This window comes from Toxotes jaculatrix, chromosome 17 (assembly GCF_017976425.1).
Source record: "Toxotes jaculatrix isolate fToxJac2 chromosome 17, fToxJac2.pri, whole genome shotgun sequence".
In the NCBI taxonomy this organism is placed as follows: Eukaryota; Metazoa; Chordata; class Actinopteri; family Toxotidae; genus Toxotes; species Toxotes jaculatrix.
Window position 1 is genome coordinate 14,302,884 of NC_054410.1, and position 60,948 is coordinate 14,363,831.

At 41.1% G+C, this 60,948-nt stretch overlaps 4 protein-coding genes across 7 annotated transcripts; 2 read left to right on the forward strand and 2 right to left on the reverse strand.

Moving 5' to 3' along the window:
- Window positions 1-15,135: 15,135 nt before the first annotated feature.
- Window positions 15,136-46,129, forward strand: LOC121197107 (KATNB1-like protein 1). The gene is made up of 10 exons (XM_041060521.1): window positions 15,136-15,578; window positions 44,020-44,132; window positions 44,240-44,277; window positions 44,367-44,643; window positions 44,750-44,865; window positions 44,952-45,002; window positions 45,085-45,174; window positions 45,315-45,419; window positions 45,580-45,673; window positions 45,794-46,129. Exons 1-10 carry the CDS (start codon window positions 15,500-15,502, stop codon window positions 45,824-45,826), a joined length of 996 nt encoding a protein of 331 aa, XP_040916455.1. The 5' UTR covers window positions 15,136-15,499; the 3' UTR covers window positions 45,827-46,129.
- On the reverse strand, window positions 31,710-43,725 carry acp7 (acid phosphatase 7, tartrate resistant (putative)). Of its 4 annotated transcripts, none has more exons than XM_041060518.1 (15): window positions 43,675-43,725; window positions 42,639-42,761; window positions 42,338-42,458; window positions 41,812-42,012; window positions 41,530-41,712; window positions 40,548-40,573; window positions 39,519-39,616; window positions 35,471-35,533; window positions 34,468-34,582; window positions 34,135-34,248; window positions 33,365-33,431; window positions 32,879-32,946; window positions 32,709-32,780; window positions 32,193-32,330; window positions 31,710-32,075 (listed from the first exon to the last, which is right to left on the reverse strand). In XM_041060518.1, the coding sequence occupies exons 3-15, from the start codon at window positions 42,444-42,446 to the stop codon at window positions 32,010-32,012; spliced, it is 1,320 nt and encodes a 439-aa protein (XP_040916452.1). In that variant the 5' UTR covers window positions 42,447-42,458; window positions 42,639-42,761; window positions 43,675-43,725; the 3' UTR covers window positions 31,710-32,009. The 4 variants fall into 4 exon arrangements, with proteins under 4 accessions (XP_040916452.1, XP_040916454.1, XP_040916453.1 ...); XM_041060520.1 differs by having other exon boundaries at window positions 42,338-42,474; XM_041060519.1 differs by having other exon boundaries at window positions 42,338-42,453; window positions 43,577-43,709.
- A 481-nt stretch (window positions 46,130-46,610) lies between the features above and the next one.
- On the forward strand, window positions 46,611-49,111 carry zgc:194887 (uncharacterized protein LOC571819 homolog). The gene is made up of 3 exons (XM_041061053.1): window positions 46,611-46,711; window positions 46,823-46,984; window positions 47,807-49,111. Exons 2-3 carry the CDS (start codon window positions 46,840-46,842, stop codon window positions 48,499-48,501), a joined length of 840 nt encoding a protein of 279 aa, XP_040916987.1. The 5' UTR covers window positions 46,611-46,711; window positions 46,823-46,839; the 3' UTR covers window positions 48,502-49,111.
- A 1,007-nt stretch (window positions 49,112-50,118) lies between these two features.
- Window positions 50,119-51,717, reverse strand: chrm5a (cholinergic receptor, muscarinic 5a). The gene has a single exon (XM_041060913.1). The coding sequence runs from the start codon at window positions 51,697-51,699 to the stop codon at window positions 50,119-50,121; it is 1,581 nt and encodes a 526-aa protein (XP_040916847.1). The 5' UTR covers window positions 51,700-51,717.
- Window positions 51,718-60,948: the final 9,231 nt, after the last annotated feature.

Genomic DNA, 60,948 nt, shown 5'->3' on the forward strand with positions numbered 1-60,948 from the left:
ACATAAGAGCGGGTATGTATTCCCAGGAAACAGAACTAAAGAGAAGAGAGGAAGAGGACATCTTCCTTTTGTGGATTAAGGGTTGTGAAGTTGTAATTTGATCTTGGCACTTTAAAAGGTGACATTGACATTTGAAGTGTTGGAAAACCCACAACAACCAAAGCTCTAAATCCTGCTCTGGCGGCTCCGTCTAAGGCAGAAATCAGGCCTCCAGTGTCTGAAACATCAAAAGGATTACTTGGAGCTTTGTGAGCAGCATCTATAATGCTGTCTCTGTCATTCCTCAAGTCAAGTTGGAAGGTAGATGCTTAATGGTATATACATGTTCCACTCTGAGACTTTTCCAAACAAACCAAGATCATATCACTCACAGCTTCTCTAACTGTTTGAAAAGGCTTTCGTTTCAGGTTTCCTTGTCTCACAAATGTTGAATTTTATGTATACGTGCTACATGTCTCAAAAACCCTTAACAGGCAAATGTTTTACTGCTTATGATGAAAATAATAAGACCTAATTTCCTAAGTTTATCACATGGGATTGTATAAACACCCCCCTTTTCCAGATGTGTGCATTAGTGGTGCCTAAACAAATAGACTTTTAAATTGCCTCGTTCACTTTTTGCTCTCAGAAAAGAACCAGCAGATAGTGAAATCACTCACAGTGTTGAGCACAAAGACAAGCCATGACAGCTGAGTGTTTTCAATGGAGAGCAGTTTTTATAGAGCTCTTTCTCCCCCGGCTGACGGATTTATTAGAATCCCATTTTCCTCCCGAGGCGCTCTCATGTTTCCCAGCCAGCGCTGCAGCCTCTGTTGTCTGCACAGGACCGCTGCTACTGTATACCTCAGCAGCACGAACAGCCACAACCTCAAGGCATACATGGAATGTACCATATGTGGTGGTATCTGCTGTGGTTTGTTTAGCTGCAGTACCAGTGCTGGGAGGTAGGGAAGGATTCAGTACAGTCATACCCAGTCCTTGTAAAATGTTAACCTGTCGTTCAAACTGTTACATTTAACTGGACAATAAAGTTTGACCTTTATTCTTGTAGGATATTATATCTATCTGTAACTGTACTTACAAGCTGAAAAGCAACAATATCACAACTGCTTGTATATAATAATATTTGGATAAATACAAATGATAAAACTTATGTAAATATATAAGAAATGCTAATTATTTGTACTATAATAATATTATTTTTCATGTTTAACTTGACACGTTTTTTGAACAGCTGGACAGTGAAGATGAATTTTGGCAGCTGTGGTCTGAGTAACACAGTGATTATTTTAACAGACTTGGCGCCAACACCTTGTTTGTAGCAAACCTCACTGAGTCACCTTTGTGTAACGCTGTTTCACTGATTGTATAAAAGGGAGTGTGAGTAAAGGTACACTTGTCTCACTTCTTTGTTGGCCAGTCATATAGCATGCAGTCTGTCTAAGGTTGTGTTGTAGGAAAATGTACGCTTGACAGACCTCTGGGTGAATGGGTGTCTGATGGGAGCAGATAACATGCTGGGTCTCCCACAATTTTTAAATACGCACTCAAAACGGTAACTGTTGCTTTAGGTTCTTTTGACACTCTCCATACAAAGAGTGGAGGTTTTCCAGACAACACAAAGGGATTTTTTTTATCACTGAGACGCTAAGAAGAGAAAGAAATCTTCCACAACTACGAGCACTTTATAAAATAAAAGGGACCTTAGCACAAAAAGCCCTTTGGTCTTCCTGAGGGGAAAGTAATGTGTGTGTGTGCAGATCCTGTCTGACTGATCCTGGATCTAAGAGGCAGACAGGAATGTCTGCTATCCAACAGGACAGAGGTTTGATGAAGGCATCACAAGGCAGACAGTTATATAGGACACATAAATGTCCTTCAGTTGCCTGATCGGCACACGAATTACTTTAACATCTGCTGATATGACCTCTCAGACAATAACTGCTCTTTTACCCTGCCCTAACTTCACTTTCTGAACACAGAGCAACACATATGACAAATGTCTGATTTTTGAATTTCCAGATGTTAGATGAGTTAGTTGGGTCTACTTTGGCTAATAAACGGAGCTATGTATCCGCCAATAGTATCAACACAAGTGCAATGAGAATATGGTTTAAAATGCACAGCTATCTGCAAAGAATTTGTAATCTGTGAAAAAAAATGAGTGAGTATAACTGGAAAATGTCGTCTTAAAATTCATGGCTTTGAAGTCTCAAATTTAGACAGGGCAGTGTTGCTCAGTTTCCATCATAATATTGTTTTAAGCCCATTGAGGGATTGTGGTCAAGAGTGAGTGATATTTTTATGCAATTGCAGAAATATGGGGATATGATTTTATGTGGCTTTAGTCCTTTAGTTTTCCAAAGTGGGAATTACTGGCGTTCTGGACATTCCTGTTTGGATGACGGTTAATGATTGCTGGACAAGCTCCTGCTTAAGTGCCACTCAGGACAGTAATCACAAAATGATGAATTACAAACAGTCCTGGAAACATAATGTGCTGACAGAAAATATGGGACACACTGTGCTGACTTCAGCCTCTGGGTAAAGTATGAGGCTGGCGATATTAATATTTGTCTTATTGTCTGTGAATTCCATGACAAGACCAGAAATGAAAATTGATCAATCATACCAACATATATGGGCTGTGTATCCAGTGCCTGATACAGTGTGTTCTTCCGTTCAATGTCCATTTTTCTTCAAAAACCATTAAAAACACATCTGTGAACCATATTATATCATCGCAGTGTCATGTTCTTTCATTACAATAAACAAGGACACTTTCATACTCACTAGATTCTACCAAATGTGTATTAATCCACAGCTGAAAATAGTCCCCCATCAAATGCTTAACTTCCCACTGGCTGAGTAACGTTTGCTAAAAGCAAACAGTGCCCAGCTGTCTTAGAGAGTTATTTAACTTTTTAAACAAAAAGATATATTAATGAGCTGCATGTAAAGACTTAGTGCAGAGGTATGTCAATGCAGTACAAAGACCAAGTTGACCTTCATCAGAGGATCAAATTAGTTCCTCTTAGTTGCTCTTCTTCTTGTTGGATTCTGAAGAAATGCACATTAATGGACCGGTGGATAGATGACAGTATTTGGAGCAGAGGATGGGATTTTAGAAAAAAAACCCAAAACAAAACAAAACAAAAAATGGAAAGATAGCCTGGTTAGATACATGACAAGGGCCTGGATGGCTTTTCTGGGGCATGAATTGAATGCTTGAAAACCAATAATTTTGTAAATATTTTGGACAAGGTATATGGAAGTCTTGACCATATTTTTGTCATTTTCCATTATTATTGACAAGCACAACTATACAGCTTTTACACAACTTTACTCTATACTTTGGAATCTGTGCTGTAAGGTCACTCCTGGCTTCAAGATGTTTCAATGTGAGAACAATTGTTTTTTTCTGTACACTGCAGGAACTGACAGAGGAATATGAGAACAGCGATGCTGTCCGTCCTTCTGCATTTACAAGCAATTTCATTAGTTCAAAAACAAGTAGTTTCCAAGCTGGAAATTCCCACCCTTATGGGAGCTCTCTTTATCTGGAATTCAAATTTTAAACTGCTGACACAGCAGCAGTTTTACAGTTCTTCTGTTTTATTTTGAAATGTCTCTCCAGTGGAAAACCTTTCTAAATCTATTGTCCACCTGACTGGTTAATTCTTTAAAAACATATATGTTCAAGTGCACAACATTATTTTAAATTTGCTTGAATCACAGCCAAACATGACAGCTTCATGTTTGAGATGCCAGATCAAGCCTCTCAGTTGAACATTCCATAGCGTGACTCCTCACCATCTGCACTGACCAGTGGACGCTGCAGCATGCTTCTGGCCTGGGGGATCATCAAGGAGACTGACCCCTCTGATTGAAGGGTACGGTCCAAACACACAAGAGAACTTGACCTATGAGCATCAGCTGTCAGCTTAAAAATGCTGACACTGCTCCGGGGGGCAAATTTATCTGCTGAGAAGCAGCGCTGCACTTCTCATCTGTGAAACAGTTTAACATTGGTGAGGCTGTGCTGGAAGCACATCAAGGCATTATTGACTTAAGCCTTTGGATGTACACTTGCCAAGCTTGTCTACTACTGTAAATCAGTGCTGGAGTTCCTGGACTGAGACTTGTGTGATTTAGTTTGACCACAGAATGATTAAAAACAGCCATTTGTCCACCAGACAGAAAAATGTAATAATTAGTCTTATCTTTAACAACCAAATGCAACAAACATGGGAAAAGTCAAGGAATGTGTTAAAGATTTCCTGGGAAAAGACAAACTAAGAGCTAAAGGACAATTGGCTGCCGTCCCTCTACAGTACCCCAGGAAGGGCCTTTCCAGTCTGACCAGCACCCCTCCAGGGAAGCTTGACACAGTTCCAAAGTCCAGATGAGAACCAGGGTCAGACGAGTCCAGACTCTATCACCACATGAACTCTCAAGTCGGTGAAGGCAAGTTGATGGCAAAAGGCTATTTTGGGTTGATGAGGGGAGGGAATAGTTGCATGACAGCCAGTACAGAGATAAAGGTGGTAATGGACAGATTAAAACACACATTACATGAAGGTACACATTAACCAGCCGGACAGGAAAGGTTTGCTGCATAACAGGGAACTGTGTAGTGGATAAAAGAGAGACATTTAATTTTGTTTTTGAATGCACGGTGTGCTCTAAGTAAACTGACAAGGCGTTTCATGTATGCGGGGGCTGAAAATAGCATTTATGTTTATGGTGTTTATGTTCAGCAACAGCTGGCAAAGTCAGTGTGTGAGGAATCTTCAGAAAAGCTCCTCTGGGGTCTGGCCAGAAGGCTGCTGATGAGAGACTGAAACAAGGCTCTGGTGCCTTCATGTGGTTTGTTAAAAACACCTTTTAGTGCTTTAAAATGACATGTTGTACACCAAAACAATTTAGAAACTATCTGGAAGAGATTTCATCCATGAGACACCTTATCATGGACATTTATCATAAAATTATTAAAGTCCATCTTCAGACCTGCTGAGAAATAAACACACAGCAATCAACACATGAAACTACTCTGCTTTGAATCCTAATTTGTATTTATTCCTTCTTCCTTGATGATAACGACAGAATCTGTGAATGTGTAAATATTTTTCATTTTAAAAGTTCAAAGCTGTTCTAATCCATGTTTTCATAAAAACTGGTTAAATGGAGCAACTTTTTCAGAAGTGGGGAAGTTAACCAGGTGTGCATTTGCCAAACCAACCAATGAAAATGCTGAGAAAGAAAAGAAAGGAAAGAAAGAAAGAAAGAAAGACACAAATAAAGATACTGACTAACAATTTAATTTCACTTAGCTCTCAAGAAACCAGTTCCTGTTGCCTTTTGGTGGTTTTAGTTTGAAAATAAAGGCCATGTCAGGATGTCAGGGCCACCCATAAAGCCGCTGTTGACATCTGGGAACTTTTATATTGAAAATATAGTCTACTTCATGGTCCTATTCCATGCTCAAAACAAACTTGTACAAGTGACACAAAGGTGAGACTCCTGCTTTGTCAGAACAGAATATTAAAGTTTTACAAGAGAAAGACTTCAAGGATGATGACTAACAGGTTGGTTTGGCAAAAGTAGATTTGGTTAACTGCCCCACCTCCGATAAAGAGCAGTGCACAGCCACTTCCCTGAGCCTTCCTATGGAAACCATTCAGGACTGTCTCCCACTCAGAAGAAACAGACCCGAACAGGACTAATGTGAGCACAGTGAAACCTCCCCATGTCAGGAGATGAATGTGAAAACAGCCGTCTAGTGTCAAACACTTCACATAAATCATTCCACACAGCGAAGTCAAACATCCAAAGGAAGTACAGTAACAAAAAGAAAACAGGTTTTTGGGTGGAGGGGGACTTTAAATAAATCTTTATTGTTCTATAGAGATTAAGGCAAGAAGACAATTCCCCTGTAGTCCCCCCAGGACTTGTCACGTCTCCATCTAGTTTAACTTTGAGCAGAGGCCAGTCAGTAGCTACTGATGCCTGATGCAGATTCCAACAGTTCCTCACAACTCATCCCAGTCTCATCACGGGACTGTGTCTAGACAACCAAAGACATGGCTCATTCTTTTGATTTAAAATGTACTTTACTGGCAGGTGATTCTGCAGGATGCACGCTCCACACTCCTCTCCTTCCACAGAGAGTTGTAATTCCTTCTTTGTCTGCAAACATGTGACAGTCCTCTGGATGCTATGTCAATAACAAACATGGTTATGGCGTCTAGAAAGATGTAAACAACAGCAAATAAATGAATCCTTCTTGACTCCTTGCTTGTCTGCAGTCATATCTCAGAGTTACAACCAAGTTGGTTTAGATGTCCAATACTCTTTCATTATTCATCAGCATCCTCCACTTTCGTTCTTGTGTTTGCATTCATGTGGCCAGATATACCGCCGTGTGTGAATTAAATACAGTATCTTATTGCTTACTTTCCAGACTATTTTTAAAATTACAACACAGCAGCACATGTATTTATACAGTGGTGATGCCATTCACATTTATAGCTTCTGTGGACTGAGTGGGAATAGACTGGCAGCCTATAGGTCTGAAACAGCTGGACGTGTGGATATAGTGAAAGCAGATGTGGCCTGGAATGTCCACCACATGGAAAAGCTGATTGTGCCTATACCTCTACAGTAATAGGGAACCTAACGGCCAAAAGTCTACTCAACAGAGCTGAAAAAAAAAAAAAAAAAACTTTCTGGAAAGTTGTGGGATTAACACACAGAGCAGCCTCCTGCGTTGAGCTCTTTTCTGTGGTTATGTTGACCTTGTGACTCTCCTAAGTGTGATTTTTGAATTGAGGCAAAGTGGTTTTTCTGAAGTCGTTACACGCAAAGTGAGTATCATGAAACAGCAAGAATTTACTGTCACGTTCTGTGCTGTAGTTGTGTTGGGATTACAGCCCCACAAACACAATTCCATGTGGTGTCTGTCTACATTGCAAATTATCTACAGCAAAAAGAATTTCAGGTCTGCTATGAGCCGTTTTCGAACCTTTATTCCGATGACATCATTTACCGTAAGGCGGCACAGTTCTTATATGGTGAGGAAAATTCTTCTGTTTTTCAACATGAGAACATGGAGACAGCAAGGGTAATAAATACAAATGTAAACTCAAGAGGAACTCATCTATTTTCTTTAAGAGGCCAAAAGTTCCCTTTGGATTCTAGGGAACGTGACGGCACTATTTGTGAACTTTCCTGCAGACTGGATATGATGTAAATACACGTGGAGGGCATGTGAATCAAGAAACACTTGGTGTGCCTTTATTAAGCAGGCTTCTCTTATAAATTCAGCTTCAGTATGAGCCAAAGCTCTTTGCTCTGCAGCCAGATCCCTGTCCCCCCCTCTAGTGGTGCAAGCAGCATGCACCACTGCAGGTATTGAACACTGTAGGCACCTTGCCAGGCTCTGCATCTAAATGGCAATTGCATCCGGCCGTTTAACAGAACATTTTACCTCGGGCTCAGTAGCTCAACAGAGAGGCATATTTATTGTGATTTGAACATGCAATCATGGAAAACTTGCAAGCATACCTCTGCACAAACCTCTCTGTAGACATTAGACAACCAATTTCCTTCTGTTAAATCACTTAGTGCTCCGATAGCTCCACTGCCTTTGTGTTGATCTCGCTCTTGAGACGCAGAGAAAGAGATATCCATACCACAAATGCTGGGTATTGGGCTGTTAATGGTTTTGACTTGAGTTTGGCCTTCACATCACGTTAATATTTCCAACACAACTTCCTCAGCAGGGCAGAAAAAACTCAGTGTATGGGACCTCTGCCTCACTCTCAAATACTCCTGACCTATTATGACGATTACCATCTGTGACAATACCATCTTAGATGACATTACAAAGTGATCTGCAGGCTGCGCAGAGAGGAGTGAAGCTGTAATCTGACGGGCTCGAGAAGGTTACTGAATTAGATCATGTCTTTGTAAGCATCCAGCAGCATAACTGTGGTGAGTCTGAGGGGCTCATTAATAAACATTTGAAGCCTTCTCAATGGCCAGGTTGTCTCAAACACGTCATGTCTGAGGTTCACAGATTACTTCAGAGTGACTGTTTGTGAGTTTGTGAACTAATGCCTGGCTTACTGCTTTTTTATTTTTTTTTAAATTTCATGGTTCCTGCAAAAGGATCTTGATAAAAGACCACCAGAAGTGCTGCACAACCAAAACAGGGGAAACACTGGATCGTTCTCCATCTGTTGACTCGATAATATCACCAGACAAAAGGGAAACACATTTCGATACATGTGCGGATCCAGATCACAGAGTGATGGCTACTTATCAGTTATTCCATTTCTTACTAAGAAAACAACATATGCTTTACTGCTCAGCTCATTCACAGAGGAACACATGTTGCCTTTTGCCTGGTTCTGTGTTTAGCAGACCCATAACAGATATCACAGTGGTAATGTTATTAACCTCATGATACTCTCAACTTGTGTGTCTTTTGTGTATCATTCACATGAATATTATTAAAGCTCCATTAATCAATATCTTTATAAAAACAATGGATAAAAATTACTATTTGCAATGTGAAAGGGGTCTCCTGTAGGGACGAGGCAAAGTATCACCCAATTCTTCAAACCCAAGTCTCTCATAGCTCCAGTAAACATTGTTTAGGTTTCATAGACCTCAACTTTATAATTCTGGATCACTCTCACAGCATAATAAATGACATAATCTCTACCAAATGAACCGGAAAAAAAATATTCTCATTAGACTACTGTTAGAGAAAATATTTTATAGATGTATAGCATTTTGACAACAAAACATGACATGACAACCCTCATTTTATAAATCTATATTCATTGATTAATAATTCAAATGATCCAGTCAGCAAAGACATTGTAGGCCTGAGTTTCACTTGAGCAGAACAATTGAGATATGAGCGAGTGTATGAACAGGCCTGTGGTTTGGCCTTTTCCCTCCAGAGGATGACTGCATTCATTATATTAAGAATGAGAGGAAGAGAGGACAGCCATAAACACATCAGAATTTGATAAAATGTTCCAGTCATCAACACCCAAATTATTCGCTGTCTAGTAAGAAGGCTTCATTGTAAACAGACACAACAGGGGAAGTAAATATGAGACAACCGCAGAAGCTCAATTATCCTCCTTAACAAGGAAACTTTCCATGGCTTTTTACCATGAAACTGTAACGTTTTATCATGTAAATGTCCTTGGCACACATCCTTGCTTTTAGGGAGAAGACTAATAATGAATGGCCTCTAAAATGGACTAATTAAATGTCTGGAGCTACACGTTACATAAGAATTATTGTATTTTCTGTGGGTGTTTTAGCTGTAAGTAACTGGTTTTGCTCAATTAAACGAAGGAGGATTCTGTGGATGGATGGTTTGCTAGTAAAAATTAAATAGAAATTAAAAAAAACCTGCCATATCCACTATAACATACATTCTAAACTCTAAACTTTTCTGTGTATTTTTAATAAAATGCTATTGCCATCTAGTATTTCAGTGTTTCATTACAGAAGATGTTTTTCAACTCCCCAAAAATGTCAAATATTAAAGACATCAGATCAAAATGATGAAAAGCAGACCTGTTTAATATCAGCTTCAAAGTGAAAGGGCCACTGTTATATCCTTATATTGCCTAGTGACACAAGCACAACAGTGTCTGTCCATGAAAAGGAGTATATTTTATTCAAATATCCACATTAATCACATAGGGAGTGAATGAAATAAATACATTTGGCCACCATGCTAAAGCTAATGTTGCAAAAATGAGCCTTGTCCCTGGAGTTTGCCCTCATGTGACACTGAACATGAGTAAAAGGACTAAATGAAAACGTTCTATTCAATTCAAAATTTGCAATCTGCCATGATGGTTTTCCTGGAAATTTTTTAGCACATAAAATAAAAGTGTTATATTACAGAAATAAAAATGTCTCTGAGGCACGTGTTACTCAATACTCCACATGAAATATTGACCTTTCAAAGCCAAAACAAAGTCGGTAATACCTTCTGGAATAACAGTCTATTCAGTAGCAAAAAACGTGATCCTCAAAAAAGCTGAGAGTGAATTTTAATACTAATCATGGACAGTGATTTGATGAACTTCAAAAGGTTTTCCAGATTGTTAAAAACCTTGAAGTATTAGATCATTACCCCATTTGTATGTTATTTGGAATTACCTGTATTCTAAGAAAAGAGCAATGATTTCAACTGTGAAGGGGAACACTGCCACCCAAAGGGACAATGACTCATGCAAAGCTGATCTGCATCATAGCATGTATTGCACAATTGCTTATACATCTAACACAAATCTATCTATTAAGTTTTTGGAAGCATGTGCTCTGTGGATGGCAATGTCAGTAAGTCACTATTTAGTAGACACTGAAGTACCTCAACAACCTAGCTATGATAGTAAACTGAATATCTTTGGGCTTTAGATTACTTGTCAGATAAAACAAGACATTTGAAGATGTCACTGTCAGGATGGGCAGTCAGGAACATGAGGGAAGAGGACCCAAATGCAGAATCCCCAGGACAGACAGATGAGTAACCTAAAAGTCTTTTAATTAAACTCAAAATCACTGGAAGAGTCTAGGGCCAAAGAACAAAACTTAAGATAACAAAAATCTGGAAAAAAAAGGCAGGAAACACAAACAAACACTGCACAGACCCACGTACGAACACAGACAAACTAACCAGAACACAGGCCAACAACCAGACTTATATACAGGAGGTAACAGGTAACAGGTGAAACCAATTAGGGCAGGGCAGACAATCACAAAAGGAGGGAAACTAGACAAAGACAGGGAATACACAAAGAAATAAAGAAATAAAGACAAAATACACAAGGGCTATGAGATTCAAGATTCAAAAGATTCAATTGTCATCTGCACAGTACAAAACAGCTGTTCACACTATGCAGTGATATTCTTTTTTTTGCCACTCTCCCTTCACATATCGCAATAAAAAAACAATAGATCTTACAAAAGCAGCACTATAGCAGCTAAATATGTACAGAATAATATTAAAAATAATAATAAAACAATATTAAAAAGAAAAACAGAATAATTAAGAAAGAAAAATAAAAAGTAAAGCTGACTATGACTTCAAAATAAAACAGGAAATACACAACCAAAACTCAAACACCTAAAACAAGAGTAACTTTTAAAAGAAAGAAACACAAAGAAACATAACAGAACTACTAACAGGACTAAAGAAACTAAAGAGTCCAGAAGCTCCAAATGTCCACAAAGAGTTCAAAAAACAAACCAAAGGAAAACAGCCCCCTCAGGGGCTGATCATGACAGTACTACTGTACATGACAGACTTGAGGTCTGGCACAGGAGTGGACAACAGCTGGACAGCTGACTAAGAAGCTAAAGCTGGAGTCGACTGGTCCGCCGACTGGGAACAGGAAGCCAGTGTTGGCCGGGCCCCTGACTGGAGACAGGGAACAGGGTTTGGCCGGACCGCCAACTGGGTGCAAGGGGCAGGTATTGGCCGAACTTCCAACAGGAGGCGAGGGGCAGGTATCGTCCGGGCTGCAGACAGGAGGGTGTGGAGCCAGCGTCGGCAGAAGCGCCAATAGGAGGTGTGGGACAGGAGTCGGCCGGGCTGTCGGCAGGAGACAAGGGGCTGGTGTCGGCTGGACTGCTGACAGGAGATGGGGTGTGGATGTTGGACAGACCGCCGACTGGAGAAACCCAGGAATAGGATGGGCGTCTACCGTGACCCCCGATGCTGGGACAGATGAAGCATCAGCTGGGATCCCCGATGAAGGCGGTTCAGGAGCAGGCAGAACATCAGCTGGGATCCCCGATGCTGGGACATGGGATGCAACAGCCAGGATCCCCGACGCAGGAAACTCAGAAGCAGGACGTCAGCCAGAACCCCCGATGCTGGAATAGCTGATGCATCAGCCAGGATCCCTGACACAGGAGACTCAGAAGCAGACAGAGCCCCCGACACTGGAATAGGTTAGCATACTGGGATGCTGGCGGGAGGCTAGCAGGCCAAGGGCTAGCTGTCTGGGGATCTGGGAACTTGAACAAACTAGGACTTGGGGAGGCAACCTTAACCCAGGCAGGGTCTGATGTGGACAAACCAAGAATATCAGCCACTCTGTCAGGTCTCTGTTCTAATATCCAAGGCTTTGCCAGAAATCAATCCAACTTTGCCTCTAGAAAAAAATACAAAACAAACCTAAAACCTAATGACATGGCACCCCATCTGCCTTACCCAAAGCACTGGTGTTCCAAAGTACAGTAACTGTTAGCTGTTAGCTGTCGACTGTTAATGAATCACTTATCTTTAGTTCCTGCACTTCTTCACTTTATTTAAATTTCGTAAAGGAAAGAATGAATGTTTTTATACATATAAATTGTATAAAATAATTTGGAAACCAGCTTTATTTGCCCACAAATAGCATATTGGCTTTCAGATAGCATATTCTCCTTGACATTTATTAGTGTACCACACACCAGGAATTAAAAACCACACCATCTTTAAAGTCAAGGCGTATCACACCACCAGGATTTATTTTTCCCCAAATGCTCCCTTTTATGGACTATAATTAGAGAATTCTCATTTCCATAAATCCATCGTAAAATCCACCTAACCTTCCATGTGGAACGAAAGCTTTGTAGCCTGATCTCCGTTGTGATGAATCAGAGCTGGAATTGTTACTAATAGTTCATCAGCTTTTGTGTTGCTCACTTATTAAATATTCTGACTTTCCTTAACTCAAATATAAGCAATTTTCAACTTTGCACCATTTCATGGGTGGCTGAATGGTATAGTCATCTGGACAAATGGAATGATTGCTTGGGTGTCTGCTCTTGCGGCTTGTGCATGGAAGCAGGTATGACTAAAATGGTGTCTGAGGCAGGAATGTTGTGGTTAACCGCAACTATGAATGGAGAGAAGCTTCACATAAACACAGTTGCCTTGTTTTAATCCAGCGTCATGTAATTTAAACAAGACAGCTTTAATACTGTATATATCATGTCAGGTTTCTCACTGGGCTTTGAGTCAACCATCTGACTTTCCAAAGGTTACAGACGTGACCCTCAACTGATTCACAGCGACCTGTCAGCCTTTTCACCCTGAAAAACAGATCTTGATCATTTCATGTCTTTGGATTTAATTTTCAGAGTTCAGATCAGATTTTTCTACTCATTCACCCTTAGCTGAACACTATGTTAAGTGCAGTTTGTGACAACATCAGCTACCAGGCAAAATGTCTGGGTGAAAATAGTACCGCCAGTCTTTAAGGACCCACCAGAGAGTAACAGTGAATTACAGCACTTCTTGCTCATTTATCACAGCTCAGGGTTCAAACTTAAGATGGAGAGAGTGTTTAGATCGCGGCCAGGATTCTTCTCAAGAAGAAATGTACTGCCAACAAGAACAGCCGCAGCTGGAGAGGAAAATAAAGCCTTTTTCTTCAACATGAAATTTGCTGTGTTGACTTGGTGTAACAGCGGTTAGCTCAGTTGGTAGAGCACGAGACTCAATCTCTCTGGGTCGTGGGTTTGAGCCCCACTCCGGACGGCACCACTTCCCATGGGCTCACCACCTGTGAGAGGTGCTGTAGGACTTGGGGACTTGCCCACAGGGGCAGAGTGAAGGATGCAAGTTCATTCACTCTGCCCCTGACATGGTCTTTCTTCCCTGGTAGTGTTTTAAGTTAACTAGATAGTGTCACATGTAAAGCAATCTAAGATTTCCTATTGTTCAGTAATGAGGTCAAGTGTTCAGATTTAATTTTTTCCAGCTGTTTTCACAAACTCGTCTTCCTACTTTTAAAACTCAACAATCCTGCAATGATAGCTATCACATTGGCGTGGAACGCCGTGAACCTTTGGTGATCCTCACACAGACGTTTTAGTAAGTGAGTGGACTTGAGGAGAAAAAGTTCCAGTAATCAATAAAATAATGACAAAAGGCTGCTGCACTCTCCCTTTCATCAAACGTTTACACTTCTTTTGGCAAATTCCATAGGAGTGACTTGTCGAATAAAAAGATGAAAAAAGTTTTTACTGAAACATGCTGTTGTGAAACAGGAACAAAATCTGATATTCAAGGTCCATATTTTCTCGGTCATTGAATGTATTTCGTATATATCCAGTGTTGGATTGAGTCCTCCAGACATGTAAGTGTCGGAAGACTGCAAATTACCCAGCGATGGGATCATTGAAAGTTGTCTGCTGGCAGTGTTTTAGAGTTTCTGTTCTGGTTTTTGGTGTCAGCCTGATGTGATATTGCAAATAAAAACAAAACACCTTTTTCTCATTTAGCGACCGTAATAAAAGTGCATTTTCTTTCTGACCAGGATGCTTAATTACTTTTCATATGAAAAGTGTTTGGTAAGCCTATTATCAAACACACTTTTCATGTTAACATACTGCAAATTTAACAGTATTAGTTGACATTCAGAGGGTGGAGGCCAGTCTGACGTAAACAAGCTGAATCTGAAATAAGTATGTATAAATATAGTGTAAATAGATATCTGAATAACTGGAACAGCCCATGCTTTGTTTTGAGGATTTTCTTCAGTTTCTTTCATTGCATAGCAACAGTATTTACTCAGGCCTCTCAACAGACTCCCAAAGGCTACTCTACACTGCTACGCTGGATCTGTATGACTGTTTTTGGCTGTGTACTTATATGGCTAACTTGTTGCAGATGTGTGATAAGAAATGTAATTGGGGTAAGAAAAAACAAAACATTTCTTCACACATTCTTTTTTCTGGTACTAAACAATAAAACCTGCAATAAACTGAGAAATTTAGTATCATCGTCTCTCATTTTTGGAATCAGCGTCAGTGTTGTTTTTATATCATTTATCATAAAATGACAAATCACACTGTCACTCTGGACATGTTGTTCCAAGTGGTGTGTATCAGTCAGGTGCAAAGCAATGACGAGCACACAAAAATAAGACATAATCCAAACAGGGTGTTTTATCGTTTTTGAGAAAACACCTCTGACTCATGGCGATTTCGGTAAAGCATCATCAGATAATCAAGACCTACAGGGCCTCTTCAGACATTATAGGCAGAGTGGAAAAGCTTCGAGACTTATTTCAAGAAGTCAAGCTGCTGATTCTTGATTGCAGACGTCATGCCTTTATAGAATAATTATTGGTGTCACTGTCAGAACCTACGGTTTGGGATATCCATTTACACTGTATGTTTCTCTCTTTGTCTGATTAGGTTACACAACATAAATAATTCACTTTGAACAATAATAAAGGCTTGTTTGTTCTTTGCAGGATTAACAAACAGCAGATTGTTCTGGTTTGTGTGCTGGTGGTACCACCAGCCATACCAGACATTCCAGCCACCTCCATTGACAAATCCTGCATGGCTCAATGTTTAAGCCCTTAGCATACACACTTAGTCACTGCCAAGTCTGTTATGTAATTGAAGTCTGCTGTTCCTAAGACTTTCACAGTTGCATGTCCCACTAAGCGGGATGCAATATGAGGACAGCAGATTCCATATAAGGCTACTGTGTCATCGCAAAACTTCCCACAATCTCCCAGGCAGGAATGGTATGTACTCGGAAAAAATGATTATTTCCACTTTTCAGCTGTCTTTTATCTGTGCTGGCATGTGTGCCAGTATGCTGTTTGTTCCTTTTGCATTTATTTTTTCAGATTACTTTCCTTAAGGAACAGTTACGTGTGTGCTTAGTTTGTCTGCGAGACTGTGAGAGCTGCGAGCCTGCAATTTGTTTATTTTAGGAGGTTCTTTCCGATGCAGTCACGGCTGATGTAATGAGCTTTGTGCCCACTAAATGCACTGATTGATTGTTGCTTACTCACTGTGGTAGCTGGAGATGTGCTACTGAGCCACAGCAACATTTCATTGTATTGTCTAATGATGATTAAGACGTTTCATAATGATCTCCCCACAGTTGTGGGAAGAGTTTAATCAAGAACGATGTGTCTGTCTCACTTTATTTATGGTTGGCAAACAGCGCCTATCATGACTATTATCATTTGGATTCATCTTCAAAAGTACCCACGCACATACTCCCACAGCTCCCAGATTCTTTGTAGTGAGGATTTGCCACTTTAGAGATGTGAAGTAAAACATCTGGAACATCAGAGTGGAACACGCGATCGAGATCTAAAGTCCGTAATCTGAAAATGTACAGGGGAAGATGCCCTTTTCCCGGATTCAAAAGGACGAGTATCATACTTGTTGTAAATTTTGTGTGTGTTTGTATGTGCGTTCAGTTTTACCAGAGTTAATGCCTTTGACTGGGTTCAGCTGCTGTCAACAGTCCTTCCCACCAGTGAATTTCATTCACACTAACCAGCTAGAAAGAGTTACTTCTGGGAATCCAGGGTTTAACTGGGTACATTGCTGCTACATTGCCAACTTTTAAAAAGTACTTTTGTTGCTGCAGTTGAGTATTTTTTTCATGAATCTATTATGAATCTATTTTTATGAGGTCTTGTACTCTGGTGTTTTTATCCAATCAGGAGGACAGAGACCTCTGATGTCTCATAGCAGGAAAAGCGCAGGTGTAATTAATAATCCTGACAGTGGCTGCATTCCATTTAGGTTAACCATTTCCATGTTCCTGCCATTGTGCATGCAGCATCACTGTAAGGGCTTACTGGGACACTTTGTGCAACAAATCCATCATTACTGTCCGATGTTACAACTGTACTTTTCCACTTATGACAAGTCAGACAGTCTGACCTGTCCTTCTACTCATTCTAACTATTCTGTAAACAATTTTCCTTCTTGAGGACTGAGGCCAGAAAACCTTCGAACAAAGAAAAGTCACAGTTTGACAGTATCACAAAAGGGAGCTGGGAACTGAGACACAGCCTTGTTAAACCTGCAGTAGTTTGTTTTTTTGGTTACTTTGAGGTGGCATAATAAGCTGTATAAGCACAATACTGAAATACACCTTAAAAAGTTGATATTGCTAACGTGATAGCAGAGTTGCATTTTCATACATCCAGCAAATACAGATCATTCATTGTGTTTCAGGCAACGTAAAAGTATTTGTTCTGGATTCATTCTACTTTTGATAGTGGTATTATATGAAAATACTGATCAGAGAGGCTTCAATCTTTATGACTGTATTTTTAGACTTAATTAGTTGAACAATGTAGGAAAAGTTGGAGAGTTTCAGAGATACAATAGGTAACTATAATATATACCTTTCAAAAGAGGCTACTTTGGCTACTTTTCTTTGAGCATAATTATAATGAATTTAAGCAGTTTTTTTTCTCTACTTCAATTTCACTTCTCCGTGTGAGAGTCTGTACCACTTCTTTTTCCAACCTTATATCTGAGGTCTGACTGCCTGTGGGACTGTGAACCATTGACCCATTTTCATTTGACAGAACATAAAATTATTGGTAATGCCAATATCCAGACACGACACAACCTTGTACACATAATTTATACAAGAAAACTGGGACAGGGAAAGCAAAGGAAACAAATAGCTGGGTTGCTGCTATTTGCCACAAGGATAAAGGGTGCACACAAAACTTTTTTTTCCCAAAGTTTCACCTTCCAGTTATCCCACGGTAATTACTGAAATAACCAAAAGATGAATACTTGAATGATGACTGTTTCCATCATATCTTGTTTATAAACCAAATGACTGCATTGCAGCATGATTCCAGTCCAGTGCCAGAGGAAAAGGACAGTACAAACTGATATGGCAGATTTAAAATTGTTTAGTGAAGTGTTATGTTGGCCTCTCCCTGCCGGAGCTGGCTGTGTCTGTTCTTTGTCTAGGCGAGAGTTGCTGCTCTTCCATTTCCCTCTCTCCCTGCTGAGGTAAAAATGAGTCACTGAGTCAGCAGCAGCAGCTGGTCTCCGTCATCCCCAATATCGCCCAGGATTCCACAGGAGACCAGCTGCCGAATCGTTACTCTCTGACATCACTTCCCCTTTGCCCTTTTATAGGCATATTCACTGCCGAAATAAAAACCTGTGATGATGAGATCTATGATTAGATTTTGTTCATGTAAGTCAATCTGTAATTTACATGTTTTGTTTAAACAAACCATGTGTTTTCGACCTTGGAAAGCATAATGCTGCAAATTCATTTTTACTGCCTTCTCTCAGGAGTTTCTCTATAGAAGCCACTGAAGGTGTACATCATAGAGATCAGTGCCATTTTCTCTCTGAGGCCACCTACATCAGCAGGAAACAGGCCCCGACATCAGGGCAGGGGTTTACAATAACACTCACTCTTAAGAGGCAAAAGCCTTAGTGACTCTTTGAGGACCTCCATGCATTATGTTTACAGTGACCTGGCTTTTCATGGGCTGCTATGTTATATTAAGGGTCCCACTTATATTTCTTCAGTGACATATAAAAGCCAATAAAAAATATGGGAGCCAACATATTTCCCCATCTACATGGTTAAAATAACATTATTTCAAAATTAAATACAGTCATCCAATAGATGCCAAGACAAGTGACTGGAAACTAAAAATGCCTTCTTGCCAGTAGCACTACAGGAAAAGTCAACAGATCACCAAAGCAAGGAGGATTAATTCTGTGCGGATTGTCAGTGTACAAAATTTCATGGTAATCCCTCCAGTAGTAAACAGGATATTTCAGTATGGACCAAAGTGGTGGACAAATTTCCTAGGGATTTCCATCCGAATAGTCATGCTGCTAGCATGACTATAAAACTAACCTTCAAAAGGCAGCTGTACTTTGTCTTGCGATGAAGGATGTGAACAATGTGTGATTGGTCACCATTGTTTTGATGTTTTCTCCTAAGAGTGGGAACTTTTGCTCAAGTGAATTCTTGTACTTTTTTTGTTTTTGTCTTACTGCATAGCACAAAAATGAATCATGAAAACAAAAGGGAGGTATCCCGTTTTTGTCAGAGCTGTTGATTACGGATGAGTGGACTCTATTATTGAATGTTTAAACCGAGGTGTTTAGTTTTCCCATTCCACTGGCTGAAAGGACAGTCAAGTCTCTGTCTCGCTTCATCTCATCTTCCTTCCCGAATTTCCTGTGAAGGGAGGTGTCGTGCCGTGTGCTGCTTATTTGGAGAGTCGCTATGGAATCTGCTGTCCCTTCTATTTTGACCATGCAGGCATGGAGGTGGAGATGAGAGCTGGATCTGTCACTGCCCACTGACAGCTCACCCTCAGGCAGCCTATTCTACTCGATGTTTATCCACAGGGCTTTGTGGAAAATATAGCCTGAGTTCTCGGAGACAGGCGGACCTTTCGCCATCCTTTCACCTGCTTTGTTTTCCAGGTGGAGTACTGCTAGACCTACCCGAAGCCCTTTCTCCACATCTTCTTGTGTAGTTTATCGCTCTACCTCATCTGTCCTCAGTTTCTTAAGAAAAAGCAAAGCCAATGGAAAGAACCAAATGTGTTTTCCCTTCTGGAGAAAGGGAGATAAAATCTGTACACTACATATTAATTGTTACCTGGAGCCTTTTGTTTAGCCTTACAAAAATTTAGCTTAATTTATTTTGGCAAGCTGAAGATGTCTTAGCATTAGAACAAAGGGCACTATTGTTTTTCAGCTCAATAGTGGGAAATTTTGCCTGAAGCAAAGACACTCATTGATCCAAAGCATTAACTTTGAGGATGACTGGGCACAATTTTACTCAACAGATCATTCCTGTCCTCAGGGGATGTAGTCTTATAACTAATAACTAAAGGCTTTGCAGAATTGACCCATAGCAAATAAATAAATTCATCAATGGACAACTATGCTGCAGCAATTTCTCCTTATCTAAAAGCATATGCGCACATTACAGTGCAAAACAGTACATTATAGCCATGCGTAGTTCCCTGGGGGGCGGAGCCAATGTGTCGCACCACATAGACAGCAATGTTAAAGTGCCTGCGAATACTGTTTTTCTATGATAATGCGAATACACCTTAAATTTTCACTTCTACACCAGAGAGCATTGAAGCACAAATCCAAATTGTTGAACTACTAATCAAACTCATAAAGTAATGTCAATTACACATTATAGCAAGAGAACACATCATTCCTTGATTATAAAGCTTACAGACTCATGCCAAAAACTCTTTTAGTGCCACAAACAGTTTTTTTTGGGTTGGATTGGAAACAAACCAAGCTCTGGAAAAACTCTTCTGAGAGTCAGTTAATATCAGGGATAACGATGTTCTTCACTTCCGCATGGATTTAATGAAGATGTATATTTCAGATGAAATGCCAAAACTCTACCATGCTGAGTGAATGCTGATTGCTCCCAATTGTAATTGCTCATCCATTAACACAAATTACCACCGAAGTGTAACACACAGTTAATTGTGTTAATTGTGTTGAAATCAAGATATTGTTGTTGGAAGTTGATTAGCGTTGCACAGAATAGCCTGATGTGGGCTATTACAAACGTTTAAGGGGAGTTTTCTGGTTCTTGTGGGATATACAGAGACTGGACACCCCTCCCTGTGTGTGAGCTGCTCTGTGGTGTTTGGCTTCCAGGCCTACATGACACCATGCCTCTGTACACTGGCCAGACGAACTTTCCCTCTCATTTAGCTTTGGTGACTGCTTTTATTATATTCTTACTTTCAACTGCGCAGCTCTGATGAGAAAATGAAGAAATTAGTTCAAGGCTCACGAGGAGAGGAAAAGGAAAGCTTTTTTTTACAACATACTTAGGAGAAAACGTGTCTCACTGGAAACTCTCAGCGCAAACTTTCGGTCTCTGCATTCTGAGGTCATTGTGTTTAAGCCTCGTCTCACCCTAGGTCTGTTCTGTCCAGGGGATCGCTTCACACCCCAAAATACTGCAGTGGCAAATCTAAAGAGATCAGTAAATACAGGAACCCACAAAGGCCGTGCTATGGAGCCTATCTTGCATAATCACCATCAGTCAGTGCTCAATCTGAATTGAAACGAGCACAAATAAGACCTCAGGGCAGCAGAACAAGCCTCAACATCTGCAACACTCCTCCTCTCTTCCCCATCTTCTCAGAAAAATATGGCTATCGGAAACCTCATGGCTGAAAACACCTTCGCTCCATCATCTGGTCCTCTTTAACACCCGGGATAGGACCCACCCACTTGGGCTCAGTCTTTGTGTGATACTTCAGCTGGACTTGGCAACTTGTGTTTTCTTTTTTCATCACTGTTGGACCAATTTGAAGGAATTTCACTAACTCTTTTTTTGACTGCCACCTCATGAAGGAGTCAATTCTTCATTTTCCAAAGGAAACAATCTGCACTTGTTGATTCTCGCTCGAGCTGACAGTGTTGTGCCTCTATCAGAGTGATTTAAGACCCATCTTGGTTCAATATTAACCAAGAGTTTATGGTGTCAATATGTAGAAAAGGGCAACCAGTCACTTCATTTGAAAAAATGTTAATCACGCCACTTCCACAGCCATCTGTTTGTCATTTTTGCATGTGTGTGCCTCAGAGTGTATGTCCACAAGCTGTTGCTATGTAGAAAAGCTGTATATGATCCCACTGCTGACCATTGGGGGAGTGCATCCAAGCTGGCAGCAGGTCAAATGGCAAGCTTAACTCCACAGAGGACAGTGGGAGTGAGAGGAGGACATGAGGAAGCAGGAAAGAGGGCTTTGAGTCACGCAGAGCAAAAGAGTGAATCATGCCTCTCTGCAGGGCCGTGTGACTGACCGACTGGTGTTTGGATCTGTCGCAGTCGTGGAAAAGCTGGAATATAAGCCATGATTGGAGAGACACTTCACATCTGTATACTTGACAGGAGTGTGTGCTAATGAGCCCACACACTTGTTAAGTCAAATGTCACGTGCACATTTGCATAGATATACTCAGACACATGCACACTTATTGCAACGTATTGTCTAATTGATGGTCTTTTTGAAATGCAAAAATCGTGCAAGAGCAAATTAAAATCCTTTTCCTGTTCAGGGAATCCTAATTACAGTGTTTAGTCAATGTCAAAATAAGTTAAAATGAACATGTGTGGCTTTGGTTAGGTAAGGGCTATTCACAATTTGTACTGATTTAGGTGTATAGACGTTTGTGAGCCTCATTTGGATCTGAAGAAAAGTGTATTTGTAGAGGGTAAGAAAGCAAAATCTAGCTCAGTCTATGATAGTTTACATACCACAGAGGAGACAGATTATGTGGACACACAGAGCAAAGACAGGAAGTACTAAACCAAACACAAGTGGAATATCTCACCTAAATGCTAAACCCACAGCTGACCCCATGCCACTTTCAGACTGGGACAGAAAAAAACTAAAATTAGACACTGAGAAAATATGAGAGGACTGTGTTAGATGAAAAAGATGAGCTGCTGACACTGTTTTATTTCTTCCATCACTTCTGATAGGCTTTGGAAAGTCAGCTCTTCGGGATATATTGCGTGCTTCGGTTTAGCTGTGTAATGCTGTCTGAAGCAGTTACTTTTTGCGTACTGCTCGTCTTCATGTCAGATCCATCATGTGCATCCCACATGATATATCTTTGTTGCTTAAAGGCAGCTGAAGAATCATCCTGTATCTTTCTCCACAATAACCAGATGCCCAGAAGTGAAGACAGACATCATATTATTAAACTTCTCATATGAAGGCATGTGGGGGTCATACTGGTGCAGACTACTGGGTTCTGGGACAAATGCTCATTGACCTTTGCGATAAAGTGAAACAGATTTCCAAAAGCATAGGGAAACAGTTTCATCACAATAACCTTTGTGACTTTCTTTTGAAGGCGATTACACTAACCACAGCAGGAAGGACAGCCAGCGTCTCGCTCCAGAAGTATTTAATCTTGTTCTCTTATAGGTCGGAATGTGGATGATAGCCATGGTTGTGCAGACTGGGAAGTCTTAAGTCACCAACAGAAATTTGTGTTAAGCAGATATCACGACTATGGGAGGAAAGGACTAGGACCCAAATGCACGACCCCTCAGACGTAGTCAAGAATAATCATTTTAATTCCAACAAAGTAGCAAACAAAGATCACCCATAAAGGGGAAAAAGGCACTAAAACAAAAGTTACAAAACGTGAACATAAAATCACTCCTAACGAGGAGAAAAGGCTAAACAAGAAACAAAGTGACAAATTAATACAAAACCTGACCTGGGGATTAATGAAAGTACACAACCTGACGTGAGATACAAGACGTGACGAGACAAGGGCATGAGACAAGGGCATGAGACAAAAACATGAGACGAAAACGAACTGACAACAGACAAGGGAAACGCAGACTATATATACACAACAGGTAAGGGGAAACAGGTGGACACAATTAGGGCGGGGTAAACAATTACAAAAGCGGGAAACAAGACAAAGACAGGAAGTAAAACAACACAAGATACACAAGGACAATGATTTCAAAATAAAACAGGAAACCCACAAGACAATATAGACACCAGACAAAAACATAACATAATTTACAGACTAAGACAGTAAGTAAAACGAGGCATGATACACAAGAACTAAACTTTCCAAAATAAAACTAAACTGAAACTGAAAATGTCCAAAAGTCCACCAAAGAGTTCCAAAAACAGTTAGTCATGACAGCAGAAAAAAGTCACAATCAAATTACTATGTGTAATGCACGAGTGACTGATCATAGTGATCAACACACAGAAATTATCTCCAACTCTGCAGTTCCCCTCAGCTTGGTAGAGCTTTTTAGCATTCTTCAGCTCCTTGTTTTGATTTTAGGGCCCCCACCTTTACTGTTTTGGTTTATTCCCAACACTTTCATCAGCATTGTGTCTCTAGACACATCAGGCCCCTGTTTTTAAGAAAACAAAAAACAACTCTAATATACACACTGTACACTACCTGCCCAGCACAAAATTGCTGACAAACTTAGTTATTGTTACTCAGTTATTGTTTCCAGTGTTTTGGCCACTTGCCTGAAAATCACAGTAACATAAAAAACAACTATCTACAGTGAGTGGAGAGTGCAGATGATCAGAATCAGAAGCACTTTCCTGATGAGGACATTCCTAGCTTTTTATATGTGGATCCCCTTCTTTGCTTTGGCCTGGTCCAAGTTAGAGAGATCAAAACACAGCAGCAAACCAAGTCACTACCAGATAAAGAGGCCCAAAGACCTGAGGACATGTCATGCACATGTGGTCTCCTCTTCAGGGTTAAACCCTGGGGAATGAAGGGGCTAAAGATAAGAGTTACCCAGAGGATTACGGGTCAGAGCCTATGAAATACAGTGCCTATTACTATTCCAAGTGTTCTTTGGGAGTTATGATTACCTCCCAAAATATCAGTTCAGCTATAAAAGTGGCACTTTTTGATAGCAAAGTTGTCACCTTTTAATTTTAGAAAACGGAAAGCTCTTTCAATTCTTCAGATCATTTGAACAAAATGTCTGTCAGACGTTTCTTCTTCGTAAAGACTCCACCTTTCATGCTACTGTTTTCGTTACACATGCATAGCCACCGCTGGCCAGCACGTGTTAAGCACGTGTAAATAGCTCATGGGTTTTGTTGAATCAATCAAATCAACAAAACCTACTCCAAAATATGCGCGATTATATTTAGGATGCAATCCAAACTCACCACTACCTTACAAAAACGCAAACCTACTTTTAAGTCTGAGCTGTTCTCTGTCCACATGCTAATGTTTAATTGAGATGACATTGGAGCAAACGGCAGAACACGTTTGAGGTGGCAGGAAAAACACAGCAGGCTGCCATGGGACTGAATTTCCTAAATTCATGTTGGTTTAGGTTTGGTGGGAGAACAAATATTGAAGTCAGATTTAAAAATGAATCTCGTGCACCTCTTTTCTCTGGAGCTTACATAAAGAGATGGTGACCACAACAGCCCTCTCTTTCTCTGTACAGCTGTAGGACTCTCTCTCCCTCTCAGCCACAGAACACCAGCCTCACTAGACATCTCGTATGACTGCTGTCAGCATGGTCATTAAGTCTTTCAGTCTGGGTCTGTTTAAACAAGCTCCTCTGGCGGCCAATGGCCACACAAAACCAATGCCCAGCCACGGGATGATTTGCTTCTCTCTGTCCAAATTCATGCCTTGGTCCATTTAATGGGTGGTCAAACATACTTATTGTAAGGTAGAACAAACACTCAAAGTCATGTTTTTGTTAGCGTCCTTGGCTGCTTGCAATGGTACAAAAACTGTCTCCACCTGTTTCTGTTATCATCAGTGTGTGGTTTCAGTTTGTTTTTGTGAAGTCACTAAGAAATTCAAACCCTAACAGCTCTGTCAGAGGATACTTAAGCACACTGGTGATATGAGCTAAATGCTAAGGTCAGCATACTAACATATTCACAGTGACAGTGCTAATATGCTGTTTAGCAGGTATAATATTACCATGTTCATCATCTTGCTAATTAGCGCAAAACACAAAGTACAGCTGAGGCTGATGGGAATGTCATAGTGTTAGTCTTATTGTTGGTATTTATAAAATTCATCCTAGGGGGACATGACCAGACCATTAGGCTTCATCCACTGGGAACCATGAATGTCCGTCTACAAATTCATGACAATCCATCCAAAGCTGTTGAGACATTTCAATTTCAACAAAATGGTTCAAATTTGCAATTTAGTATCATGCATGCCAAAGAAATAGAACACTGAAATATAGCCAGATCGATCTAGGTGTTCTAGATACAGAGACGTAAGGTATCCTCATGGGTCTAGACAAAGGACATACCTGTCTGTCTGAGTCCAATTGTAGCGTATCATCTGGCCAATAACATAAATGACAAAACCGTCTGCTATTGCTGGACAGATTCTCTGAATACTTTGTATTCCACGATATGAGACATCTGTGTTTTTGTAGCAAGCCAGTTCAGTTCATCCTCATCCAACAAGCTGGTGAGGAGAAGACTTTTTGTTTTCAAGGTACACTGGAGATCTACACAGCCCATTCATTTGGATCCCTGAGTTCTCCATAAACACTGAAAACCACCTTACCGTCAGTGAGACAGTCTAGTACGATCACACTCTTTCAAAAACAACACTGGATACCGTCTCCCCAAGATGATTACCTTTACAGCCTGAAATGTGGCTTTGAGGACAGAGACAGCTTTCAGTGCTGCCCTTCATCTGTTTCTATTTTACCCTTTGCTCGGTAACAAGCGCTCCCCCTTCCAAACACATTCACGTTCCTGACCCCTTTTCGGCCAACGTGTCAGACAAAACCAGGGGCCACACAGGGCACTCCTGAATGTTTGAGGCCATCTGATTATTCAAATGCAGCCCTCCACACCAGGGGAGGCCTCACCATGAACTTGAGGTGAGAAAACAGTCTTATATGCCAGACTTAGATCAGGTGGAGAAGAAAAAAAGTAGTTTTGACTGCTTTCCTTGACACTGTCGTCTTTTTGCTGAGTGCTGAAAGATCCATCACTGCTAGCTACCCTGCCAGTAGCATTGTGGATACCACTGGAGTTTTTATAGAAAGATCCTGCATCAAAGCTCCATGGGAAATGAGGTGCTGAAATATCGTCTTATGTCTAGAGTCAGGTTATGCCCTTGTCATAACACTCTTACAGAGCTAAATGATTTCCTTTGGGCACCGTTGGGATTGCTTACTATTGGGTGATGGTCGTGTCAAATAGTAGCAGCAGGCATGTGTTTAAAATGTTCGAAAGGGCTTGCGGTTTCCACCCCTCTGTTTGTTTCCCAATGTGAGGAGTGTGAAGTATGGCCTCTACACGTGCCGGGGAGGTTGAGAACACTCTAAGAGTCAAGGGCTCCCTTTGTGACATTTTAAGGGGATAAGAGTTGGGAGTTTTGAGTGCATAATCCATTATGTCCAGTAATCACCTCATTCCTATCTTAATGGTTTTAAAACCAGAGCTTTAAAGGAGTTCTTGTGTTACCAATCCTGTAAAACTCTGGACATGTAAACTACCCACTTACCTTTCCTATGCTAGTGCTCAGATCTCAGTTGCTGAAATAGAGATGGCTCTGCTCAGTACCCAAAACAATAAAGGTGCGCTGGTCACCTCGACACAGCTTGTGCTCTACAGCAATGCAGATCTGACAGTGTAGGATCAACAAGAACATTACAATGCTAGCAAAAGTTCCAACAGTGAAAGGCCTCACTGATAGTTAAATGAGACAGACAGACTGCCTATCATGGACAACATTTAGGACACAGGATAGGCATAATGGGCCTGGCATTGTTCTAAGCAGCATGCTGCATTCTGTGAAATCATTTGGCCAGCAGTGCCCGCCTGAGAGAGAAGACAGCTCCGCCATGCAATTTGTCTGAAACCAAGCAGGCATGACGGAGCCCAGAGAGCATGTGAAGTAGTTGAATGAGTTGAATCCTCGTGTCTTGACTTACAGGACAGAGGTAAATGTCTACAGCCCTGGCGTCTATGGACTTCCAAAACAGGTTAGGTGTGACGAATAAACAGGTTGATTCTGGTGCAGGTGAGGAAGCCAAGAAGTCCAACGCCATTTTGTCAACAGATAAGGCTTAAGAAAGTATGCTTTCCCCAACTATGCAGGCTGCTTGAACTGTGTGACATGCCACAGCTCTGTCTGCCAAAAGCAGCCAGTGTGGTAGCATACCCCTGTTGTCATACAGCTCTCAAGGCCCCTCAAGTGTTGAGGTTCAGAGTTAATGAGTTGAATCTCTGCTCCCTGGCACAAAGCTAGTACTTCCTGCAGACTGAGAGGAGTTTCAGATCGGTCTATCGTAGCTTTCAAGAACAACCTCGTCTGTGTGCAGAACAACGTGACCCGTGTATCCTGAACTTCTCCTGCTCAGTGGGGAAGATTGATTACTTGAAACTGAGAAGACAGGAGGAGGATAGGAGACAAAAAATTATGAGCCAAACCCCTTCACTCTTAAATTGCAGCTATATATGATGATCCATATACTAACTAGATTTTTTCTTGCTTGGCTAAACAAGGGTAGTTAACCTAATGTCTTCCTGATAAATTGCAGGATTGCTAAATCTGGATGGATGACTGCAGAAGCAATGCCAACTGATGCTTGGAAGCTCCATTTTTGAGTTGCCTGTTCATGTGCTTGTGGTCAGGACTGCATGGAAACTTTTCCATCTGTAAATGATCATACACAGTACAATATATTTAGGGGGTGAAGGCTGAGTCATACTAGACTGATCCTTTACATCAGTGGTTCCCAGTCCTTTGTCTGACATACCCCCACAGCTCAGTCAGATTATCTCAGGTGCTGCTTCATCAGCACCTCCTGTAATTTTCCAGATGTATTAATTGGAAGTGATTTTAAACTGGATGTTATTTAGAATCAGTACTGATAATATAAACATGGATATTGGTGATTTTTTTTTTAATTCATTGGAACCTGGGAATGTTTAGGTTGCTCAGGTTTGCAATCTTCTGCCGTTAGAGTGAAGCTGAAGAGTTTATTCAAACAGTTATTCAGCAATTTATCCACTACTGTCTGGTAACTAATTTTAACACCTTATGCTTTTCTTCTACTTAACTGTTTTAACCATCACTCATTACTTTAACCTAACTATTTTAACCACTGGTTTCATCTAACTGTTTGAATCATCTATCAGTTACTTTCAGCTAACTATTTAAAACATTTATCCATTATTTCAACCATTTATCCACTAATGTTAGCCAACTGTTTAGACTTGGTTAATCGCTGCTTTGTATTCCTTTATCTGAAGCTAAGGTCAACGGGGGACGCTGTAGAATTCAGTGTACTGACACTCCTCCATGGCAACTTTATCCTTGAACAGCATCTGCTCCTGTGTATTGGGTCTAACTGATGGTAACAACTTACAGTACATGTGTTCAAGGTAGTCAGTCAAAACTTAGCAAATTTTGAAAGCAGACGTGTCTCCTTGTTATACTGATGTGATTTACATCCTTTGTGCTGTGAGGAGACAAGCTTCATGCTGTTTGACTCTCTATGGTGGTTTATAGGTGAGGATTCTTAGACCTCACTTTGAATGTTATTTAAACCCAGGCGCCCTGCCTCCTGTATCTCCAAAAATAATATATACTGATCTATTTCAGTCTAGCTTTTTCTTATGGAGAAAATTTATATTGTATTTCCCTCACAGACTTTGTGCAAGTGTTAAAACAAAACCCTGTTTCAGCATGGGCCCCATCATGTTTACCTCAGATTTACAGAGGCAATATAGTGTGTTCTCAGTGCACACGCTGTGCTCCTGTTGATGCCACACTCTGAAGCCCTGTAAGTCACTGTGGTGTTGATATTGAGAGTGGAATTATGGTAAGAATGTGCAGTGATGTGCCTGTGCAGACTGTACTTGGCTGTTTGTCTTGGTGGTGGTCTGAGGCTGCTTAATGGTGTTACTTTGGTTCTGGAAGAACACTGAGCTTCTGGATTGACGAAATAACCCTGAGATCCAGCATCTGAGGGTCTTGAATTCATTACACATGTCCCCAGTCTCCACAGTTTAACCCTGTGATCAAGTGCCGCCCCTTGATCACCCATGGAGAGAAATACCACACAGAAGCGCTCTCCAGTCTCCTGAGGGAGTTTGTTGTGTGAGTGTGAGAGCTGCTAGAGACTCTTGAAAATAGATAAATAATGTTGGTAAGCCGCAGACTTTAACTGAAGTGAATTTAGAGAGGTCTTACGGCTGTTTGCTGAAGAGACATCTGCTTCCCAATCTTGCATGTGGTCTTTAGAGAGTTCATTACTTAGGGTTTACTCAGCCATAAGCTTGGGAAAGGATAAATAGCTGTTGATGTGTCACTAAAAATTAGCCTGCCGCTTTTAAGCTATCTGAAGTGGGAAGGCTATGTGGTCATGTTAAGGTCTTGCGATGTTGAGAAGTTTAACCAGGGAGCAGGTCCTGTTTTAGTTGGTCACCAACTGGATTAATTCCATCAATGAATTCCAACGTTAAATTAGCCCAATAAAGACAATTTCCAGTTAAGTGTGGCACATCAAACTACCAGGAGCATCAACATGCAAGAGGGGACCAAATGGTTCTTATCAGTCTGCATTATGCCTGAAAATGTAAAAATGCACTACATCAAAGTGAGCTTTGTCGAAACGATCAAACAAATCAGATTTCTGACACGCCAAAGCCTTTGGTTGAAAGAGATAAATTGGCTAATGCAGAGTAGAGGAGGAAGTGCTAGAAAATCTGTTGCCTTGTTAAAAGGCAAGAATCAATTTCTGTCAACAAAGGGCCTTAACCTCAATACCACAAACCTGCTGTGCCTCTATCGTAGGCGGTAATAAGCACATCATATTTCAGCAACAGGGATGTGATCTGAAGTGACATGTTATTTTCTCCTCGCTCGTTTTTTCCTGGATTGCGATCAATGTTTTTTTTTTTCTGGTTTTTAGGAAATCACATGTACTAAACGATGAAGAATGTGTACGCCACGTGACATGCTCATTATTTTAAGGCAAGAACTTTCCATCCATCCATTTTTGCATCATGCATTATACAAAACAATCAACTTTTATTGGACTATAAATGTGGTCGCTAATAATTGTAAACAAATACAACGATTCAGTCTAGGCTGCAGTCTGGCAGCACATGCTCTCCTCTGCAGCCCCCCGCTGGCCTGAGCAGTCTGCATTCAGCACCGCTTCTTTCTCGTGTCTCACACTCAGCGGGAGACAACAATATACCGAGTACAGCGTGAGCGGGTCAGAGGTTAGGAACTCAGTGGTGCAGAGCCTTCTCTACAAAGATACTTTTACAATCATGAGGGTCTGTGTGAGTGGCAGTTAGCAGTAGGTAGGCACACCAAGGGCATGTGAGTGCGAGGTGTGATCGCTGTACTCTGTCTCTTTCCTCTGCCCGACACCACTGCGCTGTGGGGCGTCGACATCAGAGAGAAGTGCAACAGACCCGCAGTTAGATTTACTGACATGCTACTGACTACTTCAGGACTCTGAGCTGCTTACGGCTAACATGCTGTGACACATGTTGACTATGTAAAATCTGCCATAATTTTGTGTCTTTTGGTTGTGTTGAGGCCTGCATCCACAAAAAAAATGGTACTTACACCACAGCTTTTACAGTGATTAACATGTCCCCTTGGATTGCATGTGCTTTGGATAAAAATGTCTGCCAAATAATGTGCTGTATGTTAACTCATGTGTGTAGTGTTAACGAATCATGGATTTTGTATATGTAGACTCCGTTGTGTCAACACAATTATGCAGAGAGATGATTACAGTCTGCCGCTAACAGACAGCTTGACAACTGAAAACACAGACGCGTGCAGATCCACGCTGGTTGTCTGCCAATATTCATCAGAGGCAGCATGCTGTTATTAGGCATTAATACCACCATAGTGGCAAGAGTCAGGGCATAAGCAACACTTCTCTGGGGGAAAACGCCTTCTCTCACTCTAAATGTGCCCAAGCCACAAGCCTCCATGGGTTACATAACAGTGCTCGTCGTGTAGGCGTAGACCTCCATGTGTCTTTTTGTCTCCTGACGGCCACACAGATGGACAATAAAATGAGGTTCCAATATCCTGATAAGATTAGCCAAGGGAGAATCTGTCATCTTGATAGAGTGACAGAGGCGAGACCTGTCTAAGAGTATTTCCAGGATTCTGAAATGAAAAATATGCTCTGATGGGGAATGGGGCCTAGTGTTTGCCAGACTCATGCTGTCTTTGTCTGCTGTCAATGGATTATTCATGCAGCAAGGAAGGGACCTACATCTATCTGTCTAAAAAGTTAAAAAGTTAAGCTAAAGGAAACTAAAGTTCTAGACTACAGTGACCAAATCCAGACATGCATACAAAAGCACAATTTATTCAAATGTAAAATAAATTTTGATGCCCTGTTTACAAAATGTTGTTTAGTAGAACATCTTGTAGCAAACTACAGTTACATTAATTTAAAGCAGATGATCATCATATACAGTAATGTTCTCCCATTGGTTAAAACTGGAACATGTCTGATATTAAAAGATTCATGAATAACCAGACTAATTTCTGTTACCACTGATTAATTGGTGTGGCACAGCAAAAAAAAATGCTTGTTTTGAGTTCAAAGTGCGTTTCCTGAGTAGATTATTTAAGAATAGCAGTCTTCAGAACCAGGCAGAGAAGCCATGCTTTTCCTTCACCACCCATATGCTGTCAATCACCTTACCGTACTGGAAAACAGAAAAGGCTTTGTTATTACGTAAGAAACACTCTTTATCCTTATAATGTTTCCTTTCACCTTTGCTTTTGCTGGGTGTGTGTGTGCGTGTTCTTCTGTGTGTGCCCACCTGGTCATCAGAGACCTGCTCCAAGTAAACATGGGTAGTGTTGACCACTTGCATGCGGGTGTAGCCGTAGTCTGTGCTGCGGAAAGCGCTCCAGTCTTTGGGGTTTGGATTGAACCTGTCGGTCTTCTCTCTGCAGCCCTGCAGAGGAATCAGCAGTGATTAAACGGAATCTGTTAGTGATGAACCTCATGCCTTTCTCGTACTCTGTCCACAAAGGCCTGTGTGACATTTACAACTGTGGTTATGCCTCGGTGTGAGTCTTGCTGCATTTCGATATGGCGATGACTAATCCCTCTGTGGCTGGATGACAAAGCATGCCCTGCACTGCTCGCTACCACATCAGAAAGCACATAACCAGAGGAACAGCTGGTACTAAACTTCTGTGGAAGACCAGCTGCCGAACAGACGGGACTAGATACAATGCATTACATTGTTTTTGTTATCACTGCTGTCAATTCATGGATTGATCTATGAGGAAGAATGTTAACAGTGACACAGTGATGTGAAAGTACTTACAGCAGAGCCTGTGATAATGTGAACTGGAGCTTTGGGGTTCACATAAGGCTGCTCTTTGCTCCCATTGTATACCTACAGAGAAAAGCATAGCGGGTTTCTTTCTCTGATCCAAAACATGAGGATAAAAGAGACATAAAGAGTGCTGTGAATCAGATAATGCAATAGCTGACCTTGTCACCATACACAGGCCAAAGCCTCTCATATGTGTGCTCATGTGCCCACAGCTCCAGATCCACTCCTGTGAAAGTGATGATAGTCAGCAACAATCCATAGAAAACACAACTGCCCAAACAGCTCAATAAAACACATCTTGCTGTGTAATCTATTGTTTCTCAGATCCTCTGCCCATTTAATTTTGAGATTTCTCAGCAATCAACAAAAGCTTAGGATCAGAGCAACCAAAACTTTCATAGTTCTACCACAAGTTAAATAATTAAATACAACAAACAAAAGTCTAAGAAATGTAATACAGGAAAAACATTTGGAAATGGGCTGCTGGGATATCAGCCAGACCACAGGCCTGCTTTTTTAATAAAGGATGTTTGGATTGCTCCGCTCTCTGCAACTGTTAGGACATTAGTCTGTCTGAGTGTGCAAATTTGTGATCTTAAACACCCATTAGCGGCACACAGCTGGTTGTCGAATAGGGAGCATACCATAGCGGTAAAATAGATCCTCTAGACCGGGAGCTGGCGGTTTGGTGTCGTTCCGTCCCAGTCGGACCTGAGATATAGTAGAGAGGAATAACGACGACATTAACAACAGCAATTGGCATTAATGTCCGAAACACTACCTGCTACCTGAAACACTACCTGGTAGAGCCGCATTACGCCCATGCCAGCCTCTCTCCAACCACTGCCAAGTGCTGAGAGGAGTTATTCTAACTGGAAACTATTTGGTCCAAATTACAGTGATTATGAGAGCATACCGTGCTCTACGTGCTTATGGGTTGTGATGTGGACTGGCCAGCATGCAACATGCGTGACACGTCTGCTACCAGGGGCAATTAAAGTGTCAGACAACACAGCAGAAAATAAAGCTTGCAAATACCTTTATGTGATAAAATAAAACCTTTTACAATACAGACGTGCTGTGGTTTGCATAACCAAGGACACAGCACAAAGTAAACAATGAGTTCTTTGTAAGTCGTTTACATAATGTTTTACCAAAATACGAAAAAATTAGTCTGAGTAACAAGTATACTTTGCTAATAAAATGTCTGCCATCAGGAATTTTCACACTTGAGACCAAGCAGGAGTGTGAGCGGCACCATCCTCCTTCACTCAGCCAGACTTTAAAGCTTGGATTAGTCTCCGTCTACATGAGACTGCCTGTCAGTGTGATTTTGACGTCATCTTTACACCAACATAAAATCACTTGTTTTGGTTGCTGTGTACTTTAGGCAAAGAGAATGAATTACACTTACATAGGAGTAAAATCTGGTACAGTCATCCTGGTCATCATCGGAGCAGTACATGGGTCTGTGTCCCATGGTGATGATCCACGGACGCACCGCTCTGTTTTCTGGCTTGTTGGCCTCCTACATCAGGAGAAGGAGGAAATGAGGGCACGCCTTATGTAAATGTGTGCCAGATTATAAAAGGGAGATCAGTAAATTTATTATGGAGAAAAACAGAATGGAACTACTCTGAAAGATAATACTGTGCTAAAATCAAAGTTAGAAAGAGGCAGAGAGCAAGTGTGGGAACAAAGGAGAGCACTGAGCCATCATCAGCGTGTAATTGGTGTGGTCATTAACCTCGAGGTCTTTCCTCAGCCACTCATACTGCTTGAAGAGGAGCTCCAGGCCGAATTCGAGATAGAAATAAACCTCAGTGGAGAAGGAGATGATGTGCGCTGACCCCAGGTTCCAGCTGCGGACACACATTGTTAAAATCATACAAAGCCTCGACCCAGCTGAGAAAGAGAGAGAACAAGAGCCAGCCTCACTTAAACCTCCAGATCATGTGAAAAACAATCCGAAATACAGGCGTTTTGTCACTGGCACGTTGGTGTTAAGTGCAGTTGATTTACTTTACTGAATTAACACGCATTTGTGCCTCTCAATCATTTCAACCCACAAGGGATTGATGGAACTTTTAACTTGATGTGAGGAGATCTTACAGTACTACAAGTGTACTACAAGTGTTTCCATATTAGCATTAATGTGTTCTGTACATGTGCGCTGTATGTTTCCAGTAGCAGTTAAGGGATTTCAGATTTCCTCTCTGCCTCCCCTTGTTCCTAACCGTGCACTTGAGCGAAGGCCTCTCAGCCAGCAGGTCTGTCTGCGTCTAGGTCCAGGGACTGAAGAGTGGGCAGTTGGCCTGTTGACTAGACAGGGTATTATCTTACTGTGTGAGAGAAGGAGGTCTGTGGGCTATGAGTCAACCCCGCCAGATGTATAGCTCCTTTGTGTAGTTCCCATGTTCCTGAGATAAGAGAGGCAAACTAAACTAAGAGAAGGTAGCACTGCTATCCTCTGCTTCCAGTTTCTCTGCGCTGCCTCTTACAGCTCATTAATGCTTACTGAAACAGAGTAGGAGGTTTGGCACACTTTCACATGATACTTCACATGGGGCCTCTGTTGGAAAATAAATGATTTCTCCTTCTTGGCTTTGTGTGTGCAGTTAGCATTTACTTTTTACGTGATGTTTTCTTCTATGGACCACAACTGCTTGTGGTTCTTTCACCTGCTTTAGCCTGTCAAAGTCCATCTGGACTAAAGCTACTAATTCATTAACTGTGTTCTTTGGCCTTACCTGTACCATAGGCTCTCAGTCTGGCCTGGCATACTGAACCGATTCCTGTAGTTGGAGAAGTTGCTGTGAACAAACAAGATTGTGAGAAATGTAATTAGATGGCTTGGTCATACAATCTACGTTCCTTGAATATCTAACAAATAGCAATTAACGCCACAAACTGCTGCTCTTTCTTATTTTGTGGTGCCTGAACCACCGCTCAAGAAACTGCAACCCATTCAGAATACACTCAAGATAATTCCAAGCTTTGCTATGTAATGTGACTGCAATTCTTAAAATAACCGTGATTTATGCTCATTTTCAGTTTTCATTTCAGTTCGGCAGAAACGGCAGGGTGGTATATCATGGGATAAAGATGACCGTCACACTGTGGTGATGACATCTGCTTCTAACTTCTAAAAAAAAAAAAAAAAAAACACATAGCCATCCATAGATATTCTGAGAAACCATACACTTTGCTGTAGCCAGGCTATCAATGGCGGCCCCTCCAAATTAAAGGCTGTGGAAAAACATGGAAGTTGCCTCTGTGACATCACCCAATAGGTTTTTATGGTAATGTTTTGAAGCTTAGAATCATGGTCAGTTTCTGAAGCCAGATAATCAAAATTTGGGCGATGCGGGGGATCCTGGGTGGAGCTGAGATGGGATGAGCATGTAGGAGCCACCATGGCTGAGCGTAGTACACCTGTCAATCAACAAAACAGACCTCTAAATACACCCTTCTTAAAACCATGACATCTTGTTAAAAGAAGACTGTAATTTTAGATCCAGCAGCTATTAGAGGAATAGCATCTTGAGGCACTTCCACAGTGGTTTTAGCATCAAGTTGTGGTGGTCCTTACTTGATCCAGATATAGTAGGGCGCTTACAGTGATCAATCCACCACTACACTTATGTATCATCACTACCACAATCACCACCACTAATTTCCAGACTTTTTATTCTGCAGCAAGCTACATGAATCACTACATTCATCCTTCAAAAATTCAGGAGCAGCTGATAGAACATCATCATCCACTTTCAACCAGTCATGTCCAAATATTACAATAGGTGCACCAGGCAAAAAAGGAAAAACCCTTTGTGGAAAGCGGCAATCCGCCAGTCTCAGTCTCACCAGTTTTAATTTCAGCATGAAAGCAGGAGCCAGTCTTCTCAACAGGCCATTAACTAAGCAAGGTGATGGAAATGAGTGTTTTCTTATCTTACGTAAGGAAGGAAAAAAAAAAAGGCAATATTCTGCCGGGGCAGGGTGGGGACACCTCAGATCCGTCCACTGACTGGGTTAATGTTGGAACAGCAGGGTCAGAGGTCAAAGGTCAGGAACAGGGATACAAAAGGAGGATCACAGAGACCTTTACCAGTGCTGAATAAGTCTAAAACTAATGAGACCTGAAGTTCCTGTGGACACCGACGTCAGGTTTAAAGGGCCAAGGTCAGTATGATAATCCACCAAAAGTCGGTTTGTGAGCTGTGATCAGTCAGCACAAAGGAGAAAGCCTTTTTATGTCCATTTTGACAATTTTGTCTGGGTGTCTCTCTCTTACTACTATTACCCAAAATCAACATAATTCTCAACAGTGAGTAAATGAAACTCCAAAATTTTAAAGTAAAGTCATGAAAAATACTTGAAACGAGTTTCAAAGCATTTACAACAATGCATTACCTGGAGCTGGTTGCGTCCTAACCGAAGCACACAAGTCATTCAAGTTAAAATAAATATAATATGGTGAGATCTGCTCCTGTGAAAATCAGCTAAGGTCTGGAGTTCTCAGTCATGGCACTGAACCAGGAATAGTCAGAAGATGGGTTTATACTCCCATCTTGTGGCTACCAGGAGAGCCAGCAAATATTTGGAGGCATCTGGGAATGCATTTCTAGTTAGAAGCAATAAACAATCAGTTTTTATTTAGTGGAATAATACACATAGTCTCTCGGAATCCAAACACAGTGATATAACCAGTCAGGATCTTAGGGAAAGAATTAGCCTGTAGAAGTAAAGTCCACCACAGGCTTTACAGTATTTCGTTTTGTGGCTCAGCTGTGGAAAATCTGATTGCGTACAAATATGATAAGCTTATATTTGTGTCATTAATCTGCGCAGTACGAGTCTAATGTAACATGCAAATCATCCTCTGTAACCCAGACAATACTTATTCCCATGTCTGTGTTTCCACTGGATGCCACATTCAATGTGAAAAACCTAAGACTTAAACAGACCCAACAAGATTTTCCTTCCTCATCAGATCTTTCTTTTCATCATCTGATGAGCTTAATTCAGGCAGTTGGAGTAAGTAAAGGAGCCAGTTGTAGTTATCAGGAAGCGTATCACTAACTCCCATCATGGGACAATGTTTCAAACGACGACTGTGACTTCCCAGTTCCTCCGAGGGCCTGATGAACCATACATTGTGCTTGGTGAACAAAGACAGTTTTGATTGGGGCCTTAGCAACTTCTGTGGACCCGCTGTTCTCATCCTGCTGGAATGCTGACTGAAAACTTTTGTGGTCAGCACAGTTTCAATTGCTTTTTACCCATTAGGTTTTGAGGTTGGAAAGAGAGAGGAACAGAGAAGTACAGTGAAAGGGGAGCAACAACAGAGAGCAAGGAAGAAAGGCAGGGGCCAGCAGCTGGGCATATTTGGATTCTTAACAACACCACAGAACAAAACACACATTTAGGTATAGGAGAGGGAGAGAGGAGCTGGATTTCTGGTTATGTAATGCAACGAGCCGGTTCTTGGTATCAGTTTCTTATGTCGGGGTGTAATGCCAAGAATAAGAGACTACTATTAGCAGCTCCTTCATAAAGACCAGGCAGTAGTCACATTACGCATGGCGAGGCCAGGCGAGGACTGTTTGAGTACAGCAGCGGCAAGTAAATATTATGGTACAGGATCAGGCACCTTGAAATCTTTTAAAAATGCATAAACGCACAAAACCAACTCCAGCAGATGTGCTTGGAATTTAACTCACATTAGCTGCTGATCCTCAGGATAAAAAGCATATCAAGGCTGCTGAAAGTCTTCCAGCATCTTTAACAAAATACTATGACACTGATTTTACCTCAATATTTACTGCAAACATCTGACTAACAACATATTGTTGTGTATTACAGTATATTTATCTAAAGAAAGATAATAGGAAAGATTCATAGGCACTGGCACATTTATATCAGGTTGTTAATACACACCTGATTCTTTTCTTTGAAAAAGCTGCACAAATACTCAGATTCACTGACATAATGGTCTAATGAGGCAGAATTGTTGGGTCATAATATCAAGCAATAGGGACAGGACACAGTATGGATATGCCATAATATCTATGCAGTGTTTTTACATGTGCAGTTGGACTATAGCCTGCTGTGATTTGTTAAGGCTTCAAAAAATACAATAAAATCATTATTATTCTCATATAAACTATCAAATTATAAATTAATGTTCTGATGATCAACTAATCGACAAATCGACTAATTGTTTATAACTTGTTTTTCAACAAATAAGTCCCTGCAGCGCTTTCTCCTCATTGTTTAGTCTCTTTGTCCACAGTATTTCCCGGGCTGAAATGTGAACAACACACTAAGTGATGATGAGTCAAAACGCAGACAGTTCCCATCATCACGGCCCGTCTGTGGGAACTGAAAAACAGATAGCGAGCTGATGATTCCCAGTCAGATAAATGTTTGCTTTGGAGAGCGTTGCCTTGTTTAGATGTTGGTGGTTCCTGATGCTGCTCCAACCTTTAGAGACCAAAATAGCTCCCATCTGTTCAAATGGCACAGTGAGGGGTTTTTCGGCAGACCAAAGTGTTTAGTGTTTTCTATAGCGGAAAAACTGTGGCTGAAGCGGCCCCCAAAAAACGAACACACACATATTTTCGACAAAAAAGGAAAACAGAAGCAGGAGACAGACAAAAGACAGACAGCTTTTATGTTGACTCACTGACCTCTGAATGTGTCATGACACCTTAAAAAAAGATTTCTTATCTGAGTGTGTGTTTAAATTACACCTAAAGAGTAGAAATGTCAGAATAAGAGAAGAGTTCCACCTACTAGGTAGCTTCGTGGTTGCCTGGACAGGTCATGTAGGGCACGTAGGCTGCTATGGACTGGATCTGCCTCATGAACTCATCCCCAATCCTGGCATTGTCCTGGAACAGTGTCATTCAGCCGTTAAACATGACGCCACAAATTTTCCCGTTAGACAACAATGTTTCATTTTTCTCTATTCAGCCAAATTAGTTTTGAGAACTGACTAAGTCCAGTTTCCAGACAAATGCAGGAATGTTTCATCAGCCTACCAAACAAACTTCATTCAAACCAAAAGTAATTTTCTTCTCAGATGTCCTAATACTGGCTACGCAGCTTTTAAAAACACATTGCGGTTCATGGCTGCTCTGAAGGTTTTTACCTGCCACAGCCATTAATGACCTTTCAGACAAATTTCCCTTTCTCTGTTTTTCTATTTATAATATCAGTGAAGCCGCAGGATGTACTCGTACATTCTAGCTGAAAACACAGCTCGGTTTGAATTATGGTTATTAATTTTTGCAGGAGTCTGCTGATTGCATTTAGCATTCTCTCCATATTAAAAAAAAAGAAGGCATTAATAATGCAGGAACTCATTTCAGGAAAAATAATATTAGCATCCAAGACAAGGTTATGTCCGCTGAATATCAAAGATGACAGCTGGGAGGTTTTCAGATGAGCAAAAATGTGATTGGGGACTTAAGGTTTGAGGTTTTGAATGGCACTGTTTTTTAGTCGTGAAATACTTGGGCGACATGACCCAAACTCTCATCTTTCACCACAGGCTTAAGGCATTTCACAGTAATGCTAATCATAAGCAGTGTGTCTCGACCACAGCTGACTGCCTTTATACGTACTGATAATAAACAGTGGTGAGTCTTTGGGGGGGAAATGTAAAGTGGCTTATCCCATCTGTCATTGTGGAATTAGTGGAATATCAGAGCAGCTTTAAGAGTATAAGTTATTGATGAAAGAAATTTGCTGTCAGTGACTCTTACTGAGCTCAGGTATCATCAGAGTTCATGATATTAAAAAGACAGGAGAGTAAAATACCTCATGCATATCATAGGCAAAGTCCCCTGTAAAACAAAGAAACAAAAATATATAATTAAGTATTTTAGTATGTGTTTTTTTTTTATGATTTTTACTTTGCATTATAGTGACAACATTGTATATCTTAAGCAAACTGTTCCAATTAGTTTCCCAAGAAAGTTGTATTTTCTTATCAGTTTGCCTTTTTTAACTATTTAAATCCTCAGACTTACAGAAACAGTTTCTATTTTGGGAAATATGCTTAATCGCTTTCGTCCAGAGAGCCTGTACTCTTCACATGCAGCTATATTAGCTTAGCATAAAGACTGTTACAGCTTATGGTCTTCATGCTTAGCTGAGCTAATCAACAGCCAGTTCTGGCTTCATATTATGCATACACACATGTGCGTGGCATCAATCTCCTCATCTAACACTCAGCAAGTAAGTGATCCAGCACATTTCCCAAAAGGTCAAAATATTCCTTTAATAAATGACTAGGACTATGGTTAGCCTCAAACAAAAGTTTGATCTTGCTGAATGGAGCAAGCGTACTCCCTTGTATGAAACTGAGACACGGATCAAAAGCTCAAGAGTCATATTCAGTCAGATTTTTGGCAAACAAAGTTTGGCTCAACACTCTGTTTGTACTCTGTTTTGTTTCTACTTCCCACCTACTAATATTTTTAACTGTAAAATGATGGAGCAAGCAACTGACCGGCATCCAAAACACAGTGTTCAAAGGCAAAAATTACAAATGACAAATAGGTATTATTATGCTGATTACAGCAATCACTATTCTTGATATATTACCCCTTCATTAGACATTTCTGTTGGATCTCAGCTCACTTACTTGGTTTAATTTATGTTAATACAATCTGTTGTGAGCTGCGCCAGGTATCTGTGGATGACTAATGCCTTAGGCTCCCGCTGATAAAACCTCATGACACTTTAACTGCTTTTACAGTGCAGAATATTGTTGTATTTTTATCAGTGTGGAGATTACCTATGTGCAGGATGACATCGTACATGCCAAGCTGCGTCTCCTTTTGTAGTCGAGCCAGAGACTGAGGGTTCTCATTGCCCAGGTCACCATACAGAGCAAACCTGGGACTGAAACGAGTGCTGTCGTTCAGCGCAGTGAAGGAGAACACATCACTCCAGCCCTCATCACTGCCACAGTGGTACACTGGAATATTGCAGAAGACATATCAATATTTACATGTTATATGGTGAGACACACTGACAAGTTCAAAGAGAAAGTCAGTGATATTAAAATCCTACCCACCATAAGCAGCAGCTGGCCTGAGGCCTGTGAGGGTGACCCTGTGAATGTACATCTTCCTCTTCTCCACTCCGGAGTCCACAAACAGAGTAGCGTTACCTTTGGCGGTCATCTCAAAGAGCCGACCTCCCAGAAGGCTGTACTCCACCTTGCTCTCTGTCTTATCGTTGGTGGTCCAGGTCACAACCATGGAACCTGGAACACCTGTGAATAAAAAGTTCCAAGTTGCTGGAAATGTGATGTAGATGGATCTGACAGAACTATTGGATTCACTTACTGGTGCCTTTATAAAAGTCAAGATATGATTATGAAAAGCCTGAGTTTGCACAACAGTGGTGCTTTTGATCTTGCCGCTGGCAAGCTATAACCATGAGAAAGCTGAGTTAAGCTGACGACTGGCCACGTACTCGTCAAAACATCTGCAAGTCTGCTATCCATATGACCTGGATACTGGCTTGTATTCATAAGGGGAAAATAGTATCCCTGAATGAAAACACATGAAGCTGATAGAAAGAGTTCAAACGCTTACCTGGATAGGAGATGTGCACCTGCTCTGGCTGGGTCAAAATGGGAGGAACACCAAGCACCAACAGGGGTGCAAGGCTTAACAAGGCGCAGGCGGCATGGACAGGCACCATTTTCACACTGCACTGCAGAAACGCAAGTCTGGTTAAAGTAGCAACACACACCCAGAAAATGAAATTGTTTTATCACTGCAATCACATGATTTTCACAGATCTCATAACAAAAATCACATGACACTAAGGACACTGATATAAAACAAAGTGGATAAATATACTCTCTCTCTTTTAACTCTTCTAATAACTTACCTGACTTTGTGAGACTTTACTCAGTGCTCCGTGACAGCGACAAACACACACACACAGAATGTGTTTTGGTCTTTGATGAAAAACTCAACATTAGTCAAGCCGCAGTCAACCTGAATGATGAAACTGCAGAAGCAAAACAGCAGAGTCAGCGAGAACGGCACGGAAAAGAGATGATGTGTCAATAAAAGCAGCTGATGTTGTTTTTCGTTGTGCATTCAGGGAAGTGCTGCTGTGAAAGTGACCTCAAGTACAGCAGAGATCAGCCGACAAGCCACAGCTTGCCTCGAATCAATACAGTGTTAAGACAAACACATGATGTGCCTCACTGATCAGGATAAAGACACCGTCAGGGGCAGGGCTCATGAAGTCAAAAGTACATGCCAGTTTTAATTTGAGGCAAAACTTTTCCAGATGATATTACTGATCAGTTGTGGTTACTGCAGACATCAGATGTATCATCTGACTGGGAGCGTGACTTAAAACCTCCAGTCTACACCACCTCATTAAGGAAGAAATCTGCACCATCAGCATCTCAATGGTCGGTAGAGGGTGCACACTGCACAAACCGCATTATGAATAAGATGCTTTATTCTCTGATAATGGGCGGTGTTAGCCAGTGTCAGTTGGAAGAGTCTGTTAGCCAAGCTAGTTGGCAGTCGCTTAGAAGAATCAAAGGTTTAGCTCTATTATCTCTGCTTAGAAAAGGAAACAAGGTGAGTGCGACAGAGACACCACTTAGGATAGGTTATATGCTTCAAGTGTCATAACACAGCGGATGAACTGATTCTTCGACCACAGTCTGTAACGTTAAACCGAGCTGGTTTTTATCTTGCTAGCCGTCCGCTGACCGACTTAGTTATTTATCATTAACAGCCCAAGTTACAGTACGTTAGCTGCGACGCTACGCACAATAGAAAGCCTCTCTGAACAACACTTACAGTTTAATGACATGAAATAATATTCTCCAAAAGCGCAGACCCTTTCTGGCCCCCGAATAAGTTCGTTCAATGTTAAATGAGTAACTTCAAACACTCACAACACAACTCAGCTCAGCTGTTTGGTCAGGGAACAGTTCCTGACTACGTCATTGAGCCGAAGAACAACAATGCCCACGTGGATTATGGGAAATTGTGTTTTACTATGTTTAGCCTGGAGAGCCTTCTTACTGTGCAGGATTAGAATATTTTTTGCCACCTAAAGACATAACAATGTGGGATGAATGCTGTGGATAATACATAAACCATACTGTGATTATGTTATTGCGATCTGACCACAATGGTGGCTAGTGTGTGTGTGTGTGTGTGTGTGTGTGTGTGTTTATTTGTTTGATTGGGTCTGGCAGTTTGTTGTAACTGAATAAAAACTGCCTCTCTTTCTTCAGGCATAATGGACTCCAACAGTGAGGACGGAGACTATCAAAAAATCGAGCATTCCTTTCATCGTGATACAGCCCAGTACAGAGTGACCTATCCTCGTGGGAGAAACACAAAAGAGGTGAGCTGGGTTGCTCTTTATAAAACAGAGCTCTATTTCCGTATACTCGACCTCTTTTGATGCTTATTATAGTGTTATCGCCATGCAAATTGTATTTTTCTATGCAGGTGGATTATGATAAAAATGAGGAGTTCAACAAAAAGAGGTAAGTAATGCATGTCTTTTGTTTACTATGGCATTTGCAGTATGTGTTTTTGTTTCCTCCAGACTGTTTGAACATTTTACCCTACCCAGGTATCCAGTGAGTCGCTCTGGTAACAACCCCGGCAGAGTGAAACGGGTAGTGTCATGCAAGAGGAAGACCCATCATCTGACAGTGGCTCGGAGGAAGCAGCTTGGGTCTGGGAGGACTTACGATGCTGCTAACAAGGAGAATGAGATGAACTGCTTACAGGACATGCAACAGGAGATATTTGACATGGACCCTTGGGAGTTCCCTCTAAATGTCAATAACAACCACAAGGCTGGTAGAACTGGTTCTGAGCAAACTGACTACTCTACTCTCACCGAGGTCAGAAATATTATCACCGCTCAGACTATATTTCTTTTGTTTATGTTCTGGTTCTTTAATGAATTACTGATCAGTTATGGTTTCTGAACCAATCCATATATTTCAGCTCTCAAAGGATCACGGCACAATGACTGACGTGCTCTTTGGAAGAAACCTGAGGCTGAAAGTAGCTTTAACACTGTGGCAGAGAAATATTGGAGAGCTACTGACATACTTCCTGAGGTACGTAGTGTGTACCTGGTTTCAAACATGACACGCAATATGTCTGCTAGAATTTCAAGTGTTGTTACATCACTGTCTCTGTACAGAATCCAAGACACCGGTGTGTTTGTTGATTTTCTCCCCCTGATAAGCAAAAGGTAAACACTGTATTTTTTAAGAGCCTGAGTAACACAACTTACAAGTGAAGTGAATGTTATTTAAATCTAATTTTCCCCTCAGCATTGATGAGGACTCTCCAAAGATCTCCATTGGCTGTTGTGTTGACCTCTTTCCTTTAGTTAAGAAAGTCCTCACCAATCCGTATGAGGAGTGAGTATCCATGTTGTTACAAGTGTTACTGCAATTTCACAGAACTATTACAATATAAAACACATAATACAGGATCTTCAGCAGCAGAATAATTACAGAAATGAAAATAAACTAAGATTGTTGTTTTTTTATTCTTACAGGTATCTTATAGTTGGCTTAAGCTGGATAAATTCAGTTTTGAAAAACTGGTGGGAGGAACTAAGGGCAAGTGGCCACAGTGGATCATCTAAACCTCTGTTAGATATGTAAGTGCTTTATGAGATGTGCAGTACAAAGCATAAAAACATTAAAAACATTAAGGCACAGTAAACAAAATAAGATATACAAACCCATACAGCATCACATATATATATATGTGTGTGTGTGTGTGTGTGTGTGTGTGTGTGTGTGTGTGTGTGTATACAGAAATTTCCAAGTCTTTAATCAACAGTTATTGGACTTATGGCATCAGGAACCTGTATTGAAATCTGTTCCAGGAGCTGCAGGAGACTTGGCAAAGGTCAGTGCTGTGTGTATGAATACAGAATTACTACTGTCATTGTTGACTTAGATTGATTTTATACCGTTCATGCTATACAAAAAAAATGCCAGTCTTACATATGTAATCTTTTTTCCTTAGGCCATTGAGTCTTTTCTGTCTCAACTTACCTGACAGCAAAGAGCCATCCAGACAACAGATCTTTCTCTGGTAACAGCAGCCTAAAATATTTTGAAAAAATCCTTAGTGGGAAACCTTAGATAACAGCGTCTGCTGTGCTTTTAGATTGCACTGTACCCTTGTCTGTAGAGATTAGTATATTTATTGCCTAGCAGAGCAAGTAGAAGAGTTAAAATACTTGATGTGAGTTGTACTATTATCCAGTTAGGTCACAGAAATGTGGAGGCTTTGATGACTGTAGGAATGAATGCAAGAATGTTGTTTCATTGATATGTTGTTTGTGTGTGTCTCATTTACTTGCCCTATTGTTGATGAATAAAGTTTGTATTTTAAATTTTAAAGTTTGTGGTTGGTATTACAGTCTTTTTTGTGTATTCAGCTTGATATGTTTCTTTTAATCAATGAAAACTTTGTGCACTCACTCTGTGCAGCTGTACGTACTGCACTTTAACTCAACATTGTACTTTACCTCAAGTTTTAGTACAGTAGATCACCAGCAGCAGATTAAAGTTGAATCCCTGCATTTCACTCTCACCTGAACTTCAGCCTCACTCAGTCCTGAAGTGATCTAAGTAAGGCAGAGATAGGGGTTTACGTAGCTCATATCTCTCAATTTAAATGCAGGCTTATCTCACTTGACACAGATAAATGGAGGGTTGGTGTCCGTCATTGTGATGTGAACCTGAGGCTGAAGTCCAGCTGTGACTGGGCAGGAGACGCTGTGTGAAAGGACCTGCAATTCAGTGAACTCTGAATCTGAACTCAGCAGTCGACAGCTTGTTTGCATTCTAGTGTTTTTCATTCAGTCAGAGTAGACTAAAACAGCAGGCACGTGGGATAAGATTCAGGTACAGTGAACAAAGGGGGTCTTTATTAAAGGTAAGATGCCTTAAGGTTTTTCATTCGGTACATTTTTACTGTGTGTTCTTCATTAAATTCGATAAGAATCTTACAGTAGTCTAACATTAACTAACCCCTCCTGGTTTGAAGGCACAGGAAAGCGAAGGATGAAGTGTTTGAGATGTTTACTGCCAGCAGTAGCTCTGCTGCTGCTAAGTATGGTTGGAGTTAACATGGAGCATCTTAAAGCTGAGAACCTGAATATGCTTCGTCCCGATGAGCATAACTTGGTCCTGAACCGTGGAATGAGAGGTATGGCTGTATGTGTAGACTTTCACTTTCAGTTTGTCTTGTCTTTTTGCTGTCTATCTCAATGTTGTGCTTTGTTTGCAGCTGTTTGGGAATGAAATGCACATAACTTATGGATATTTTTACAAACTCAGGCTGATGATAGTACAGTGTGTACTTTGGGTGAAACAGTCCTGTGATTTCTTTTAAATGCTGAATAACCTTTATCTCAGATTATCTGTGTGTATTCTCCAGTGGGTGTGGGTCAAATTCCAGGCTGTAGATCCAAATTGCTTAATGACCCATTATGTCCGATGAGGTGATTTGTGCACCTTAGTAAGATACTTTGTCAGACAGTTGTAATCATTTGGCGATTGATCAAGGTTTTACCATGTTTACCAGGATCACATTGAGAAATAGTGTTGGTGAGCTGTTATAATCGACGTGGTGTCTAATATTTGCCAGTACACATTAATGTTTACCACCATGTAGCTCTTACCATTTTGTTTTTGAAGGAATACGTTGACAGGAGAAAAGAAGCTGGGATAAAAGGCCTCATTGTACTGCTATGTGTTGTTTGACGTTTTCACTGTGCACCCCAGGCTGGCTCCACCCAGTCTGTGATGTCTGAAAAAACCTTTTCAGAGACAATCAACATCACTATGCATCATATGGACTAAAATCTGATCTAAGGTCCACTTCCACCACTACACATTTTATTACACTTATTAACTCACCCCAGCGTCTTTTTCAAAATGTTTGTAGAGTAGACAGAAGCTGAGAAATGTGTGTAACTGCCCCTTAACTAATTCACAGTTATGACTGTTGTGTTAATTTGCCCAACAGTGCTGCCCAGAGACTGTTATGAAATGCTGATGACCTCTTCAGGCCAGGCCAGAGACGGGGTGTACCTGATCCAGCCAGGTGACTCCCCCATTGTGGCCTACTGTGCCATGCGGGAGGGAGGATGGACTGTTGTGCAGCACATCACTGTAAACAGCAGCGTGAATTTTGATTGTACCTGGGCTGAGTACAAGCATGGCTTTGGGGATGTCACTGGGGATCACTGGCTTGGGAATGAATACCTTCATCAGCTCACCCGTGGCCCTGGGCACTATAAACTAGGAGTAAAACTAGTGGACCCAGACGCCGTCACCAAGATGGGAGAGTATGACCCCTTTCTAGTGGAGGATGAGGCATCAGCATACAGACTAAGGCTTGGGTTGTTCCAAGGCACAACCGTAGACGCTCTTACCCTGGACACAGAGAACTACCTGCATGACAACCAGAAATTCACCACGAAAGACAGAGACAATGACAACTACTTCCAAAACTGTGCCAAGCTGGAGTTTCAGGGGGTGCCTGGAGGAGGTTGGTGGTACGATGCATGTGCTGGTGCCAATCTAAATCGCAGGAATGTCATCTACTGGCAAAAGGACTGCAACAAGGAGCGACTGTGCAAGTATGCATGGATGATGGTGAGACCTTCAGATACAGTTAAAGTGATTTACAGCGGAGACTGCAAGAGGGATGAGCTATAAGGACACTATTTTTTAATATTTGTGATACTAGGTTTGTTAAAGGCTAAGTGATAAACATTAAAGTGTTCAACTTTCTTTTTTGTTTTGTTATGCTTTTTAATTTATTTTTTTTAACAAACACTACGATGGTTGACATAAGGAATTTTCTCTTAATAGCTGTCGTGCTGGACATTAAATTCACCACATTTTATTCAGAAATGCATGGACATCACAAAATACTGAAAAGGACAAAAAGAAAATAACAAACTTGAAACACAGTATAAAAATGCATTACGGTTTTAGCTCTAGCGTTGTTTCCAACATACACCATTTCAATATATGAAGCAAAGCATCTCTTTCACTCCTCAAATTGCAAGTGCAGATTTCTGGTTTATCACAGTTACAAAAAAGTGTGTCATGACACGTAGTAATGACACATGTAAAATATCTTTTGTGTGTCCATCCAATGCTTACATCCAAAGCTTGCAGAAAAGAACATTTCACTAACTTTTTTTTTTTTTTTTTGGCCACTACATTACAAGTTTGCCAGAAATACAATGAAGGTATGATGATATATTGATTTAGCCACAGTAATTCAGAGAAAACTAATTCTGTATTTCAAGATCCTGAGGATGAAGAATAATAAACAGATGATTTTAAACAATGAGTTCTCTTAAATCTTCCATACCATTCTCTATGTAAACACTGATATTGTTAAAGAAGTTTGCCATGTAGTTTGAGTAAAATGACTAACAAGTCTTTTATTTTGTAGGGTTGGTAGGATAGAGAAGAAGGGGAGGTTATTTGGTGTTATTTATTCATTTGTGAATTTTAATTTATGTAATAATTGCTCTTTATTTCCACTGAGATTTTGCAGGACAGGAAACGCAGAACATGTAATGTAATGTATCTATATTCACTCATCTTACAAATGACAATGGCACCCGTGAAAAGGCTTCAATTATCATCGAGTTACAATCTTGACTTAGCAAGCAGATTCAGACATCAGAACGACACGTATTAGCCCTTTAAAATAAAATAGCAACTTCAAAATGTGTATCCTCGATACACACACAGAACCTACAATAATAAAGAGTTCTGATATTTTGTGTTTAAAGCATCAACTTGAGGGGGAAACTGGCAATTTTAACACGTTTAAACCAATATGCAGTGTCAGTTATTAAACTGGAACATCTTTCCAGATATTCAACACTTAAATATCTCCAGATATTCAGCAGTGCATCTTGAATACGGTTCGAAATGAAATAGGCTGTGTTAATTGGGGGCATAAGAGTGCATAAGAGTATCAATTTTGGGCGGAAATGTTGGTATTTTTAATTTAATTTTAGAACATATGTACAGTGTCATTGATAGCAATATAGTAGGGCAAGTTTATGTTTTTCCATTTCCATAGTTGGAGCAGTAATCAACATACACCATAGCAGACCTACTTTTTAATGAGCAACTCTAAATTTAAATACAACTAAACTGCACCAGCTTCTTGATACACCATTTTCACTTTTGATATTAACTAATATATAGAATTCAAGTTCATATAGCAAGATTATCAGTTCAAACATATGATTTACAGCCATCATCAGACACCATCTTAGTTAAAAAAAAAAAAAAAAAAAAAGTTCATGTCAGTTTGGAGCTGACCACAGGGTTCTGTCCATACCAGTATAGTTTCTCCTCAATCCTCTTCTTCTTCCACTGACAGAGTAAGAGCATGCGGAAGGTCTTTTGAAAAGTCTTGTTACACAGGGCATAGCACATGGGATTGACGGTGCTGTTGACGTAGCACAGCCAGTAGCCCAGATGCCAGAGGGAGAGGGGGATGCAGTCTGAACAGAAGGTGGAAATCAGCACCATGATGTTATAAGGCGTCCATGTTAGGATAAAGGCCAGCAAGATAGCGCTGAGAGTCTGAGCTGCCTTTCTCTCCTTGATCAATACCATCCTCTTCCTCTTGGTGATCTGGCTCTTCAGCGTGGCGTCTATGGGTTTAGACGTCGAGGAGGTGGATGGAACGCTCATGGACTCAGCCGAGGAAAATGTTGATGACGCCATTTTGGAGTCTCCATTTTTGCTCTGGTGCTCCACGTGAGTGTCTTTGGCCATAGGTTTGAACTTGTAGGACACACACTTGCTGCTCTTCTGAGAGTTGCTTTTTGGTGGCGTCTGGAAGAAGCTGTCCTCGTCATAGCTGCTGAGCTGCTCGCTCTCACTGCCCACTCCACTCTTGCTGGTCTCGCAAGCCTGGTTCCTGAATGAGGGCTGGAAGCCTCCTGGAGACACAGGCCTGTCCTCGTCCTCTGATGAGGCATAACTATTAAAGGTTGTCAGCTGACCAGCTTTGGACCACTCGTCATTGGTGGTAGCTGCTGATTTGGCAGCATTGCTCCTGCTGGAAGATGACCAGGAGGCTTGGTTCCTGTCATGTGAAGTCGATCTTAATTTACAGCTAAAACAGGATCTGATGATGGTCTTCTGAGGCTGAGTGACCCCAGAGTCCGTGGCATAGTTAATCCCCTGAAGCTCAGCCAGATCTTTGGTCCTCTTCTCTGTCTCCTTGTAGATTCGACAGTAGAGGATTGTCATGACTGACACAGGGATATAAAAGGCTGCGATTGCTGTCCCAAAGGTTATTACAGGCTCAGAGAAAAACTGGATCTGGCATTGCCTCTCAGGAACAGTTCTTTTTCCTACAAAGTATTGCCAGCAGAGAATTGGTGGAGCCCATAGAATAAGCGACACCAGCCAAGCTAAGCCTATCATAATCCCAGCTCGTTTGGGAGTCCGTTTGGCCCTGTAGGTCAGAGGCCTAGTGATGGAGAAATATCTGTCAAAACTGATCACCAACAGATTCATGACTGATGCATTACTGGCTACATAGTCTAGCGCCAACCACAGGTCACAGGCGAGGTTTCCTAAGGCCCAGTAGCCCATCAGTATATAAGAGGTATACAGATTCATGGAGAAAACGCCTATGATGAGGTCCGCAGCTGCCAGACTCAGCAAGTAGTAATTGTTCACTGTCTTTAGCTGACTGTTGACTTTAAAGGAAAGCATTACCAGAACATTCCCCACAATGGTGATGAGGCTTACTACAGCTGACACAGTCGCAATGGTGATCACCTCCCAGAGACTGTGCGTCACTAGGTGGATATCCATTGTGCTGGTATTTACAGTGGAGTTTTGTATGTTCTCTCCTTCCATGGTCTTCTGTTTATTGGCATCTAACCACAAAAAGAGTATTTTTATTTGTCATCTTCATGAAGGTCTTCTGGGAAAAAAAGAAATAAAAGGTTATGCTTTATCGCTGAAAAAAAAAACATTCCATCTATGGCCAGTAGATGGCATCATTTAAGCATGTTGCACATCAAATAATCACATTTGGCTTAACACAAAAGAGATGAATACACAGGCTTGTCATGTTTTGCTCTATAAAACAAAAAATAAAACCTCTGTATGTTATACATCCCTTATAGACAATAACATTCTCCACATTTATATACACTATAACAGTGAGTTATACATAAAGTTGTTCTTGAGGCATTGCTTTCTTCTGTTGTTTGTCGATTGTACCTAATGAAAAAAAATCTGAAGACAGTTTACAGACTAAGATCTGAGTATACCCATATGGAGCAGTTTAGGCAATCTCTGCAAACATCTGTGGCACATTTCAAATATTCAGGTCAATACATAATTTTGTTCCTTGCTCTAAATCTGTGCTGCTATATTAATAGCACATAAACTCAGTTCATTGAGAGGGCCATTTTTCACTGATGTGAAGAAAATATGACAAACAGATTCTTGTTTGTGGCAAAACAACAATATGAAGGATAATGGTGATTTTGTTCCTCAGTGTGTGTTTGAACTGTCTGCTGCTACCTACACAAGCGCACAAACTGCATCAGATAGCATTTATCCTGGACTAAATCAATCCACCAATCACAAATGTCATAAGTGTGTAAAAGCAACATTTTTTTTTTCTGTATCTGCTTTGATTGAACTGTTTGCAGAAAGTGTCAGCTGGAGGGTTTTCATCTATTTTCTGTGTGTACCTATCACTCACAAGGTGGTGAAGCTTGCCCAGAAAAAAGCTGGAAATATCCTGAAAATATTTCCGGTCTTTGAGACTGAGAAACAAGTACATTCACAGCCACGTTAACACCTACAGGCAATTTCCAGATCATCTGCTTGTATTTGGAATATAGGAGGAAAATGAATTATCTGTAGGGTAAATCAAGAAAGCGGTCATGACAGGTCAGGTTTGTTGTATATTATTAAACTCATCCAGTTACTGAAATACAATCTGTCTCCATAGTCATGTATACAAGGCAATTTATACATGCAATTCTATCTCCTGATCACAGATATATTGTAAAGTAACAATAACAAAGGCTAATCAAATATATCTTTGTTCTTTCTATTAGTCAAATGTGACAACATAATTTCCCAAACTGTACGAGAACATACTGCCTGATGACACCAAGACTTGTAATGATAATTTGACATAAGTGCCTAATTAGAGAAAACCAACTGTGGTGCACTCTGTGGGAGCTAATACTGTTCATTCAGTCGTGAAATTTGTTAAAAGTGCAGAATACAATAAAAGAAATCTGTGCCGAGCTTTGAGGTTGCTGAAACAAGGAAATAAGGAAAACATTTTTTGGGTGGAGAGTTTTGGAAATACCCTTGTCCTGTAATATACTCTTAAGTCTACGGGATCATTCACAGTGGTATCTGTGTGGTCTTCTCTCTCTTTAAAACATTTCTCTCTTTAAAATAAACAAAGTTCGTCTCCACAGCCAACCACAAAAGAACAATTATACCATAAAAGTACAACATAACATGGTTAATAACAGGTTATTTTTAGATAAGGTTCTCACTTACAGTTTGGTTTACTCTGCTAACATGTTTTCAGAGCAGTTTTACAAACTGGCACAGAACTGGAGAGTGACCTGCATGATGGACAAATCTATAACTACTCAAGCACTGTTGTTATGAATAATTAAGTCACATCCATGTTCAGTGCATTAGTACAAGTATCAGACACTATTGAGGGAGTGGAGTATTCACATAGTACCTCCCCTGTACCAGTAGAGGGCAGTAAATATCATCCACAAACGAAGGCTCTCCATCCACATGGCCCTCTCCACTCTCTGAGCAGTGGTGTGCATGCACATTTCATTCCTGGGTGCTTGACACTACAAATCATAGAGTGTGAGGGACTTCCATGCCAACCTGGACCTGTGTTTTCAGAATAAGCCCACAGGAACTTTCTGTGGCTTGATGCCTTCTCCTGTCATGATCTACAAATGCATGACTGTACCATGTGGTCTTGCTCTTGCCTTGAGGGTTTTTATTAAATGCACTGAAGCGGCATTAAATGCCCTCACTTTGAGTGCACTTGCATATGCCAATGATTATACCCTGTGGGGAAAACGCAGATTTGTACCCATTCAGATTGTACAGTATTTGAGTGTGAGGCTATGGTGTGCCATACTTTTCCACACTGTCAGTTGAGCTAATAAGCTCTCCCTCCTTCATTCTAGCTTTCCAGAGAGGACACTTCTCTCTCTCAGGAATTACCTCAGCCAACTGGGCTCCATGGCATCGTATTTTCTGCTCAAAATTAGGGAATTTCAGTGCCATGTTACAGCCCAGCATCTGTGTTCTGTGTATGACTTTCCAAGCTTTAAAATTATATGGTCAGATTCTCCACAATCATTACTTCCTATTAAAAATTACCAGTTCACCCACATTGGCATAAGTCCGCTATCAGGGAGGCACAGACTCTCTGAGGCTCTCAGTGTGGAGCAACAATGACTCGCAGGCAGATCACCTCCGCAGAGAAAATCCTCTGTGTGTGTTGTAGCAATTGAACCTTCAGGCCATCAGCCAGAGCTGGCAAATGGGTGTGGATGCACTGGCACACATGTGGGCAGAGAGACAGCTTTACACATTTCAACTTTAGTCTGTCCAATCCCTCGAAACATGGCCACAGAGAAGCAAGGAAAGCAGTCAATTCATGCATTAGCAATCTTCTGGGGGATGCATTAGCTCTCAAAGGTACTGCAATTCATATCCCGGCTAACCAACCCTTACATTCCTTCTATGAGTAGACCAGGAGTATAGATGCATTCTCATCGAACATTGCAGTATGGAAACTGGATCAGGATGGCACTGTCAGCTACAGAAAACTCAAGTCTTCTGTATGAGGCTGAGATATCAAACAGAGAACTTAAGGTTACTAAAATGTAACTCTAGCTTTCACATAGGGTGATGATGTGTCTCAGTCCATCACCCCTTGTAACATTAAGCAAGACAAAGTTTTTAGAGCACTTATCTTGGATAGTAATTGTTATCTTATTTTCCCAAAGCCCCCAGTGCTGGTTTTTATCAATACATTATGGAAGGTGATTGTATTCTGAGCTCAAGTAAAAGGAGAACTGTCTTAACTGCTCTCAGCTGGAGATGCCTCATAATTCATACCCACAATATAAAGTTTTGGACACAGTCACTACTAACCCGTATTTGAGCAATAACTTCCTCATTCATTGGCATTCTTTTGACAGTGCCAGATTAGCAGGAGTGCCAGCGGCAGCCCGAGGCCCACACAAATAAAATTCCAGTCACTGTGGGGGTCCTCCTGCAGGACTTGGATTGTCCTTCATCTTGTTATAGAATGGCATTTCATATCACATCACTCAAATCCCCACATTATTGCACTGTTTACAGTAAGGTATGCCATGAATCTGTCCACAGAAGTCTCTGCTATTTCCTTTGTTGCTTTTTCTTATTGAGTGTTTACCTTAGCAGGAACCCCCATAATGAATTTCCAAAGCAAAGTTTTTCCTTTTTCCGCAAAGAGAAGAAGAACAGTCTTACTAACTCAAAGCCTCAATAACATTTAAAGCCTCACAAGTAGCATGGTCTGCTTTGGTTTTGACTGAATATCTCAACAACTACTGTGTGGACTGTCATGATTTGGTACATATTTTGATGTCCTCAGAATGAATTGTACTAACTTGTTTTGATATCTAGTGCCATCATCAGGCCAACATTTTAAATTGTCAGTTACTGTGGCTCATGACCAAAGACCAGCAACACTAATGACATTCCTCTGCCATACTTGGTGTTTAGTTCCAATTAGCAAATGTAGCATGCTAATGGCCTAAACTAAGACCGTGAACATGGTAAACATCAGCATGTCATTGTGAACATGTTGGTGATTGACCCTGCAAAATACTGAAGCGCTCCCTGACACGATGGCGGTCATTGAACGAAGTTGTCAAACGTGCGTCCACCCAGTGGCCACACTTTTGGCCTGGCTTTTTTTTTACCAACCAGTGGCTTGACGCCAGATTGAACGCAGCAGGGGGTATTTTTAACACACTTAACAACAAGTCTCTCTAGCTGTATTACAACTTTCTGAAGTGCGCTCAGTTTACTTGACTGTAATCCATATTTTTAGAGTGTAAAGGCGGTGATTATTTCACTGGGGAGCAAGATGTGCAAGACCTTCAAAGATCTCCTGCTGATCTTCAGGAATAGAATCTATGTCCTACACACTGCAATGAATCAGATCAATATCAATGACAATTCAAAGCTTACACTACTCAGTACAATGCACCTGGGTATAAAGGTGATGCACTGGGTCCAGCAGCCAAAGATCACGCCAGCCACCCTGATGGATTTTCATTTGCACTGTCAAAAATTTTTTTCAGGTTGCCTGTCGAGAAATCAAGAAACACTTCGACTTTGATGATGCCCTCTTGACCCACATCATGTACCTCTCTCCTGCCACTGCGACCAACGCCAGAGCACAAGGAGAACATCCTTCCCTGCTTCCACTCATGTGGAAAGTGCCATGGGTAATTGACATGACAGTGCAGACCGTCTCCAAGCTATTGATGACCAGTGGAGGTGATTGCCTTTCATGACCTTAGGCAAAGACACAAAGACAATGCATGTGGATGAATTCTGGCACCATCTTTACTCTTTGGAGGACTATGGGAAGGGGTAGGTGTTCACTGGGGGAGCATTTACCTTTGATTTAAACATGAAGGCAACATGAAGGGTTTTCCAAGTCTGTTCATCTGATCAATGGAGACTATTGTTTACAGTGTAAATCCTATTATATTGTGTGTAGCTAATTTTACACTGTAGGCACATTTACTTTAAAGCCAGAGTAGTAGGAATTCAGCCATAATATATCAGCTGGTGTAGAAACAGTCTTTTGAGGTTTTATTTTTTAATATTTCAAAACAGGAAATATGGAAGGATATGACGCCACAAAAATAATTAATTAAAGATGACGGGTACGGCGTTTGGGAAACAAGGATATTCCTGACTCATCCATGACTGTTGTAATGCTGCACTCACACACGCACACACACAATCATACACACACACACAAACAATAGTCTGCCTCTTGACCTCAAGAGGTAGAACAAGTCAAGCTTGCTAATAGCTTCTAAATCGAAGCAGGAAGTGTTTTAATGGTACACTCAGATCTCAGAGTGTGGGGTAAACATGGACTCTGCATCACTATAAATAGTGAATATGTCCTGATCTGGCCTGTTTTTGGACTTTTTATGGATGTAGCTTGGTATCAAATGTGACGCACAGAGTGGAAGAGCTTTGTGACATTGTCTGGTCCAGGGAAAAACAAACAGGCTTTGAAAAACAAAGATTCCTCCTGCAGAATTTCTGATAGCATTCTGCTTTTATTTGTGACTTGGGTATTTAGTGTATAAGAATAAAACTATACCACCCAAAGCTCATTACAGTGAATCAGTGCCAAATAGTGGCGCATAGAAATCTCGCTCTTGCCAAGAAAACCAAGTCTTCCATATTACATATACATCCTAAGAGTGTCAGACTACTCTCTGAAATATTGTGTGAGCTCAGTATGCATAAGTAATGGTCATTGATCCAGTGATTAAGAGTGCCCCGTATGTGAGTCAGGACAGACTAGTTTGCACCAATCTGTCCTGAGACATACTGATTGCAGAGTCGGACATTTTGAACGGTGGCTCCCAGCAGGTCCTCCTGGCACCTGGCCATCACTGGTCCTGTGCTGTGTAGCTCCACACACTGGCTCATACCAGGCCTTCCAGTCATGTGTAACCTTTCTCTACACTCTCCAGCAGTTGCAGCACAACTGCTCTGCACAGCAAAACAAGAAAACGAATAGCGCGTGTGTGTGTGTGTGGCATTTGTGAAGGAAAGAAAAAGAAGATGAGAGGAACCAACAGCAGGAGAAGAAGAAACAGAGAGCAGAGGAGAGGCGAGTCAATGCAAAGAAGGTGAAGGACACCGTGTGTGTGTGTGCGTGGTGAGTATGTATGATGTGCAAAGCAGCCCAGAGCTCTTTGGCACAACGGTTCGTGCATGCTGTAGTCAGCCCACTGACCCATGGTTAAGGCTCCTGCATATGTGGTGCTCTGGAAGGGGACCTAAGAAATGCTTGAATCATTCTGTTTATCAGGCATTGGAGGACGGTTATAAATGTTCACATTAAGACCTTCTCCAAAACATGCAATCTGAAATATTCATCAGTGTCTTTGTGGCCAAAGATAGAATACAACTAAAGAAACATAAACACAGTCAGGTATATATGATGAAAACATCTGTATATCTCTGTATTTATTCTAATGCACACTATTCTCTTTTGTTTAGTCAATGCCTAAAATTTTTTCCCTCTGTAAATCAAACTTAACATCTCCGCTATGATGAGAAATGATGAATATGGGCATTAAATGAACATTATGATCGGCTTATGGACACCACAGTGGTTTTGGCAGCTGTTAAAAGGAATAAAATAACAACACTTAAAGCCTCTAGGAGTTCTGTTTTACGAGCAACGACAACATTTCATTAATGCCCCATCATTTGGATAATGATCTAGCTATGAACTCATTTGTGTGAAGAGTTTTCTAAATTTGAGTCTGTGTCTGTCACTGCTTGTGCATCTAGATCATCTGTCATTTGTTCCCAACTCATAATATGCCAAATTTCTTTAGGCTGATGTTTGTTTGTCAATATGCTTAGAATTTAGTTGGCTGGTATTTCTCAAATTAGAGCAAAATGAGCCCAGGTCTGATGGCTGTTGGACAACTACCCCCTCCCCAAAAAATGCAAGTTAAAGAAAAACTGCTGCAGAAAAAAAAAAAAGAAGAAGAGGTAAACTGGTCTACAATCCAGTCACGATTTGTGCAAACCTACCAAACCATATATTTTTGTGGCCAGTGTTTCCAGGATTTCTTCAGGAGCGGCAGCACCTTTCTACATTTACTGCAACACCTCACAAGATCTGTGGGGACTGGATGGACTCGTTAAAATCACGCTTCACTGCTTAATCCTTCTCTGTTTTGTCATTTTCACTTAATCAAAGAAAGGAGGGAAAAGGAGGCGAGAGACTTGTGCTTTTGCCTTTGAAGAAAATCACTGACTGTTTTGGTTTTCTTTGGGGGGGGTGAAAAAAATTACATAAAAAAACATGAATTCCAGATTTCAGAACCATGCAGTGGAAATTTTGAATATGATTATCAAATATTTAAATGACAAGCCTAGAGGGAAATAGCAGGAGTAGATGGGGAGACAGGGTGTGGAAGAAAAAGGATATAAAAGATAGTCACTGACTTACAGCCTATGGAAACACACATTGCTTCAGGTTATTCAGCAACAACTAGAAGGCTTTAAAATGTACTTGACATATGACCAAATAAACACATATTCAATGTAATTATAGTACATTTCTATATACCAAGTCTTCCAGAAGAATAGATGCACACGCACCTTTCCAGGAGCACATCCTCTGTTGCTTTCATTAAGATAAAAGGCTACATTAAAAATACATGCTCAGACCTCTCAGACATGCACTTGTGCATACATGACGCTATTTCCCCTTAAATCCAGGTCATGCCTTCATGCATTTATCAAAAAGTGCATTTGTGATTCTTTGCAGGCTCTGATACAAGTCATAGATGTAAAAAAAAAAAAAATGTATACTCACAGCTGACTTTCATGAGATCTCACAGTCCGCTGTTTAAGGGCAGACTGTGTCCCCTGGTGAGAGCAAAGTTCATGGATAATCCCTTTGTTTTGCCTGGGAAGCCTTCAGGTCAAGTGTGGCGCTGAGGAACAGGATCACAACACAGTTGGAGAAAGGATTGAGGTGGTTGAGAAATCCTGCTGACTTGACTTCACATGCCGGAGGGGTTTGGGAGAAAAGTGTGAGCACAGAGGCAGAGGAGAAAGAGGACGAAAAGTAGGAGGAGGGTGGACACCAGAAGGCTTTGGTCATCCCTGCTCAAGAGACACAGAGTACAGCATCAGGTTCCCGTCAGCCATCCAAAACAGCCACTGTGTGTCCAGATGAGAAAAGTATCCTCAAGTTGCAGAGCATCCTTCCTCTGTCATTCATTAATCAGTAGAATCTGCTCTGGAGCCAGAGAAAGAGGAGCGGAGAGAACTTTTCCTCCCAGTCTGAGCTGAGCTGGATGAACTGTGCCGACTCTCAGTCAAGTTGAAGCAGAATGTCACAGAGAGGCTGCCTGCTGCCTGAGCCAAGTCACTGCTACTGTCACACTGGTGCCGCCGCTGCTGCTGCTGCTGCCACTGCTGCTGCAGCTGCTGCTGCCGCTGCTGCCTTTGCTTCTACTCTGGCTGACAGACACAGATGTAGCTGACGCTAGCTAGCTGGGAGGAGGAATTCCCATAGGGCTGAATGGTTCATCATGTTTCGGGACAGTGAGCATGCAGCTCAGACCACAGACTGTGAGAGAGGGAGGAAGGAGAAGGGGGAGAAAAGGATGTGGTCGGGTGGCTTCAAGAGGTTCATTTTGGAAGGTGTCAGGGTGGGAGGGAACTTGTGTGGAAGTGGTGGAGAGGAGGGTGTTTAGTCAGACAAATTAAGCCAAACCCTGTCTTTGTGTGGTTGCATGTGGGTGTAATACAAACCATTAATTACCTCTACTGGCATGTCTTTTGTCTGTCTTTTAGAGAAAAGAGAGAGTGACCCTTGTTATCACCGCTACTGGCTCTCTCAGTGTTTGGACAACATTGAGGCTAAAGCAGTGTGGCCATCAGCAAACTCATCTGCAGAGCATAAAACACCACTGCTGCCTTTGTGCTCACATGGGAGAGCACCGACATGGCTGAGCCAGATAAGCAGACAACTGAGTGACAGATGTTTTTCACTAGGACCTTTGTGTGCGTGTGTGTGTGTGTGTGTGTGTGTGTGTGTGTGTGTACAGATTGCATGTTATTGTGCTGATTGGGGAATTATTCGCTTGGCATTGGGTGACTGTCCTGGATGAGTGTAAAGACCTTATATGTTTTAATCTGGATGATGGGGGCTGATCTGTGCCATGAGCTCCCATCAAATCACCAGAGAGATACACTAATAAATCCAGATGCTGCCAATATAGTCCTTTTATTGTAGAACATACT

Coding starts and splice junctions, on each gene's coding strand:
- acp7 (XM_041060518.1), bottom strand. CDS start 42,446: ATGGTGCCTGTCCATGCCGCCTGCGCCTTGTTAAGCCTTGCACCCCTG. Junction 40,574..41,529: donor CGATGTCATCCTGCACATAG/GTAATCTCCACA, acceptor TTTGTTTTACAG/GGGACTTTGCCTATGATATG. Junction 33,432..34,134: donor GTACCAGATTTTACTCCTAT/GTAAGTGTAATT, acceptor ACTATATCTCAG/GTCCGACTGGGACGGAACGA.
- zgc:194887 (XM_041061053.1), top strand. CDS start 46,840: ATGAAGTGTTTGAGATGTTTACTGCCAGCAGTAGCTCTGCTGCTGCTA. Junction 46,985..47,806: donor CCTGAACCGTGGAATGAGAG/GTATGGCTGTAT, acceptor TTTGCCCAACAG/TGCTGCCCAGAGACTGTTAT.
- LOC121197107 (XM_041060521.1), top strand. CDS start 15,500: ATGCAATATGAGGACAGCAGATTCCATATAAGGCTACTGTGTCATCGC. Junction 44,866..44,951: donor CTACTGACATACTTCCTGAG/GTACGTAGTGTG, acceptor GTCTCTGTACAG/AATCCAAGACACCGGTGTGT. Junction 45,175..45,314: donor CTCACCAATCCGTATGAGGA/GTGAGTATCCAT, acceptor TTATTCTTACAG/GTATCTTATAGTTGGCTTAA.
- chrm5a (XM_041060913.1), bottom strand. CDS start 51,699: ATGGAAGGAGAGAACATACAAAACTCCACTGTAAATACCAGCACAATG.